This window comes from Jatropha curcas, chromosome 6 (assembly GCF_041381405.1).
Source record: "Jatropha curcas cultivar XTBG-Jc1 chromosome 6, XTBG_Jcur_1.0, whole genome shotgun sequence".
Lineage (NCBI taxonomy): Eukaryota > Viridiplantae > Streptophyta > Magnoliopsida > Malpighiales > Euphorbiaceae > Jatropha > Jatropha curcas.
The window spans coordinates 14,221,147-14,293,235 of record NC_143156.1 but is presented as its reverse complement, the minus strand read 5'-3'; the positions used below and the strand labels follow the sequence as shown (position 1 = coordinate 14,293,235).

The 72,089-nt window shown below is 35.2% G+C and overlaps 3 protein-coding genes across 5 annotated transcripts; 1 reads left to right on the top strand and 2 right to left on the bottom strand.

Moving 5' to 3' along the window:
• The first annotated feature begins 2,080 nt into the window (after positions 1 to 2,080).
• Positions 2,081 to 2,689, top strand: LOC149495583 (uncharacterized). The gene has a single exon (XM_089723209.1). The coding sequence runs from the start codon at positions 2,081 to 2,083 to the stop codon at positions 2,687 to 2,689; it is 609 nt and encodes a 202-aa protein (XP_089579335.1).
• A 23,894-nt stretch (positions 2,690 to 26,583) lies between these two features.
• On the bottom strand, positions 26,584 to 49,567 carry LOC105632733 (NADH--cytochrome b5 reductase 1). Of its 3 annotated transcripts, none has more exons than XM_089723061.1 (10): positions 49,317 to 49,567; positions 48,762 to 48,903; positions 48,136 to 48,226; positions 47,957 to 48,034; positions 29,764 to 29,844; positions 28,035 to 28,124; positions 27,813 to 27,857; positions 27,302 to 27,388; positions 26,996 to 27,125; positions 26,584 to 26,880 (listed from the first exon to the last, which is right to left on the bottom strand). In XM_089723061.1, exons 1-9 carry the CDS (start codon positions 49,477 to 49,479, stop codon positions 27,033 to 27,035), a joined length of 870 nt encoding a protein of 289 aa, XP_089579187.1. In that variant the 5' UTR covers positions 49,480 to 49,567; the 3' UTR covers positions 26,584 to 26,880; positions 26,996 to 27,032. The 3 variants fall into 3 exon arrangements, with proteins under 3 accessions (XP_089579187.1, XP_089579185.1, XP_089579186.1); XM_089723059.1 differs by having other exon boundaries at positions 26,586 to 26,880; positions 27,792 to 27,857; positions 49,317 to 49,565; XM_089723060.1 differs by lacking the exon at positions 26,584 to 26,880 and having other exon boundaries at positions 26,884 to 27,125; positions 27,792 to 27,857; positions 49,317 to 49,565.
• Positions 49,568 to 62,353: 12,786 nt separating this feature from the next.
• Positions 62,354 to 64,483, bottom strand: LOC149495582 (uncharacterized). The gene is made up of 2 exons (XM_089723208.1): positions 63,274 to 64,483; positions 62,354 to 63,129 (listed from the first exon to the last, which is right to left on the bottom strand). Exons 1-2 carry the CDS (start codon positions 64,481 to 64,483, stop codon positions 62,354 to 62,356), a joined length of 1,986 nt encoding a protein of 661 aa, XP_089579334.1.
• Positions 64,484 to 72,089: the final 7,606 nt, after the last annotated feature.

Here is a 72,089-nt window from a genome sequence, read left to right as displayed (position 1 = left end):
TGAGCAATTAAAATTGATTAACAGACTAATAAAATAAATTGGATAGAATTAAGTGAAATCAAATTCCCTAGTAGTTTTAAATCCTTGATTACTTTTCACCTGAAATTTGTTGCTTGATCTCTTTCTATTTTATTTTCGAATTTACTTTCCTTATAACAAATCTCTCTTATTGTCGTTTAAATAATAATAAGTTAACAAAATTTTGGTACTTGATATACAATCCCTGTGGATATGATACTCTTTCACTCTATATTACTTGTTGCGATTTCGTACACTTGCGAAAATCTCTGTCAACTGACTTTCAGATTGCAGTCCTAAGTACTGATATAGGGCTCGCTGTCTCCAGCATCCTAAAAAATAAACTTTGAGGAGGGGAAAGGACCAACAAGGTATCACTGAATTACCAAAGATTCACACTGAGAGGCACCGCCTAGGCCTAGGTTTCAAATATGGAAGTACCCCAAAGAAAACACTTGGCTGGTTAGGCATAGATGGACGTTTCGTCTATTTGAGAAAGCATTTCTCTCCATGTATGCCAATAGAGCCCTTTGAGCACAATGGGAAGACATAGCTAGGTCTAGAGATTTTTGCTGATGTTATTGATGTCTTAGTGGTTGAGCCCAGAGGACGAGAGATTGATAAGAAGGAGAAAGAAGAGGAAGAAGGGCCAAAGGCGGCCGAGGAAGAGGATAAGAAGGAAGACTGAACTGCTCAATGAGAGAAAGAAGGGAATGAGAAGGCAAGCACTAAAGAAGAAGATGAGGACCCTGCAGATCGAGTCTCAAGGCGATCTGGGTCTGCATTAAAGAAAGCTTCAGGAAGCTGAATTGCCTTCTGATGTTGTGATTTCTATTAGTGATGACACTGAGTAATGAACTCTCTATCTTTTTAATGAAATGGACTTCAATTTCACTTGTTTGATGTCTTTCTTGGTGGTTCCATTCATCAAGTAGATAAGCTCATGCACATATTTGACATTAACTCATCATGCATGCTTGAATTTAATATTGGAACAAAAGATAATTCACATATTTTGTTAATTGGGCCGAACCTAACGCCAGAATTAAACATAAAATTTCAAAGTCCACACATGGACAAGAAAGAGGCCTTCGCATGAAGCTATGAAGACATGCCTATAATAGATAGTCTATAGCCAAGCACACAATTTCATTATATCCTGGGGCCAAGCCAGTGAAACAAAAGAGGAGAATACTAAGACCAAAATGGGCTGAGAAAATCAAAGAGAAAGTGACTAAGCAGATAAATGCAGGATTTTTAGAAGTGGTTCACTATCTATAGTGGTTAGCGAATATAGTCCAAGTTCCCAAGAAGGATGGGCGGGTCAAAATGTATATGGATTACATAGATTTGAATAAAGCATCACCGAAAGATGATTTTTTTCTCCCTCATATTGACATCCTGATAGACAGTGCAACAATGATGGGATGCTACTCCATTATGGATCAGTTTGCAGGCTATAATCAGATTCAGGCCAAGACAGCTTTCATTATAGAGTTCAGAACTTTTTGCTAACCGGGGATGCTGTTTGGCTTAAAGAACATCAGGGCTACGTATCAAAAGATGGCTACCACATTATTTCATGACATGATCCATAAAGAGCTAGAGGTTTACATTGATCATATGATTATCATGACTAAGACACCAAAGGAGCATCCAGTGGCTCTAGAGCGATTCATGGACAGAATAATCAAATACAAGCTACGGTTGAACCCGTAGAATTTTGTATTTAAGGTAACTTCAGGAAAAGTGCTAGGATTCATAGTGGGACCAAAAGGAATAGATATCAATTTAGACAAAATCAAGGTAATCCAAGAGACGGAGTCGCCCAAGACAGAGAAGCAAGTGAGAAGCTTTCTAGGAAAGATTCAATATATCAGCAGGTTTATATAAAAGTTGTCTATCATATCTGATCCAATTTTCGAGTTGTTAAGGAAAGATCAACTAGTGAAGTAGAATGATCACTTCTAGATAGCTTTCGATAAGTTCAAAGAATATTTATCAAGTCCCCAGGTTTTATGCCCACCGAAACTAGGGAGACCCCCTAATTTTATACTTAACAATGGAAGATGCCGGAATCAGAGCCATTTTAGCACAAGCTGATAAAGCGGGTGTTGAGAAGGCAATGTACTACTTAAGCAAGAAGCTTCTTCCAAATGAACAAAAGTATAATTTGATCGAAAGAACCTATTTAGCAATGGTATGGGTAACCAAAAAACTTCGACTCTACTTTCAGTCTTATAAGGTTATAGTAGTTTCAAGGATGGATTCGGTTATGTATTTGTATGGAACACCAGCGCTGGTGGGGAAATTAGCAAGATGTTTAATCCTGTTATTAGAATTTGATACTGAGTATGTTACGAAGAAAACTGTTAAAGGACGAGCAGTTGCGAATTTCCTAGCAAAACATCTAGTTGAAGATAATGAGCAGTGGAAGATTCACTTTCCTAATGAACATTTAAACTTGATAGAGAAGAAAGGATTGAAGCTCTACTTTGACGGTTTAGCTCATAATAAAGGAGCTGATGTAGGCGTCTTGTTAGAATCTCCCCAAGGAGAAGTTATCCCAATGTTAAAGAGATTGCGGTTTACAATTACGAATAACATGGCAGAATATGAAGCCTGCTTATTTAGGTTAGAAGCTCTGATTTCTGATTATTTTCATTTATGAAGAGGCAAGTGCCAACTTCTTTACTTATTTTTTGAGTGATATTGGTGTATTTACCCCGTATATCTGATTATTGCATTGCCTGTTGGATCTAGGAGTTGAAGAATAATAAAACAAGATTTTCTCTAGCTGACTGCTAGCTAGTGGCATGTGCCTCTAGGTTGTGGCTTGCACCATATGTAGTGGCATGCGCCACTTGTGCTGCAGTAGTATACTTTTTTTCTTTTGCTATAAAAGCCCATAATGCTTTTATATGTTACAAAGGCTCTTCTCTCTTATTCCAAACGAAGCTCTCACTCAAAAACTTCCCTAATCTTCTTGTTTCTTCCCTATTTTCCATAGATCGATCTTTGGCGCCTGCATTTGAAGCATTAATCCGCAGTCTAAGCCGTGAGGATTGAGATTTACAATCATCATTTGAACTCAACAGGCTGAGTTACTATTAGAACATTCGGGTTCAACCCGGATTATTCCAATGGTTGATAAACCACTTTGATCCTTCGGATAACTTATTTTGTCATAACGACTTGGGGATCTGTCCATTATTTGAAGAACTCAGCATCATCTCTAGGAGAATACTCGTGGTTGACGAAATTCTTGCGATGCCCCGGCTGGACATAAACCCTACTTCATTGATTCTGCCTGTCTTTGGTTTCTTGACTTACAAGATTCCATCTTATGATTTTGGTGCTAATGGCGTGCCCCTACCACCATTTATAGAAGGTGCAATGAGCATAGACTACGCTAGCCCATATTGGCCTTCTCTTGTCTGCTTTCTATTATTAGTCAGTACTTGCTACTTAGTGGCATCGATAGCTATGACAGCATTAGGCTGGTGGCCATAGTCGAGCAGATGGCTAGGTATTGCACATTATTTCCACTTATTCTTGCTGAAACATTTATTTTACTGGGAGAGCATGCCCGGGACACTAGTTCAGTACTCGGTCCGATGGGGAGTCCACTTCTTTTAAAGGTAAATGCATTTTCTTTATTTTCTTATTCATTCATTTATTCTTCCCTTTTAATGTGCTCTAAGTTTTGCTGAGGCCGCCCTTTGTGGGTTTTCAACTTAATGAGCTTTTTCTCTTTTTTTTTTTCTCTTTTTTACTTATTTCTTCTCTTTTTTTTTTTTGAATGCATTTGCAGTTGTAGGCTTTTGAGAAGCTGCAGGTGATGGCTCCACCATCGGACCATTTGATGTTCAATTATAGACCGTGAGTCTATGTCCGACATCAGCGCCACTAGTGAGGCTGTGGAAGACTGGATTGCTATTTTCTAGGGTCTTACCTCTAAGGGAGTCAGACGGACTTGCCCTTGGTGGTACATAGAGCGAGTCACAATTTTTTCTTACATGCTCTGTGTGTCCCACTGTGGCTTGACCATGGCGATGGCTTATTATCCCAGCCGAGTAGCTACACGGTACGGTCATCATCAAACTGACCCTAATTATGCGCAGAGGACAGCCTTGTTAGCCAGCGATTTTTGTCTCACTTCATTTCCAGTTGGCCTAGTCGCATGACTATACCTATTTCTGATGTGGCCGACACTTCTTCCTTAGACTTGTACCTCTTGGTTGCAAGCTTATTCCAGAGTCGGTGCTGATTAAGAGTCAGTTGATCTATTGATAGCTAGATTTTTATTAGGATCTGGCATCTAGATTCTTTTATCCTACTTTTGATGAAATGTACTCGACAATTATTGATGGTGCAATTATATGAATGTATGCACTTATTGTGAATGAAATGTCATTTTTTTCACTTACTTGATATAGTTCCTGCTATTCTATTACATCGAAGTAAAACCACAACATTTGTATATCAACATGAACTTAACATAACACACTTTTAAAGTTAATAAGAACACAAAAGGTGAATTTATTGATTGGACATTTCAACTTAAACATAAAATTTCTGCAGCCTATCCAAATTGACAGGTTCATTAAATTCATTACCTTCCATATCTGATAGCTTCACTACATCTTTGAAAAACATTCTCTTGATTAGAAATGGCCTTCCCAGTTAGGCTTGAACTTTTCTCTTGGGTCATGCATGTTTGGCTGCATCTGTTTCAGAACCAAATCCCTTACCCTTTGTAGCTTCGGATGAACTCTTTTCTTGAAGTGCTTAGCTATTCTTCTTTTATAAAGTTGATCTATGAATTGAGCATTAAGCCTTTTTCCATCTAGGAGTGCTAATTCTTGACAATGATTTTCTGCCTATTGACATTCTAGAATCTTGGATTCCATCATTATGTGCAAGGACTACACTTCTACCTCCGTTGGTAGCACGGCTTCCATTCCGTAGACTAGAGAGTAAGGGGTTGCCCCATTCACAGATTTGCTTGTGGTCCAGTATCCCCACAAAGCATATTGTATTTTGCTTGCCCAGTCTCGATGAGTTTCTGCCATTTTCCTCAATATCTTCTTGATGTTTTTGTTTGCAGCTTCCACTACTCCATTAGCTTATGGTCTGTAAGGTGAAGACTTGTGGTGTTCGATTCCATACTTCTCTAGCAACATTTTTACTTCTACTTGGAACTGAACTCCATTATCTGCCACTATATGGTGAGGAATTTCATATCTACATATCAGGTTCTTTTTAACGAATTTGGCAATTTGCTTGGCATCGATGCTTTTAAAAGATTCTGCTTCAACCCATCTCGAGAAATAATCCACCATAACCACTATAAATTCATCTCCGTTCGAAGCAGGTGATGAAATCTTGCCAATAATATCTATTCCCCAAGCTGCAAATGGCCATGGTGAAATGGAAGGATATAATTCTGAAGGAGGAATGTGACTCAGCGTTGACCATGATTTCAATACCAAGCTCTAGGAAATTCCACCATGGTTCCAACAACATGAGAATCAGCTCGATCAGAAGTCATTTGGGCCCCAAACGAACCTTTGGAAGCCCGAAAACCTTGAAAGCAAAGGGCAGGGGCATTTGGGTAAAAAGCCCCAATCGGCACTAAAGAGCCCAGCGCGGCGCCGATCTCCCTCTGATCGGCACCAATCTGGTGTATGCCGAGACCCCTAATCAGTGCAGATAAGGGGCATATCAGTGCCGAATTGGAGGACATTTATGCCTATTTTCCCTGGCACAACCCCCTTGTGGCATGTAAATATGCCCCTCCTCCCTCATTTTCACCTCACCTCTTATTGCTTGATCGAGCGCTTGTCAAGCTTCAACGACTCTCATTCTCTCTTTTATGAATCTAAGGTAATATAGTCTGACCTTGCTCTTCTTCATTACTCGAGTTTAAGGGTCGACTTGGTTCTCAAAAGTCGATCTTTTCAACTTTCAATCACACTTTGATCTTCCTTAGGCCAAAGCTATTAGTTAGTTGATTTATTATTAATTAATTTAAGAATTAATTAATAGATGTCAATTAACACTAGTAAATATAAGACTATAATTCGGGTCCTCGCACCCTACCTTAGCTTATTTTTTAGGAAGATTCGACCTCTTTGGTCGATTGCCAATCGCGGAGCTTCGATCTGGCTGCTCACGAGCACAAGGGTATAACATTAAACTCAAAATTTGTCAATTAAAGCCTGATCCATTCGGCACTCTGCACGCTTTAAGCCCATCCCGTTCGGCATACTAAGCCCATCCATATGGAAAAACCACAAAACCGATTTTCAAGCAAGCCCGGTTCGCCAGCAAACCCTTTTAGCTCACTCCCTGATTGGCGCCTTCAAAATCCTACCATCCTAATCGATGGTAGAACTTTGTGCACCCTGATCCTTATAAAAACGAGGTACGAAAGCATACCTATAGATTAAGCCTTGGTAGCGGGCCCTCGACCAAACTGACTGGTCGGGACTTAGGGGAATGTGTCACATGACTTAAAATCCTCGATAAAATGAGGTTAGAGTCGGGCTCCCCTCTGAATAACACACTTTTCAATTATTTATACTTTGTCTATAATTGCCATGCATTATACGTATGCTTATGCATTGATGAACTTACACTCCTGCAAAACATTGATTTTTGATTTCTTAGTTATGACTGAAACTATTGGTTCATTTTGAAAGAAGTTGAAAACCTAGTCCCCGAACCCAATGATTTCAGGCTAGTGCATTTTATCCTAAAGACAAACTGAAATTGGAGTCCATCACGGGGTTTTTTCCTTAGTCTTTCCTCGAAAACAAAAACAAACTAAGGTGGCGACTCTACCACATCACACACTTGTCAAAGCGCTCCAAAGAGCCAACACGAGACATTTAAGCACTAAACAGAGCCATAATTAATCTGACCTAATCAAACAAAAGGAACCGTAAGGAGTTCCTCCCAATTTCTGTGATGAACTGTCTAATGGGCCCGTCTGGATTTACTCCATCCTTTGGATCTCTCCCATGGCACTCAGAAGGGGGCTTACACTTAGGTCTCCATGTATTTAACATTTGAAACACCTTTTCATAAAATAAATACAATCCCTTTCCATTGTTAACCAGAAGATCCCTGTATGAGAATTTTCTTAACAAACGCTTTTCAATTCATGTGGGTGCCGTAAACCCCTACTTAGATCTGTTGCATAATCCCTTTAGCTTCTTTCTTTGATACGCATCTTAATAATACCCCATCTGACATTCTTGTGTACAACTTGCCGTCTAAAGCTCCAAATTATACTGCTAAACGTTGTATTGTTCTTTTGTCATCTTTAATAACCGAATATGGATATACCCTTTTAATCATCTACCACATGACATCATAGAACTGTGGCTATTAATCTTCCTCAATGTCCATAATTCTTTTGCCTTTATAACACGGGATGCTACCCGAGGACATTACAAACAACTTCTTAGGCATAATCGGAATCTCTTCCCAACCTGATGCTAAATTAGCCAAACACTTGGTACTCGGTGGTTTACTCTGCCTGTGTGTACGAAAGTCACCCTTTTGAAGTTCTGAATAACGACATGCAGATAGTCAATGTGAGGCTTCAGCCTATCTTCCTTAACTTCCCAATTGTTGTTAGCGTGCTCAATGACCAATTTAGAATCACCAATGACTTCAACTTCTTTGGCTTTAACTGCAATCAAAGCTTTAATCCAAATAGGCAGCCTCATATTTTGCCATGTTATTCAAAATTGCAAACTGTAACCTCTTCAACATTGGGATAACTTCTCCTTGTGGAGATTTTAGCAAAATGCCTACTCTAGCTCCCTTACTATGAGCTAAACCATCAAAGTAAAGCTTCCATCATTTCTTCTTTATAAAACTCAAATGTTCATCGGGAAAATCAATATCCCATTCTTCATTGTCTTCCACTGGATATGCTGCTAAGAATTCTGTAACTGCTCGTCCTTTGATGATTTTCTTTGTGCATATTCAATATTAAATTCTGACAGTAGGATTAGCCATCTTGCTAACTTCCCAGTGGTGTTGGTGTTCCATACAAACATCTGATTGAATCTATTCTTGATACTGCTATTACTTTATAAGACTGAAAATAGTGTCGAAGCTTTCTAGTAGCCCATACAATTGCTAAGCAAGTTCTTTCAATCAAGTTATCTTTGTGTTCATTTGAAAGAAGCTTTTGATCAGGTAATACACTGCCTTCTCAACACTTACTTCATCAACTTGTGCTAACATGGCTCTAATTCCAGCATCTTCCATTGTCAAGTACAGGATTAAGGGTTTCGTTGGCTTTGGTGGGCATAAAACCGTGGGACTTGACAGATATTCCTTGATTTTATCAAAAGCTATTTGGCAATGATTGTTCCACTTTACTGGCTGATCTTTCTTTAAAAGCTTGAAGATTGGATCACATACTATAGACAACTTTGATATGAACCTACTGATATACTGAATATTTTCCAGAAAACTTCTCACTTACTTTTCCGTCTTTGGCGGCTCCATTTCTTAGATCACCTTAATCTTTTCTGGATCGATCTCTATTCCTTTAGGACCTACTATGGATCCTAGCACTTTCTAGAAATTTACCCCGAACACACACTTCTTCGAGTTTAACCGCAGCTTATATTTTATCACTCTGTCAAATGAACTTCTCGAGGACGGCTAGATGCTCTTCTGGTGTCTTCGTCATGATAATCATATGATCAATATACACTTCTAACTCCTTATGAATCATGTCATGAAATAATGTAGTTGCCATCATTTGATAAGTAGCCCTGGCATTCCTTAAGCCAAACGGCATTACCTGGTAGCCAAAAGTATCTAACTCTGTCACAAATGTTATCTTGACCTTGTCTAGTAATGCCATAAGAATCTGGTTATATCCTGCAAACCCATCCATAATGGAGTAACATCCCATCATTGCTACACTATCAATCAGAATTTCAATATGAGGGAGAGTAAAATCATCCTTTAGTGATGCTTTGTTCAAATCCCTGTAGTTCACACACATTCTAATCCTTCCATCTTTCTTAGGAACTCAGACTATGTTCGCCAACCATTCTGGATAGTGAACCACTTCTAGAAATCTTGCATCTATCTGCTTGTCACTTCCTCTTTAATCTTCTCAGCCCATTCTGGTCTCAACCTTCTTCTTTCTGTTTGATTGGCTTGGCTCTAGGATATAGGGGAATTGTGTGCTCCATTATAGATCTGTCTATCCTTGGCATGTCATCGTAACTCCATGCAAAGGCTTCCTTTTTGTCCATTAGTAGACTTTGAAATTTTGTGTTTAACTCTAGCGTTAGGTTTAGCCCAATTAATAGAATTCGGGGATTATCTTTTTTGTGCCAACATTAAATTCAAGCATGTATGATGAGTTAATGTCAAATATGCGTATGTGCTTATCTACTCGATGAATGGAACCATCAGGAAAGACATCAAACAAGTAAGAAAAACTGAAGTTCATTTCATTAAACAATAAAGATAGTTAATTACAATCAGACTCATCACTAATAGAAAATAGACACATCAGTAGAGGCTTTAGCTTCTTCAAAGCTTTCTTTTATGCAGGCCTGGATCGCCTTCAGTACTTGATCCATGTGGTCCTCCTTCTTCTGCGCTCGCCTTCCCTTTCTTCTTCTCTTCCTTCTCCTCTTCTTGGGAAGCTTGTCTCTCTTCTTGGTCCTCTTTCTTTCCTTCTTCCTCGGCTGCTCATGGCCCTTCAACCCCCCTCTTTCTCGGGTGTCTTCTCTTCTTTTTTTGTTCTTTCTCTTCCACAGGCTTCTTAAGCTCAACCACCAAGATATCAATAACATCTGGAATGATCTCTAGACCTGGGTACGTATTCCCCTTGTGCTCAAAAGGCTCACCAGACACAGAGAGGAATGCTCACTTGAACGGATGAAACATCCAACTATGTCCAACTAGCCATATGTTTTCTTCAGTGTGCTTCCAAATTTATACCCCAAGCCTAGTTGGTCCCTTTGAGTGTGGATTTTTGTTAGCTCCGTAATGACTTGTTGATCCTTTCCGAGTCCTTTCCATTCTTCATAATTCATCCTCTTCATGATGTCGGAGATAGTGGACCCCGTATCAGTGCTCAGCACAGTAATCTGAAAACCAGTCCATGGAAGGATAACCTGCTTATCCACATTTAGTGTAGCTATGCTTCTTTCATTTGCAATAGATATGGTGTTGATTTTCTCATTTAATGAAAACTTGATTTTCTGATGTAACGTTTGAAGGAACTCCTCCCAAGGAATGTTAACATAGGCACCCAAGTAGCCAGGAAAAAGTTGGGGGATATCAATCACAATGAACTCGGTCTCCTTTTCAATCAGCCCCACCTTGATTATGGTTTTAAAGATGCCCTCCACTTGTTTTTTAGAGTCATCATATGCTCTAATCACCACATCAGAAGGTTCCAAATCACACAGTTCTAGCTTGAACTTGGAAAGCAGCTTTAATGGATGCACATTCAGGGCAGAGCCATCATCTATCATTATATTTCCAGTAACTCTCTCTTTAACCTCGGCTTTTTCGAACAGTGCCTTGGTGTCATTCCTTCCTCTAGGAGGAAATTCAGCATCAGAAAATGTAATAATAAGGGGATCATATTGGACTATCCCCATGAAATCAGCCAAAGAGATGGATGATGAAACCGAATTCTCCACCATTGCTTTTAACAAAGCTTCTTGATGTTGCTTTGAGGATATTAATAGGTCCCACATGCTTACATTTGCATGGATCTCTTCATTTGTTTGATCAGAGCATCGTCTTCTGTTTCGGTCTTCGGTACACCCAACGAGCTTGCCTTTTCTTTCTCCTCTCAAGCCTTGATCATATTTGGTTGATAAATCCAACCACTTTGAGTCATATGGCTTAAAGTTTTGGCTTCTTTCTCTTCCTCGCTACACCACATGTCCAGAGTAACGGGATGTACCTCCACCTCGTCGTCACTGCTAACCCAAACTTACTCACTCTATTCCATCCGTTCCTCATTATTGTCCCATACGTTGAGCACCATAACATAAATCTACTCTAACAGTATCTCCCTCTCTCTTTCCTCCTCTTCTTCAAACTCCGCCATCACCTCCTCGAGAGTCTTTTCGGACTCAACTATATATAAGTTCTTAGGAGGTGGCACGTTTCTAAAATTAGGGAGTGGATTAGTCCTCATGCTAGGCCTTGATTTCTCAAGATCAATAACTTTGCCATTGTCAATCAAATCTTGGATCTCGTTCCTTAATCGCAAGCAATTATCAGTTGTGTGGCCCTTACTCTGATGGAAGTGACAAGAAGCATTCTGATCGAAATTCCTAGGCCAAATTGCGAGAGGAGGTCTTGACGCAAGTGGTCATAACAAGCCCGCTGGTTTTACTTTCTCGAACACTCTATGTAACGCCCCATTTTTCCTGTGTTTCAATAGTAGTTTACCGGTCTGTGAATAGTACCACCGGTCCGGAAGTTGGTATTATTTTTAGTCCGGAAAAATTACTATTTATGTTTTATATTTTATTTAACATTTTTGGAGCATGTATGCATAGTTTTTATGGGTAGAAAGTAAGTAAGGAATATTTTTGGAGAATTTAGATAATTAGTAAATAGTGAATTACGGTGTTATATTAAGTAAGGAAATTTGAGCAATTATTTTTTATGGAGGAAATTTGAGGAATTATTTTTATGGAATAAATTAGAGAGTTTTGTGGAGATAAATAATATTTTGAAGGAATTTAATTGGAGAATATTTGGAGAAAAGACCAAAACACCCTCCAATTTGGAGAAAAGACCAAAATACCCTTTAGTTGTTGTATTAAAGGCAACCATCAATTATTGAGCAACAAAATTTTCCTTCTTATCCTTACATGTTTCCTCCTCCTCCTCCTCCTCCTCCTTCTTCTTCTTCTTCATTTTCTTCAATTCTTACTTAGTAAACACTTAGTAAACACATCAAATTCACCCATCCAACTTGATTTAAGTATTAAATCTTAGAGAGTGAAGCTAGAGAAGTCATTTTTGGTGACTAATTTCAAGGAATTTGGTGATTTTCCTACTTGGGTCAAGTAAGTGATTTTATGATAATCTCATTATTTTTAGGTTTAGAGTTGTCTTTTAGCATATACATGCTTAATCATGCTCCAATTACTTCTTTTATTTGTTTTCTTTGTTTGATTTTGAGTTTCTTACATGTAGAGGGTGGAGAGCCTTCTAACAAAGATAAGGGTAAGACCAAAGCTTGAGAAGCTTTGATTAAAGCTTGTTAAAGCTTGTTTTGAAGGTTAGTGTTCATAAACACACTTACCTTACTCAAATTTTTGATTTTGTGCCTTTATGCTGTTATGTGGATATTTTGGGATTTTGTATGAAATGATTGATTTGTTGAATTTTGGTTGCAATTACATGCTCTTGGGTGATGTGTGATGAGTATTTATGTTGTGGTAAACATTTCTACCTTGTATCTTTGTTGTTCATGTTCCTTTCATGGCTAAAGTAAACTGAATTTGGGAAAAATGGGTTATTAAGTGAGATTAAGGACCATTTTTCGATCCTTTCTAGTTTCCATTTGTGTCTGAGTCCTTCATAAGCGTTGTAGGTCTATCTCTTAGCTTTCCAACCCATCCTCTTGTGTTCAATTTAGAGTTATATAATTCAACTTATGGTTGAAACACCCAAACTGACTCTGTTTGTGTCGGGCCACATGCATCACTGAATTGAGTGCCTATTTTGACCACTATAATGACAAGATTAGGTTCTGAGTTCTTCATAAAAGTTGTTTCCCTGTGTCTTGAGAATTCTCTCATTCTAGATTGGTTTCATTTAAGTGTTTGGTTAAGTAGGAATTCAATAAACATTGGAGTTGGTTCTGCTGAATCAGGTCTGGTCTGTTAGTCTGTGTTCCTAGCTTTGTTTTGTTATCTTACATATTGACTGGGCTATGATCCCTTCATAACATTTGTATAATTTTGTCTTAGCTTTCTAATGACTCTGATTTCATTTAATTTGGAGACCCATAACTCAAGTTATGTTTTAAAAACACAGCAAAGGTCAATGTTACTTTTATGCTGGAAATTTTCTATGTTAAGTCATTTTGTTTAAGTATGAGAATTTTTATGAATTACTTAAGTTTAAATTAAGTTTTTATTATGAGAAGACTAAAGAAAATGAATTTTATGAGAAATATTTTTGGGCTCTAATATACTTGGTGTGGATTTGATGCATGATTTGATTTTATTATGTATGATGAGCATGCTCGGCATTTGATGCCATTATGATAAGAAGCTATGATCATATGCTAGGCACTTGGGTGTCTTATGTTAGGGCGGACGCGCTCTATATGTTATGAAAAGGTTGGCGACCTAAGGCCATTATGAATAAGCTATGAAAACTTATCTGCTTCTTTTTCTCCTAAGTGTATGTGAACCCTTATAAAATATTTTTAAGGAAGTGAAATAAATGAGATCACATTATGTTAATAACTCTTAGTTTACCATAACATATTTATGATATCAAATGAATTTTTAAAGCATGATGTGTTGGTGTACATATGTAATACATGTTCAAATTTAATGATTTTATGTATATAAATGATTTTTAAGTATGTTGTCATCACAACATTGGTTTGTTGTGTTTTATGAGCACCACTGAGTTTTATACTCAGCGCGTTGATTTTATCACGCGCAGGTTGGAGATTGTGCTTACTGCTTAAAGACCTGAAGAGTAGCATCAGAGCTGACGAGATATTTTGGTAGTTACTTAGTATTTTTTTTTTTGTAACTAAGAATTATGGCATGCATAAGTATTACATTTTTGGAGACTGTATGAGTTAATTTATTACTTAAGCATATTGTTGTAAATTATTTTGGTATATATATTGGGAGATAAACTTGGAACTTATTTAATGGTTAGAATATTAGAAATTGATATGTTTAAATGCATCAATTTAATTTTTGAATATTCAAATGTTATTGAGGATACGAAATGATAGAAGTGCTATTGTGTTGTTATTGGAGTTTGATGGGGTTTGGAGTTTGGAATTGGGAGTGCTTTGTATTCATATGTTTGGCAATTTCTATTTTTAAGGGAAACTCTTGCAGTTTTTCTATAGGACTCTCCAAATCATTTTCAAAACAAAATATTATTACTTGCTAAACTTATGAATACTAAGTCACTTTTAATTCATAATATGATTGTATGATTTATATGTAGGTTAGGACGGTGCCTCCGGCACTGAATGTGGCATCCACCGTCGGGTCTTTCGGGATCGGGCGGCGGGTGTTACACTCTAAAGGATTGCCAAAGTTAGAGAATCTCCTTTGCTACACATTGATAGCTCTTAAATCTAGAGTGGCTATTGTTGTGTTCTTATTAGTGCTTGGAGTCTTGGTTGACTGACTGGATCCTTGAAACACGGACTTACTGAAGTTTTTGGCATGGTTCCCATACTTCTTATCCTCTCTGATCTTGTCTTCAATGGCGGTCCCCACTTCATAAACTTGAGAAAACTCGGTCAGTGGTATATAGTACAGCTTCTCATGAAAGGTCAGCAGAGTCCCCTTGATGAATATCTTGATCTGCTCGTTGGTATCCAGACTTTTCCTCATTTGCGTGACCCTAGTTCTCCATCTAGCCATATAATCTATGAAGGTCTCATCTTGTTTTTGCACAGTCGCTTCCAAATTTCTCAAATTAACACTCATTTGAGATTATAAGCGTATTCCTTGAGAAAAATATTAATAGCAAGTTTGGGCAGACCCAGTTAAAGACATCAGAAACATTTTCAAAAATTTACCTTGATGGTAGACCCGCCAACTCCATGATAGACTTGTACTGTATGAGGTGCACCTTCGAGTCACCATTACCATCATACTTCACCACCTTTTACATCTTGTAAGTCACAAGGGTAGCTTGTCTCAATTCTAACTCCTCATCATCATCATCTATGTCCATGTATTGGTCCATCCCGTTGGACTTTATGAACACGTGTAGCTTCTTGTCTTGCTTTTCAAACTTTTCTGAGATGATCGGCTTAGACTTAGCCTTCTTAGCAGACATCTTCTTAAAAAACTCATCATCTTGCCAAGTGTCGTCAACATGTTCTCTCTTCTCAAACTCGTCCTTAGCCTCTTTGTCATCTTCGATTACCACTTTCTCTTTCCGTTATCGAGTCTCATAAGCTTCTCAAGACTAGATTCCACTATTTTCTCAATCATCTTCTCAATATCAAATAGCGAAACATTAGTTTCGACCATTTTATCAATAGAAGTAGAGGCTACAACTGACAAATCTATTTGAACTGGAGAATTTTCAATCTCAAAGAGAGAGCCCAACAGAGTGGAGGGAACTAAACTAGGTAAATTAGAGGGGGTTGAAGGTTCTTCAACTATAATGAACCGACTATCTATCCTCAACCAACTGACTGATTTCGATGCTTTTTCTCTATACGGTGCTATCTTGACTATATAAAATGAATGTTAGAAAACACAACATGATGCATGTATGCATGAATGCATGCTTATGAAATGGCATACAATAATGCAGTCACACAATCACAACATCGTGAAGTGCGACTAGTGCTATATTCCATCATAGCTTTATCATGACGACTAAATCTAAGATTGGAGAAAGGCTCTTGAGAACTGTTAGGAGCAAAACGTACTCTATTTTGTATCCATATACTTATAATGACCTTATTGCTTATTCTTTTTCTTATTTTTTATACCCTTTACTTTTTGCCTCAAGCATAATATTACTTGAGCAGGGTCCTTTATTTATTTACATTTGAGATTTTTTTTTTTTTCCTTTTTGTTTTCTTTTGCTTTAACATTCAAATATTTACCTCAAAAACAGACTCTTTCATTACTTCTTCAAAAATGAACTATTTACACTCATTATTCTTTTTTGAGGCCCTAACTAAGTATTTACAATTTTTGGAACCTCAAAGCCTAAGAGGTTTGATATGGCTTCGCATCCTCTAGAGTGAAATGATTAATTTTCACAAGGCGGTTTGAGATATTGCACATGATAGTAAATCGTGCCTCCACACCTTGGAAGAGAGTCATCGCTTCAAGTTGGGCTTGCTTTATTTCGAGCAAGAGTTGATGAGCCTCTTCTAATTGGTCTTCCTCCATTAGAGTTAGAATCGAAAGAGCTTCCACCTTTGGCATTTGGGTTTCAACCTTGTAGTCACCATTAGACAAAGCTCTTTTAGCTCGTTTTGCCGCCAATACCTCTCTTAAATCTTTCGCCTTTTGGAGCTTTGATCATTGGGATCGAGTCATGACGGAATATACCTAAATGGCTATAAGAATACTTAAATGATGCATGAATGAAGCACGACACAATCATAGCAATTATATGCAAACAAAGGGCAAGGGAGTAAGGAAATGCATAACCTCCACCCTTATAACACCACACACGATTCAAGCAAGGTCTTTTCTAACCCTAGGACATATAGGTTGGGACCATAAACCATCACAGAATTTTGGATCATCGTCTCTCGCATTTATTACATGAATGCTACAAATAAAACTTTATTAAGGTGAACCTAGAGAAAGGAACTAGGGTCAATTACATGAGCTTAGATCGGGCTTATTAAGTCTTAAGTTCCATAAGCGAGAATTGGATGTTTCCTCCCTTTTGGTTTGGGTCTAAACAAAAGGTGATAAAAGATTGTGCCAATTCTTTTAATATACCAAATGGTACTTGACTTACGGGTGGTGTATATTGGTGGACAAACAGTCGAGTAGAGTGTAAGGATACAACCCCCAATACCACATTTAGGGTTTAGGATAGAAATGAGATTAAGAAGAGAATAAATGCATAAATGACATTTATAAGTACAAAAAATAAACTCAATTTTTTAAAGTTACTAATATTATTAAAGATTGTGAATAATTGGACAACTTTCAGAGTTAGCTCATTTATTCGAACCCAAAATCAAAAACCAAAGATTCTAGGCAATAATCGCATGAGGCACTAGGAAGTGGCACACGCGACATATAGTGGCGCATGCCACTCTTATTAGCCTCATGCCATAGAGGTGAAAACCCCCCTATTCAGTTGATCCTAGGTTTCATTCATAACCAAACCCAAAGAAGGTGTTTTAAACATTGAAAAAAAAAAAGAAAAAGATGAAGAGATGGATTAGAGGTTCTGAAAAACTACCTTTGATGGTTTCCCTAGAAGATTGATTAAAATAATGGATGAAGAACCCACCTCCTTGGTCCTCAATCCAATGATCCGAGTTTTGAGATTAAAGTCAGTGTTTCTAAGATTTCAAATTAATCATAAGGGGTTTTTTTTTATTGATTAAATGATAGATTTCAATTGGAATCCAAGGTAAACATAAGTTGCCTTAGGATTATAAGGTTGAGTTTTAAAAATTCAAAAATCTCCCCTAGTTTTTCTAAAATCCTCCTTTATGCCACACCTCATAATGCCTATTTATAGGCAAATGAGGGTGGGCGGCCCCATTTTAGGGCTAACGTGGTAAAAATGCCACTGTCGGGCCTTGCAATAGGATCGACTCACTTTTACGAAATCAGACCGAGTGATATGCAAAATAAGATGATACACTAGAAAGTGTGTCGGGTAGGCCCGATACGCTTCTCAAGCCCGATTTCATCGTGAAATGCCCGATAATTCAAAAAAGTAAAAATGGCTAAACAAGTATATAATCTCAGCCACAAACCGTCAGTCTAAAAACCAGAGTGATCGGCAATCCCGATCCAATTTTATGTGAAAAATTGTGTATCGTCACCGAACCTTTTAGTAGCAAAATTTATGCGACTACAATATGAATGTATGCACTTATTATGAATGAAATGTCTTTTGCGTAAAATGTTTGCTACATTTCCTGCTATTCCATGTCACCAATATAATTTTATGTCATTTGCACATCAATAAAAACTTAATTTAACAAACTTTAAAGTCAATATAATTTTTATTAATTGGGCTTTGCCATAAACATTTTGATTTATACATAAAATCTCTTCAGCCTATCCAAATTGACTAGTTCTATGAATTCATTGCCTTCCCTGTCTAATAGCTTCAATGCACCCTTTGAAAATATTTTCTTGATAAAAAATGCACCTTCCTAGTTAGGCTTGAACTTTCCTCTCGGGTCATGGATGTTTGACTACATCATTTTCAGGACCAAATCTCCTACTCTGAGTAGCTTCGAATGAATTTTCTTGTTGAAGTGCTTAGTCATTCTCTTTTATACAGTTGATCCATGAATCAAGTATTGAGCCTCTTTCCATCAAGGAGTGCTAATTCTTGATAGTGGTTCTCTGCCCATTGATATTCTGGAATCTTAGATTCCATCATTATTTGCAAGGACTGCACTTCTATTTCAGTTAGTGGCACGACTTCCATTCCATAAAACTAGAGAATAAGGAGTTGCCCCATTCGCCAATTTGGCAGTGGTCCTATAGCCCCATAAAGTATACTATCTCTTGCTTCCCCAATCTCGATGATATTCTACCATTTTCCTCAGTATATTCTTAATGCTCTTGTTTCATGCCTTCCACTGCCCCTTAGCTTATGGACGATACGTTGAAGATTTATGATGCTCAATTCCATACTTCTCTAGCAATGTCTTTACTTTTGCTTGGAAATGAACTCCATTATCTATTATTATATGATAGGGGATCCCATATCTGCAGATTAGGTTCTTTTCAATGAATTTGGCCATTAGCTTGGCACAGATGTGCTTAAAAGATTTTCGTTTGACCCATCTTGAGAAATAGTCCATTGCCACCACTATGAATTCATGTCCATTGGAAGCAGGTGGTGAAATTTTTTCAATGATATCTATTCCCGAAGGTGCAAAGGGCTATGGTGATATAGAAGGATGTAATTTTGAGGTGTAATGTGACTCAGGTCTCCATGAATTTGGTATATTTTCACAAAAGAAATACAATCCTTTTCCATTGTCGACCAAAAAAATCCTTGTTTGGAAATTTTCTTAGCGAATGCTTTTCTGCTCATGTGGGTACCATATATCCCTGCATGGATCTATTCCATAATCTCTTCAGCTTCTTTCCTTGACACACATCTTAACAATATCCCGTCTCACATTCTCTTGTATAGCTGATCGTCCAAAATTGCAAATTGCAATGCAAACGCTGTAGAGCTATTTTGTCATCTCTAGTAGCTAAGTTGGGACACACTCTCTTAGTCATCCACTGTAAGACATCATAAAACCATGGCTGGTCCTTTTCCTCTATATCCATTATCCTTTCTCCTTCAGAGCACGGGATACTACCCGAGGACATTATAAACAGCTTCTCAGGCATAGGTGATATCTCTTCCCAAGCTGATGCTAAATTTGCCAAAGCATCCAGAACTCGGTTGTTCACTCTGTTAGTATCTGTGAAGGTTACTCTCTTGAAGTTCTAAATAATAGTGTCTAGGTAGTCAATATAGGGCTTCAAACTGTCTTCCTTGACTTCCCTATTTCCATTAACATGCTCAATTACCAATTTTGAGTCACAGATAACTTCAACTTCTTTAGCTTTGACGACAATCAAAGCTTCTAACCCAAATAAACAGGCTTCATATTCTACCATGTGATTTGCAACTACAAATCGCAACCTCTTCAACATTGGGATAACTTGTCCTTATTGAGATTCTAATGATAGGCCTACTCTGGCTCCTTTATTATTAGCTGATCCATCGAAGTACTTCCATCCTTTCTTCTCTAATAAGTTCAAATGTTCATCAAGAAACTCAATTTCCCATGGCTCATTATCTTCAACTGGATGTGCTGCTAGAAAATCTACAACTGCTCGTCCTTTGACGGTTTTCTTTGTAGCATACTCAATGTTAAACTCTGATAACAAAATTAACCATCTTGCTAGTTTCCCCACCAGTGCTGGTGTTCCATACTGATATTTGATCGGATCCATCCTTGAAACAGTTAATCTTGTAAAGACTGAAAGTAGCGTCAAAATTTTTTTATTGCCCAAACCATTACTAAATAGGTTCTTTCGATCAGGTTATACTTTGTTCATTTGGAAGAAGCTTCTTGCTCAAATAGTACATTGCCTTCTCAACACCCGCTGCATCAACTTGTGCTAACATGGCTCTAATTCTAGCATCTTCCGTTGTCAAGTATAAAATTACTACGTTCCCTGGTTTTGGTACATTGCCTTCTCAACACCCGCTGCATCAACTTGTGCTAACATGGCTCTAATTCTAGCATCTTCCGTTGTCAAGTATAAAATTACTACGTTCCCTGGTTTTGGTATGCATAAAATTAGGGGACTTGACAAATAGTCCTTGATCTTATCAAAAGCTACTTGGCAGTGATCATTCCACTTCACTAGTTGTTCTTTCCTTAATAGCTTCAAAATTGATCACTTGATATAAACCTACTGATATACTGAATCTTTCCTAAAAAACTTCTCACTTGCTTCTTTGTCTCAGGCGGCTCTATCTCTTGGATCGCCTTGATTTCGTCTGGATCTCTTTATTACTTTTGGACCCACTATGAATCCGAGCACTTTTTCTGAAGTTACCTCGAATACACACTTCTTTGGGTTTAGTCCTAGCTTGTATTTCATCACTCTATCCATGAATCGCTTTAGAGCTACTGGATGTTCCTCTAGTGTCTTAGTCATTACAATCATATCATCAATATGATCCTCTAACTCTTTGTGGATCATGTCATGAAACAATGTAATAGCCATCCTTTGATACATAGCCCCGGCATTCGTCAAGCCAAATGGCATTCACTCGGTAGTAGAAAGTTATAAACTCTGGCTTTGTCTAACAATACCATGAGAATCTAGTTACAGCCCGCAAACCCATCCATAATGGAGTAGCATCTCATCGGCGTTGCATTGTCTATCAGGATATCGATACGAGGAAGGGGAAAATCCTCTTTTGGCGATGCTTTATTCAAGTCTCAGTAGTCTACACACATTCTGACCTGCCCATCCTTCTTAAGAACTGGGACTATGTTTGCTAACCACTCCGGATAGTGAACCACTTCTAAAAATCCTACGTCGATTTGCTTGGTCACTTCCTCTTTGATTTTCTCAGCCTATTTTGGTCTTAGTCTTCTCCTCTTCTATTTCATTGGCTTGGCCCTAAGATACAACGAAATTGTGTGCTTGGCTATAGACCTATCAATCCCAAGCATATCTTCATAGCTCCATGTGAAGGCCTCTTTCTTGTCAATGAGAGAGTTTAAAATTTTATGTTCTATTTTGGCGTTAGGTTCAACCCAATTAACAAATTCTGTGGGTTATCTTTTGTGCCAATATTAAATTCAAGCATACATGATGAGTTAATGTTAAATATATGCATGAGCTTATCTACTTGATGAGTGGAACCATTAGGAAAGACATCAAACAAGTAAGCAAAATTTAAGTTCAATTCATTAAAAAGCATAGATAGTTCAATACAATCAGTATCATCATTAATAGAAATCAAAATATCAGAAGGGGACTTGGCTTCCTCGAAGCTTTCCTCAATGTAGGCCCAGATCGCCTTGAGCACTTGATCTGTAGGGTCGTTAACTTCTTCATTAGCACCTTGCCTTCTTATTCCCTTCTTCTTCCTCTTGAGCAGCTTGCTCCTCTCACTTTCTTTCTTCCTCGGCCACCTTCGGCCCTTCAATCCTCTCTTCCTTCTCCTCCTTCTCTTATTTCTCAAGCTCTTGTCCTTTGAGCTCTACTTCCAGGATATCAATGACATAAGCAAAAATCTTTAGGCCAGGGTATGTTTTACCATTATGCTCAAAAGGCTCTATTAATAGACATGGAAAGGATTGTTCTCTGAAACGGATGAAACGTCCATCCATGTCTAGCTAGCCAAGTGTTTTCTTTGGTGTGCTTCCATATTTGAACCCCAAGCCTAGGCGATGCCTCTGAGACTGAATCTTAAGTAGTTTAGTAATGCCCTGTTGGTCTTCTCCCAAGCCTTTCCCTTCTTCAAAATTCATTTTCTTTAAAATCTTAGAGACAGTGGGCCCCATGTCAGTACTCAGGATTGCTATTTGGAAGCCTGTCCATGGGAGAATTACCTATTTGTCAATATTTAGCGCAGTTACACTCTTTTCACTTACGATCAAAATGGTAATGACTTTCCCATTGAATGGAAATTTGATCTTCCGGTGTAGTATAGAAGGAAAAGCTCCCAAGAGTGGTACCATAGGCGCCCAAGTAGCAAGGCAAAAGTTGGGGGAATATCAATCACTATGAATCCTATCTTTTTCTCGATCGACCCCACTTTCACTACAGTCTTGAATATACCCTCTAACTTGTCTCTTCGAGTTATCATAAGCACAGATGACAACATCTGATGGTTCCAAATCAGGCACATTCAGATTGAACTTTGACAGGAGCTTCAATAGATACACATTTAGCGCTGAGCCATCATCAATCATAACATGGCTCGTCACCCGTCCTCTTACTTCAACCTTAATGAACAAGGCTTTGGTGTGATTCCTACCCTCGGGAGGGAGCTCATCATCAAAGAATGTGATTGTAAGAGGGTTATGTTAGACCAACCCTACAAAGTCAGTAGTGAAAATAGATGATGAGACTGGAATCTCTACCATTGCCTTAAATAAAGCCTCACGGTGCTTCTTAGATGAGATGAGTAAATCCCATATACTCACATTAGCATGGGTTCTCTTCAACTATTTGATTAGTGTATCATCTTCAGTATCAATTTTAAGCATTACCAATGAACTTGCTTTCTTATTTTCTATTCTTACCTTAATCATGTCAAGCTGATAAGCTCGATCGTATGGGTCATGTGATTTACATTTTTTGATTCTTCTTCCTCCTCATTACTCTAAACATCTAAAGTAATGGGATTCACCAATAGGTCATCTTCACTCGTTACCCACTCTTCGTTGTGGTTCAACCATTCTTCATCATTGTCGTCCCAAACATTCAGAACCATGATAAAAATGTGTTCCAACAACTTCTCTCTTTCCCTTTCTTCCTCCTCCTCCTCAAGTTCAGCCATCACCTCCTTAGGAGTCTTGCTAGACTCAACCATGTATAAATTCTTAGGAGGTAGCACATTGCGAAAGTTTGGCAGTAGGTTAGTTCTTATGTTTAGCCTGGATTTCTCAAGATCTATCACCTTGCATTCATCAATAAGGTTTTGAATTTCATGTCTCAACTGTAGACATTGGTCGATGGTGTGACCATTGCCTTGGTGAAACTTATAATAAGCATTTCGGTTGAAGTTCTTAGGCATCAGGATGTGGTCTTGGTGCTAGCGGTTGCAACAAATCCACTGATTTAACCTTCTCAAACACCTTTGACATGGAGCACTGAAATTGGAGAACCTCCTAGGCTGCATGGTGGTAGCTCTCAAGTCTAGAGTAGCTGTTGTGGTTGTCTTGCTTGAACTCAGGGTTTTTCTAGAACAATTAGATCCTTGAAAACCAGCCTTACTAAAGTTTCCAAAACAGTGTCCATATTTTTTTTTCCTCTCCCAACTTGTCCTCAATGGCAATAGCTGTTGTTACATAGACTTGCGAGAACTCGGTCAAAGGCATGTAATACATTTTCTCTCTATAAGCTGGCAGGGTTCCCTTGATAAAGTTCTTGATTTGTTCCTTGGTATCGGGTTGGTTTCTCATCTGAGTGACTTAGACTCTCCATCTAGCCATATAATCTGTGAACGACTCGTCATTTTTCTGAACTGTAGCTTCCAAATCCCTCAGGTTACACTCATCTGGAGGTTATAGGCGTATTCTTTCAAAAAGACTGTAGTGAGCTCGTTCCAGTCCTTTTTTACTTTCTTCTCCAAATTGTAGTACCAAGTCTGAGTTGACCCAGTTAGAGACGTAGGAAAAATTTTCAAAATCTCTTTCGACGGCAGACCCGCCAATTCCATTACGGCCTTGTATTGCATTACGTGAACCTTTGGATCTCCTGTGCCATCATACTTCGAGACCTTAGGCATCTTATAGGTCAGGGGAACGGTAGTCTTCAGCTCAAGCGCTTCATCTTCATCATCATCCATGTCCACATACTGGTCCATGCCTTTAGATTTCATAAAGACATTAACCTTCTCAAACTTTTTAGAAACAACCAGTTCGGACTGGGCTTTCTTGGTGGGTCACCTTCTTGGCAAAGAATTCCTCATCTTGCCATCTACCACTAACTTACTGTTTCTTTTTTAACTCACCTTTAGCTTCATCATACTTAATAACCGCATGGCTTTGCCTCTGTAAGAGCTTTTCTAAATTGGCAGCTGCTATCTTCTCTACCAATTTCTCAATTTTTGAAACGGAAATGCTACTATCACTCATACTGTCAGTAGATGGAGAAGTAGAAGGAGAAGCAGTAGTAGGAGTTGAAAATCGGTCTAAACTGGGAAATTCTCAATCTTAAAATGGGAGCCTAATAAACTAGCAGAAATCGATTCAAGAAGGTCGAAAGGGATTAAAGGTTCTTCAACTCTAACCACACAGACATCCGTCCTTAACCTGTTGACCTCTTGCAAAGCTTTCTCTCCTCTTGGCGCTATCTTAATTGTACAAAACAAGGGTTAAAAAACATGACATGATGCATGTATGCATAAATGCATGAATATGGCGTGACATACAAAAATGCAATCACACAACACGACATTGTGAAATGCAACTAATGTTATATTCCATCATGGCTTGATCATGACTATTCGAGATGAAAATTAGGGAAGGGCTCTCAAAAATTGACATAACCAAAACATGCCTTAATTTATAGCAAAATATTCATAATGACCTTTCGCTTATTTTTTTATCCCTTTCTTTTTGCCTCAAGCGAAAATACATAAGCAGGGTTCTTCATTTATATACATTTAAAATTTTTCTCTTTATTTTTTCTTTATTCTTTCTTTTCTCTTTATTTTCTTTCTTTCTCTTAAGGCATTAGCAATATTTGACTCAAAATAGACTAGCTTTCATTGCTTCAAATAGTTGGCTTTCAATAATGATACTTCTTTTGGCCCTAGCTAAATATTTATAACTTTTGAAACTCAAATCCTAAGATGCTTGATATGGCTTGGCATCCTCTAAGGTGAAGTGCCCAATCTCCACAAGACAGTTGGCAATATTGCGTATGAGTGTGAAACGCGCCTCCACTCCTTGGAAGAAGTTCATACCCTCGAGTTGAGCTTACTTAATTTAGAGCAAGAATTGATGAGCCTCTCCTAATGGGTCTTCATTAATTGGCATAGGAATCGGAGGAGCTTTCCTCTTAGGCACTTGAACTTCGACACTATAGTCAACATTCAAAATAGCTCTCTTGGCTCATTTTGCTTCTAGCACTTCTCTCAAGTCTTTTGCCCTTCGGCGCTTCGAACGATGAGAACGAGCCATGATAGAATATTCCTAAATGGCTATAACAAAACACGTTAAGTGATGCATGAGAAAAATACAACATAGCATAAGTATACACAAACAAAGGGGACATGATTTAGGAAATGCATGGTCTCCATCCCTATATCTCCCACACGTGATTCACAGTCAAAAAAGTCTTTCTAAACCCTAGGACATATTGGTTGGACCCATAAACCCTCATGGGTTTTTGGACCGATGCCTCTCACATTTATTTGTAGAAATGACACATTATTTAATTATTATGGTAACTGTAAGGGTAGGAACCAGGGTCATGTACATAAGCTTTGGTCGAGCTTATACAAGTCTTGGATTCCAAAAGCGAGAATTGGTTATTTTCTCTTATTTAGCTTTGGGTCTAAGCAAATGGCGATAATGGATTGTCCCAATTCTTTTAATATACCAAATGATACTAGACTTATGGGTGGCGTATATTAGTGGAGGATCCTAACAGTCGAGTAGAGTAAAAGGACCACAAATCCCAAATATCACCTTTAGGGTTTAGGGTAGAAGTGAGATTGAGAAGAGATAAATGCATGAATGATATTTATATATACATAAAGTAAACTCAATTTTAAGTTAGTAATATTTTTAATGATAGTGGACAACACTTAGAGTCAACTCCTTACTCGAACCCAAAATCGAAAACCAAAGATTCTGGGTTCGATCCCCAGTGAAATCACTAGACTGATGATCACTTTTCATTTTTTTGCTAAGAAAAATTAAACGATCTTAGTTGATTTTATTTAATAAATTGGTTTTCATTATTAGACCCATTCATTGATCCTCGAGAAAATATCTTTTACTTTGGTAAGAATTTTTATTTTGGAGTCGTAATCCTCTTTAGGGAAATTTCTCAAATTAGTCGATTCTTTGGAATCGACTAACTCGATTTTAAACCAGAGACTCGGTAAAGAGTTAGGTATAGTATCGATAAGGTGTTAGGCACCCGAACTGGCCGATTAAACTGGCCTCCTAGTTATTTTTTTAATTTTTTAAAATGAATATATTATCTTTTTTAATGTATATAGAAAATTATTACAAATCATGATAAAAATATTAATATAAAAAAAGCAATTCTATTAACAATTATTTTATAAATTTAAGAAAATTAAAATATAATATAAATATAAATCAGCTAATATGAAAAATTCTAAAATTTTAGAGAAGGAAGTTGCTGTGGGTATGGTAAGGTGGTTAGGAACCATAACAGTGAAGTTATGGCGGCTGGGTTTCATGGAACAACTGAATCGAGCAAGAGACTTGGTCAAAGAATTCTTCAAATTAAATTTTTATTAATGCTTTTTGCTAGTGGAAATAGTAATACTGTAGCTCAGACAATAGCTCAATCTGCTCTCTCTTCAATTGTTGAGGATATCCCTCATCCTTTTATGTACGTAATGCCTGATTTAGCCCTTCTATTACTGAATCAATGTGTTCAATTTCAACTCGTATATTCTCTGAATTTTCTAACACTATTAGAAAAGAAAATGAATTATATATATGAAAGAAATTGATTAAATACTCAAATTTATATGATTAACTGAAATTTGTATTTAAAAAACAAAAAAAAGATGTAATGCCACCCACCTATTGTCCAAGTGGTGAAAAGGCTTAAATATACAAATCAGCACTCAAATTGCATGTTGGGTGTGTATCCAATTGCGTTAAGATGTGCAGCTACGGCCTTGTTCATGCCTGGTGGCCCACACCTCAGAATCTGTAACGTTATTACTTCTTTAATTTTAGATATAAAATTATTATTATTATTATTATTATTTCTAAATTTCTTTAAAAAAAAATAAAATATCTAAGATTTTTTTTTATATATAGAAAAAAGAGTTCTAGCCTCATTGAACAATAGACTGAAAGAAGAGCATTTTGTAAGATAAATACCTGAACGTGAGATGCTGGAGGAGGACAATGAATTTGAATCATTTCCTTTGTGATGTGACCAACGCCACCATCCCATGCCTCAGGGGGCTGCCAATTTAACCAATGTTACTTTCCAAGCATTCTTTATTATTTTTATTTTCCTATACCAGGACAAGTATCGCTGTACATTTTGGCACGACATTAATCTCGTCTCGAAATTTATTGTTATTCCTCTTTATAAATATTTTTTTCATGGATCAAATTCTTAATCTTACAGAGAGCGTCAGTTGAAAGTTATTCTTTATAAATACCAAAGCTTTCTTTTAAGATATGCAATTACTTTTATTTACTATTATTATAATGATTTAGTTTAAACATGTCAAAATAGAAATATAATCAATTCTATAAAAATAAAAAGAATAAATATAAAATGTCTATGAGATGGATTACTAAATTTATCAAAGTAAAAAGAAACTAACTAATTTTAAAATTTCAGGAAATAATTACCCACCTGACTAAGGACATAAAATACCTTAAAACGGCTGGGGAATTTAGAAGCAAAGCCATCTAATTCATCCTGCAGAATACCCAAATAATAAAAATAAATAAATTCAAAGACATTTCCATTTTGAATTGGTAGAGCATAAGCAATTCTTTTAGGGCAAGAAAACCTAATGGTAAAAGTAAAACCATCTTTTACTTTTACCAATAGGGTTGCAAGGTAAAATAAAATAGAAATGAGGAGGGAATTGACCTTCAAAAGAATATCCTCATAGGTTGTATTGGCATATATAAGATGCAAATTGGTTTTGTCTGCTGGGTTCTCTAATATAGCTCGGGTGATCTGGACCCAAATATAAAAATAATTATAATAAAACACTGCATCATTATAATAAACAAAAATAATAACAAAATTACACAAAATTGATACAAAAAAAAAAATCTATATCTATACTATATATAAAAGTGGGAATAGGGGAAAATAATGAGATTTCCTATATTACCATTAATGAAATTTAAAATGTTCTAAAGTACCCTTAATAATGACCAATTAAAAAATTACAGTTTATTAGTTGATTGGATATAATCTATAAAAATCAATTTTTCAGCTAATCACATGACGCCTAATTATTATGTAGCCCACAGTATTATTCCGAGTTCGAATCCTCTTGATCACAAATGTTTTTATCAATTTGATTATTATATAGCTCACGGTGTTATTTCAGTCATTAAGCCTTCTAATGAATAAAAAAAATATTTTTGAAATAAATACATGTAAATAATTAAACATTTCAAAATTTTAAATTTTTATCTTTATTAAATTTATTTTTTAATGAATATATATTATAATGAGATATTTGAAATTTTTTTATATTTAATTTTTTTAGGAAATATATAAAAAAAAAAGAAAGAAAATATTTTTTTTCTTTTATGTTTGTATGATATGATTGGATATTTTTTAAAAAAATAAATTTTCAAATAGAATATATATAATATTTTATTTAGGAGAGAGATAAAAAAGAAGAAAAGCATATTATTTTCAGTAATATTTTTTTTTTATGTTTGTAAGATTTGATTGGATATATTTTGTTAAAAGTAAATTTTCAAATAGAATTTACATAATTAAACCTAGATGGTAAATAGTTGAAAGTTTTAATTTAAAAAAATTAATATTTTATTGATAGATTTATATATCCATATACGTTGAAACGTTTTTTTTTTATTAGGTGAGTTATCAATTTGATTTTTTTATTAGGTGAGTTATCAATTTGATTATTGTGTAGCATGCAGTATTATTTCGGCCATCAAGCCTCCTAATGAATCGAAAAAAATAAAATTTTAAATAAATACATATATATAATTAAACATTTCAAAATTTCAGTTTTTATATTTACTAAATTTATTTTTAATGAATATATATGATAATGAGACATTTGAAAATTTTTTATATTTCATTTATTAAATATTTAATTCTTTTAAGATATAGATAAAAAAATATGTATTTTTTATTAATATTCTTTTTTTTTATGTTTGTATGATATGATTGGATATATTTTTTAAAAGAGATATAATATTTTATTCAGGAGAGAGATAAAAAAAAGAAGAAAAAAGTATATTATTTTTATAAAACTTATGATATATATAGATAAAAAAAAAGAAGAAAAAAGTATATTATTTTTATAAAACTTATGATATATATAGATAAAAAATGATAAATATAGATAAAAAAAATATATTATAAATTAATCACTTGTATTTATTTTAACCTAAATATAACTTATGATATATATAAATAAAAAATAAGTATATAACAAATATAATTAACGTGCAACGCATACTTAAAAGACTAGTAATAATATAATTAAAAATATAAAAAATATAATTAATAAATATAATTAAAAAATGAGTATAATTAAAATGTAACACACGTCGTATAAATGACTATTAATAATAAAAAGCTTTTGTAATGCAACGATGTGAACCTGAAAGATAGGGGTAATTCCAGATCCTCCAGCAATCATTCCAAATTCTCCAACTCGACCTGGTCTGTATTCGAAGCGGCCCTACCAAAATACCATACTTCTTTATTTTTTAATAAATTAAAAAAAAAATTCAGAAAGTACCTTATTTTAATTATAAGATGTAACTAATCTTTATCTTCTATTTTAGGATACAGTTGTCAGAAAGTTTAAAATATGATACAATTATAGTAAACCGCAAAATTGAAAGTATTTTTATTTATTAAGCCTATCATCAAATCTCATCACATGCCTAATTAATTCAAGGCTCCATTCTACACTCTAACCATATCTAACAGAAAACTTAAGTGTTTAATTTAACTTTTAATGCTATTTAAAAGCTTCCATCTATACAATTGAAAAATAGGCAAGAATTATAAATTCTACACACAGGTTGGAAAAACTCTAGCCATCTCTCTTTCTGGCTCTCTCTTTTTTGTGTTCTTCTAGATTTTATTTCTAAACCAACGTCGATCGTCTTTTAGTTTCTAAATTAGCAAAATGGTTCTAGCATGTTATTTTTAAGGGAAAAATTCAGTTTTTTTTTTTTTTACATCTTTATGTTTTTGCTCCCTAATAATTTTTTTTTTAACATTTTTTTATCTTTTCATGCTTTTTGATTTATTAAAATTTGAATAGAATATTAAATTTTTATTATTTTGTTCAAGATTATGGTATTATAATTTTTGGTTAGTTTCCTTATTTTACAGGTATAGACATTCAATAATAATACTTACATTATTAACTTCGTTAAAATTAATACTAATTTCAAGAATGATTGTAGTGAACAAATATAATTTTATTTTTCAATTTCTCACTCTATTTTAAATTATTTTATTAGTTTAATATATCATTACTCTTTCAATTGAAAATGTCTTTTCCTTTCATAAAATTGGAAACTTTTAGAGGCTGAACTTTATTTATTTATTTTCATATTAGTATATGAAACAAGCATAATGCTTTTAATTTATTATTTACTATTTTAATCTACATTGTATCGGTATTAGTTGTTTGAAGACCCTAATATATATATATATATATATATATATATATAAAATAACTAAGTTTTATCTATATATTAGAGATATATATTTATATTATGAAAAATCTACGTATAAAATAAAAAAATAATGTGCACGGTCTATTTAACAAAATAAATATATAATTTATTTAAAATATGCTTCAACTATTAATTGAATGTATTTATAGTAATTGAGATGGATTAAAAAGAATTCCACTTTATTATACATAGCCTATAACCTATTAAAAATGAACAAATGAACTCCACTATTACCGAATCATTTTTCAAAGTGTTTAAAACCGGCCACGGCTATTTAATTAAATATTTTTTAAGAAGTAAATGCATTAAATTGTAAATATTTTTTAGCGAGACACATAAATAGAAAAAAAAAATCGTAAAATTGAAACACCAAAGTTATTATTTCCCTCCATATTAATGTTTTTTGTTAAAATATAAATTTCTTTTTCTTATCAATTGGATAAATGGTAAACTTGGTTTCTGAATTTTTATTTTTTGGCAATTTGGTGTATGGATGAAAAACTTTTTCAATTCTCTTAAAAAAAAAAAAAAAAACTTTTTCAATTGGTTGCTTCAACTTTTTTAAAACGCCCTCTAAGTGTCAAATTGTGATTTGATAGAAAGAAATATGATTCAACGATTAGTGGACCCCATGGAAGTGTAGTTAGCATGTACTTGGACTGACATCTCATATTTCTGGCTATCAAATATGACATGGCAAAGACTGTGAAATGACAAAAATGCCATTTCTTTGTCATTCCTATATGATTTTGCCTTCTCCATTTACGTACTCTAGATTTATGATCGACCTGTACGAAATTGCTACCTCTCCGGTTCCAAGGCTCAAAAAAAATCTCATTCTTCCTTCACCATCTACTCCATAATTAATCCTTATCTTCTTCTTCTAAATTCATGCAGAATACTCTCTTCTTCGCCTGCGGTGCTGCCGCCGCAGTCCGTTCTTCATTATCAACTGAATTGTTGTTTGGCGGGCCACAATCAGAGTGTCTAGCCGATGGTCGGAGCTCTTGTATTAATTTCTACAATCGTTGTTGCTATTTCACAAGGTATTATAGATGATTGCTAGGGTTTTTCTTGGTTGACACCATAGCAAAGTGTGCTAGGAATTGGATTTACAGGATCATTATTTTTAAAATCTGTCATAAACTCACCATCGCTTCCACCTATTTGCAAGCCTTTAAACCCAATCGTGGGTTTTGGGTTTACTTTTTCATTTTGAGTCACATTTCCAACAATTGTCTGTCAATTGGGTTACCATTTTTGTACGACTCTTGATATAGCTTCCTTCTTATTAAGTTCCTAAATTTCCTTTTCCTTTTTTTTTTTTTTTTTTTTTTTTGTGGGTTTCATGGCTTGAATTGGGTATCTTTTAATATTGATTGTTTGAATCTTTTCAGATTCATTTTATTTTTAGATAAATAATGGTTAATTGATTGTAATAAATTTTAAATGGAGCTTCGGCTTCTAAATCTTCTAAGTTGGCTTTGAATAACGGAAAAAAATAGTTAAAAAAAAAAATTATAAAGATGAAGGCAATGGTTGAAATGGTAGTAGTGGCGTGGATGATAGTGGTGGAGAAGGTGATGGAGATGATGATAGCGGATGAAAGAAAGAAGGTAGAAGGAAGAGCTGTAGGTTCATATTTAGCAAATGAGAACATGAACAAGGGGCAAATTTATCATTTTCAGCATTTTGCCACGTCAGATTATTTTTTTAGCTAAGTCAACAATGCAGTGTCAATCTATACAGGTTGTTGACTGGACATTTATGGGGCCCACCCACTGTTGAAACATGATTCCGGTTATTAGATCAGCATTTGACACTCAATTGATATTTTTAAAAAGTTCAACCACCGAATTGCTAAGATTTTCCCTTCATATGCCAAATTGACAAAAACTCAAAAATTTAAACACCAAATTTATCATTTATCCTTATCAATTACTCCTTCTGTTCTTCTTAAATAGGAAAATTTTCCTAATTGGGTTTTTTTTTTATATAAAAAATATTGTCTTATATTTTTTTTGACATTAAATATTGTCTTATATGGTAACATTAAAAAGAAAGCCAACGGTAACCCCATATTATCTTTGTTTTATTTTTTGTGAAAATTTTATTATGAGAGACTCTTAAAGTAGTGAAAGATAAAAGTGTCGATCAGAATTAAATATATAGAAATTTTGATTCTTTAAATTTACGTTGAAAAAATATGTGGTCCAATTAAGAAAAACAGTGCTCCGATTGAGATGGAATTTGAGTTTTAAAATGGCACAAAATTTAGGAATGAAGTAGTTAAGAGTTGTTGACTCCTTTCCTTTGGTTGTCGTCATTTCACGCATACAAAGATTTTTCATTTTGTTTGTTTCTACCATCTTCAGGGTCAGACACAGTAATAATAATATGTTGTTCATCAACAAGCAAAGCATTTAAATTGAGTGACAAGTCATTACATAGAGGCACAGCTTCTGAGTTTGTACAACTCATTAAGGTCTAACTGGTTTGGTGGATTCATGGTTGAACTAAAATTGTGGATGGGCATCTAGAGTTATGTCTTACTTCAAATTTATATGACCATGTTTTTATGAAGTTGAGGAGTCTCTATAATTCAAACGAAATTTTGGCTCCACAAAAATTTGGTTTATTTTTTGCGATGTAAAAAATTTCAACTAAGGGTGCGTTATTAAGTTTCTGAAATTTGAACTTTCATTTCCTAATCAAAACTCTTAGAGTAATGCTAGTTGGCTCATTGTGATCCAGGATCATGGCATTCAAAATTACAAATATACCATTGAGTAGTTTTGAAGGGAAATGGGTGGAAAAGAAACTTAATTTTGGAGGGAAATGTATTCATTAAATACATGTTCTCACAATCAATGATTTTCTTCATTTTATCACATAATTAATTATACATATTATTGAAAATGATGACAATCATTAATTTTTAACTTAAAAAATTATTTGTTGCATCATCATATCTATTGGTCATGGTTAAATTGATTCAAACTAATTAAAATAATTTATATAGTTAATAAAAATTTTCAAAGCTTAAAATAAATGCTTTAAGGATTGAACAAAGCCCAAGTAATTGTAAAGTAATATATGAACAATGTTGTCTGAACCAGACTGGCCACCAAATCGGCATCATGACTAGATCAAGGTTGAATTGAGTTCAACTGGATTATATATATATAAGTGCAACAAAAATATTTACAACCCAGTTTTCTCAAAAAAAGCTTGATTTTTTCCAAAAAAAAAGAAATCGATTTTTATTAAGAAAATCCAGTTTTCTAGTTTTTATCAGCTATTCGACTTAATTTTCTCAGAAAATCCATTTTTTTCAAAAATTGGTCCAACTTGATAATCGAACCGAATAGCTAGTCGGTTTCGGTTAAACTAGTCCGACCGAATCAATTTGGTCCAATTTCAATAATACTACATATGAATACCCTTTAATTTATTTAAAAGGATACGAAATTCTAGCGCATGAATCCTTTTAATAAAAAATTTTAAGTCTAAATTCAATATAAAAATTTTAATCAAAGTATTGATCCTATCATTGGTCATGCCATCTAATCGAAAAATTTATATAATTCAATAAAACTTTTAAGTCAAAAATCAACATCACCAGGCTAAAAATGAATAACCAAAAAGTCTTTTACGATTCATTTAAGCCAAAAATTTTTTAAGCCAAATAGTTAATGACCATTGATTAAGCAATTAATTCAATCTATAACTTCAATAATATAATGATACTAAGATGTTAACTTCCTCCACTATTGATAAAAGTACAAACAAATGGTGGGAATAGGGTTTGCCATTTTCTGGTTTTTGAAATCGAAACTGCTGGTTTAGAACCTATGGGAATCGAAATGGTCTGAACTGAAACCGGGGGTCTACAGCCCGATTGTGGTTCCAATATTAGGAAATCGAGAATTGGAGGTTCTAAGAAGCAGCCAGAACTGGCAGTTTTTTCTACCGGTTAGAACCGACGATTCCAACGGTTCAAATCGACAGTTTGAATCGGCGATTCTAAAATAATCTTGAATTTTTCGATAAAACGGCTAGACTCTGTGGTTCCACCGGTTTGAACCAGCAGTTCCACCTGGTTCCAGTAGCTTTTCTTTATTTTTCCAAATATTTTTGTGTAATCACCAAATTAACCCTCCTAATAACTATAAACGGCTATATGACGGCTAGTGTTAAGGGTATTTGTGGAAAGTTAATTTTTAGATTTATTATAAATACTCCTTTCCATTTACAATCTTCTCACACAAAATTATTTATGCTCTCTACTCTATATTAATCTCTACTCTACAATCTCTCTAATTTTCATTTATAATTGTTGTCTAAATTATTGTTAAATAATTTCTCCAAGTACAATCTCTAATTATTGTCTAAATTATTGTCAATTAATTTCTCCAAATTCCAATCTCTAATTATTCTCTTTAATTTTTTTATTCAATTTTTTCAAGTTACATATTATTATCCTATAGAGGCAAGTAGAGGAAATTCAAGTTTCGCAAAGGGCAAGGGAAAGGTTGGAAAAATACAAAATTCATCTATGCATATGAACGACATGTTCGATTTTACTCCCAACCAATTTAATCTTGAGGGATATCCATATAAAAATTTGAAAATTTCAACTCAAGTATCTGAATTTAATGATGAAGACAACTTACGACAAGGGGAAGATCAATGTACACACATTGTTCGATGATCAAGACAAAGTTCCAACATATTCGCTATTCATTTTATAAAGAAATTTAAAAGCGACAAATTTTTTATGTAATTTGCAATTACTGTGGAGCATCTTATAAATACAAATAAATAGGTAGTTATGGATCATTTTAGAAGCATTTGGAGGCAAAACATCTAAGAAAAATAGGAGTTGATCGGTCTCGAATATAAATTTCTAGGTACACATTTTCTAACTTTTCCTTATTTCAATATTCTGAAAAACAAAAAGAAGAATTAGCTAAAATGATTTCTGTGAAACATTTATCTTTTAGTTTTGGTGAAAAGTGAGTTTTAATCAATATTGTCAAAAAACTTTAAATCCTTCCACTAAAAGAGTGTTAAGAAATACTGTAAAAAACGAACAATTGTTTCTTTAAATAAAAAAGGAAAAAAAGAGTTAGAACTTTTATTTTTTGAAATAAAAATTCGTGTTTCAATTTTTTTTATGATATTTGGAGTGATCATTGACAAATGCATTTTTATATGAGTATTACATGTAATTGGATTGATGATGATTGGAAATTCAAAAAATAGTTATTTCTTTTCGTATTTTTGATGATAAACATACTGCAAATGATATATTTAGAATGACTGTTTGAATTTTAGATGAATATAAATTGATCAAAAAAATTTTTTCAATTTCATTTGATAATGCCTCCGTCGACACTAAATCAATTACAAAACTTAAAGCAATTTGTGAACCAAATGTTGGTGAAAAATTTTTTCATATTAGATGTACATGTCATGTTTTAAATTTATGTGTACAAGATGGTTTAAAAGTTCTTAATTCATTAACTTTCTCCACTTAGAAAAGCAATTTCATATTTTTGCGGACATCCCTAAGTGATAAAAAGTTGGGCTAAATTTTGTAAGGAAAATAAGAGAAGACCAAAATATTTTTCAAGGGATATCCCTGTAAAGAGCTATTTTCTCCTACAATCATGGCAATGATTATCTTTGTATAACTGTTATATTCCTTTATTCTTGGCAATGACAGAGGCTCCCATTAGACTGTTATAGCTATATATTTACTGTATTTTATGGTTTCCATAATTATCTTCTGTAAATCAAATGTATTTATAGTTGGCTATTCATGCCTCAGATATATAATATAATTTACTTTCTCTTCAGTCCCAACTCGTTGGAATCAGTCATTGCCAACTGAAAAGGTAAGTGTTAGTGTTGCTGAATGTCTATTATTACAAAGACAAAAAATACCTAAGGGATCTGGTTCTTTTTCTGAACTTGAGAGTTATCTTACCACTGTTTTCGTGTTTGGTGATAGTTTTACAGATAACAATTTTTCAATTCTAGATTAGTGGAGTCATCACACCAATACATTTTCAAATCTTGCACTAATTGCAAAACAAGTTTTAGCAGCACTAGTCTCGACTGTTGTGGTTAAACAAGCTTTTAGTCGATAAGAAAACATACTTGATGAAACACGATCTAAGATGACATCTTATTTAGTAGAAGCACAATCATACATCGATGATTGGAGCAAGGCTGAACTAAGAGCACAAGAGAATATTAAAGAAACTAAAGATTTATAAGCTCTATATGATGGATCCTCAACCGGAACATTAACTGGTGGAAATAGGTACTGATAAGGTAAAATTGGTGAAATTGGCACAAGGTAAATAGGAATTACATGGGCTTTGATTCTTTTAAATCCCAAGATGATACGTTGGCAACTTAATAAGTTCAAGCCTTTTTTTTTAAAAAAATTCAAGTCTTCTTTTTAAAATAAATTAAATTCAAGCCCTTTGAAAAAAAATAAATTAGTTCAAGCCTTTTTTTTTTTTTTAAATTAAGTTCAAGAATTTTTATTCTTAAGTTTTTTTAAATTATTTTATAAATTTATAAATTCTAAATTTTCCAAAAAAAAAAGTTCTTTAATTTTTTATGTTATAATTATGTGATTCGCCAGAAAATCAGTTGAAGAACTGATCGGAACCGTTGGTTTTGGAACTATTAAGGAATTGAAACCGTATTCATTCAATTCCAAACTATAACCGAAAACAGTCAGTTTTCGGTTCGGTTTTGGAACCGTGGCCACCCCTAGGTGGGAATGAAACTAATTCGAAATGTAACTTAAAATTATTAAATATTTTTGTTTAATAATAACAAATACAAATATCCAAAAGCATCTATGACAAGAGTGTTATTCTAATTAAGGTATCTTAATTTTGTATGATTCTTAATATGGCTAAGTGTGACTTGATCAAATATAATTTAATTTAACTCCAATTATATTATTTGAATTTAATGTGATTCCAAGCATGTCTTAATTAAACGTGACTTAATTTATTACAATTTAACTCGTCTAAATTTAATTTGATTGAAAGTGTAATTTAATCAATTTTTACTTAATTTAATTTCAAATGAGACAAAGTATAACTTAAGCAATAGTTACTTAACTTAGTTCAAATCAGAGTGTTTTAATTTAATTTAATTTTTTAAGTATGACTAAGTATGAATTAATAATATTTAACTTAATTTAATTTAACTTAACATTTCTAATATTAATTTGATTCCAAGTGTGACCGAGTATAACTTTAATTCATTCCACTTCGGTTGTCTTAATTTAACTTAGTTCTAAGTATGACTTAGCAAATGACTACTTCATTTAATTTCAATTAGGATATTTTAATTTAATTTAATTTTAGGTGTGACTTAATTTAATTCAAATTAGATTGTCTAATTTAATTTGATTCAAATATCACCTAATCAATTGTTACTTCATTTAACTTTAATTTAGATATCTTAATTTGATTTGATTTTTAAACATGATTTAATAAAGTATAAATTAACTACATTCAAGTTATTGTCTTTATCAATGCGCACTGAAATTTATATGTGGAAACTATTTTATAGACTTATCACAGAAAAATACAAAATAAATGTCAAAAGGACTTGTACATAGATTGATCATGGGATTTTATTCATACTCATGTCAAAATGTGTGTTTATGGCCATATTCGATAGCAGCTTTTGAACTAGCTTTTAGCATTTTGATTAAGTCAAAATTTCATCTGTATTAATTGCAACATTGAGTAATATAATTTTTATAATAGCTATTAAAGGTTGAGAGAGGTTTTTTACGAAACGTTAACTGCTATAACATTTAGCTTTTAATTAATTTTTTTGACAAGCATACTCATTATTTTTTTCTCCGAATTCAACTAATTAAACAAGTAATGTCCTTTTTTGTCATTTTAAATTAAACAGTTATTTTTACCAAACACTTGTAATTTCAACAATTATATAAACAGTATCTGCGAAAAGCTAATAGCTAATAATTAATAGAATAGCTAACAGATACTGAAATAGCTAACATTTATTAAAACAGTTAATTTTACCGAACAGACCCTATATGTCATTTGAGTTATAACTCTCAAGTGTGATTTAATCAATGATTACTTAATTTAATTTTAGGCGACTTAATTTAATTTAAATTAGGTTATCTAAATTTAATTTGATTCAAGTGTGACCAAGTGACGATTGAATTAATAGTTATTTCATTAATTTCAAGTTGAATGTCTTAATTTAATTTATTTTTAAAATGTGACTTAATAATGCATAAATTAACTAGTTGATAAAATTAACCACTCCAATCCATTTGCCTATTCTTTTACTACTTATTCACTATTTTGACACTCAATCTACAAACAAAATAATTATTTTCATATTTGTACTATTGACATGATTTTATTTTCTCACTATTTGGATTAGTGTTCTGAGTGTTAGATTTTTAATAATCTATATGTGGCCCATGTGATTAAAGGGTTGGTTCTAATTAAGGTGGCCCAAGATGATGGTTATTGGGCTTAATGGATAAGGACCAGTTAGGGTTTTAATACCCTTCCTCTGCTTTATAAAAGATAAAGGAATCAACAGCTTAGAGTTAACACAGAAAAGAAAAAAGAGAGTGTGACGGCTACCTTAAACACATACGGTGATAGCTTATTTGAGAGAGCGTGAAAAGAAACTCCCATTGCTGTTGATAATTCTCTGACCATTGAAAGAAAACTTACGATAAAAGGCCAGAGTGAAGAAACATAGATCTACTGTTACGGTGAGAATTGAATTGCCACAACGAGGTAATCAATAGCTAAGGATCGAGGTATGCTTCCGCTTATTGTATATTCCTATCAAACACATTCTATGAACAATAGATCTAGGCTATATTAAAGATTATTTAACATGTGGTATCAAAGCCTATACCTGTTCTAGATTTGTTTGATAGTGTTTTGTTTGGCTTAATTAATGAAAATTAATTTCGTATTGTGAAGTTGATTAATCTTGAATAAACGAAGCCAAAATTATAGAAATTGAAAACTGTTTATTTTCTTTATGATTTATAAATTATTTGCTGTTATTTATAAAGTAAGGTTATGACATCTTATTGTGTTATGTCGTTAAAGTTTTGAGATCTTCATTCAATTTAATAAAAGTTTTGCATAAATCAATGTTTAATGAATGGAAAACTTGTTAGTCACCAAAGTGGCCTTATTTGGATTATTTTAGACATTGATTATGTAGCTTTCAATTGTTCATGTTTGTGTGATGCCGTTAAATGACATGAAAGTTAAAATTGAACAATTGAGATCATTGATTATAATTTGTTAGGTTACCCAAAAGAAGACCATTAATTATAATCAATGGCATTAAAGAGACTTATCATTGTACTAATTAATATGAATGTATATCCAAAGATAACATGCATATTGTATGGAGCATTATTGAATAGTTGAATGGAATAAAAAAAAAATGTAACTGGATTCTAGAAAGGAGCACGGGCGTGCTGCAATGAGCATGGGCGTGCTGTGGACTTCCAGAGAGAAGCACGGGCGTGCTTCTCTTTGACTTGCATAAAGGTTCACAAGTTGCTCCATATCAATGAAAGTCTGTTAAAATATTTTCTTCTTGGCATCATTATTTGTTAAAGCTATGTATTTAAGTATTACCCAAAGGTAATTTTAAATGCATAATTTAAGATTGTTATTTGTTTCAATCCATTTATGTTTACTCAAAGTATTAACGTATGAGTATATGTATAATGTTGCAGCTTCTTTTAACATGTTTACTATGGGCACTAGGTTGATTAAGTTCAATGGATTGAACAATGCTGATTGGTCCGAACAAATCCATTATCAGTTAAGAGTTCTAGACTTGGATCTGGCATTAGTCTCTGAAAAGCCAGCAGTCATTACAGAGACCAGCACTGAAGCTGATAAGTCCCATTATGAGGCTTGGGAGCGGTCTAACAGGCTGAGCTTGAACTTAATGAGGATGACAATGGCTTAAAATGTTAAGCCATCAATGCCCAGAACAGACAATGCTAGAGAGTACATGCTGAAAATTAAGGAATACTCCTAATCGGACATAGCTGACAAGTCCATCGTAGGATCTTTGATGAGTGAGCTAACGACCAAGAAGTTTGATTGGAACAATCCATTCATGATCATGTGACTGGCATGCAGAATTTGGCAGCCGAACTGAAATCAATGGGAATGGATATGAGTGAATCCTTTTTAGTTCAATTTGTCATTAACTCACTTCCTCTTGAGTTTGGTCAGTTCCAGGTGAATTACAACACCCTTAAGGAAAAATGGAATATTCAGGAAATCAAGGCCATGTTGATACAAGAGGAAGGGAGATTAAAGAAATTGAAGGAACACTCCATCAATCTCACATTTCATAATGGAGCTAGCAGCAACAACAACAAATTAGGGAAGAAAGGCAAGAAAAGGGACAGTACCCCAATGAAGGTTAATGAGGGCCAAATCCGTAAGGAGTTGAAGTGCTACTTCTGTAGGAAGAGTGGTCACTTCAAGAAGGACTGTCCTAAAATGAAGATTTGGTTTGAAAAGAAAGGTATACTTTATGTTTCAGTATGTTTTGAATCAAATCTTATTGAAGTGCCTAATAATACCTGGTGGTTAGATTATGGTGCAACTACTCATGTGTCTCATGTTATACAGGGATTTCTTTCAATCCAACCCATAAACGAAACTGAAAAGTTTCTATACATGGGAAACAGAATGAAGGCCTGAATAGAAGGAATTGGGACTTATAGATTGATCCTGGACACTGGTTGTTATCTGGATCTTGAAAAGTGTCTCTATGTTCCTGAATGTGCTAAAAATCTAGTTTCTGTAGAGAGGTTGAATAATGTTGGTTTCAGTTTTAAGATTTGTAATGGTGTTTTTTCATTATACAAACATAAGTACTATTATGGTTATGGTACTTTGATTGATGGTTTGTATCGTTTTAATCTTGATGCTGAATTTATTGAATCCCTGTTTAATGTTGAACACAGTATAAGTAATAAACATAGTGCACATAATGAATGTTCTACTTTCTTGTGGCATCAAAGGTTAGGTCACATATCCAAAGAAAGGATTTTGAGGTTAGTGAAAGGTGAAATCTTACCTCAATTAGATTTTACTGACTGGGACGTGCGTATAGATTGCATTAAAGGTAAGCAAACTAAGCACACATTAAAGAATCCAGCCACAAGAAGTAGTGAATTGCTTGAACTTATACACACTGATATATGTTGTCCTTTTGATGTTCCCTCTTGGGGTGGTGAAAAATATTTTGTCACCTTTATCGATGATTTCTCACGATACGGTTATGTATATTTGCTGCATGAAAAGTCTCAATCAGTGGATATTCTTGAGATATTCATTAATGATGTAGAGAGGCAGTAAAATAGAAAAGTTAAAGTTGTGAGATTTGATAGAGGTGGTGAATATTATGGTAAATTTAATGAAAATGGACAATGTTCAGGTCCATTTGCAAAGTTCCTTGAAAGTCGTGGCATTTGTGTGCAATACACAATGCCAGGTACACCTCAACAGAATGGTGTAGCTGAAAGGCGGAATCGTACTCTTATGGAAATGGTTAGGAGTATGCTAAATAATTGTACTATACCTTTATCATTATGGATGCATGCATTAAAGACTACTGCATATTTACTTAATAAGGTTCCTAGTAAGGCAGTTCCTAAGACCCCTTATGAACTGTGGACAGGAAGGAAACCTAGTCTAAGGCATCTTCATGTTTGGGGTTGCTCAGCTGAAGTTAGGATATATAATCCACATGAAAAGAAGCTTGATGCTAGAACGGTTAGTGGATTTTTCATAGGATATCCTGAAAAGTCAAAAGGGTACAGATTTTATTGTCCTAACCATATTACGAGAATTGTTGAGTCTGGTAATGCTCGATTTATTGAAAATGGCCAAATTAGTGGGAGTAGTGAACCACGTAAAGTGAATGTGCAAGAGATTCAGATTGAAAATCCAACTCAGGTGGATTTTCTTAATGTCTCTTCGTCGGTTGTTGTTCCACTTGTTGTATCACAGATTAACAATAGGGTCGAACAACAAAACAACATTTTGAACCCACAAAATGACCATATAAATGATGAGCCAGTAAATAATGAACAATTCACAAATGATCAAGTGGTTTCACAAGAAATAGCATTACGGAGGTCACAAAGGCAAACAAGGTCGGCTATTTTTTGTGATTATGTGATTTACTCACTTGAGCATGAATGTGAATTGAGCATTGATAAGGACCCAGTCTCTTTCCAGAAAGCCATGGAATGTGATAATTCTAAAAAATGGTTTAATGCCATGAAGGAAGAAATGCAATCAATGAGTGATAATCAAGTCTGAGATTTAGTCGAGTTGCTTGAGGGGTCAAAACAAGTTGGTTGTAAATGGGTTTTTAAGACTAAACAGAACTCTAAGGGCAACATTGAAAGATATAAGGCCAGACTTGTTGCTAAAGGTTACACTCAAAAGGATGACATTGATTATAAAGAGACCTTTTATCCAGTTTCCAAAAAGGACTCTTTAAGAATTATTTTGGCTTTGGTGGCTCATTATGATCCAGAGCTTCACCAAATGGATGTAAAGACAACCTTTCTTAATGGTGACTTGGAGGAGGAAGTATATATGGACCAACCAGAGGGGTTTGTGGTCATAGGAAAGGAAAATTTGGTGTGTAAGTTAAAGAAGTCAATATATGGACTGAAGCAAGCTTCCCATCAATGCTGTCTTAAGTTCAATAATATCATCACTTCATATGGTTTTATAGAAAACACTGCTGATCGGTGTATTTATATGAAGGTCAGTGGGAGCAAGCTCATCATGTTAGTCCTATATGTTGATGACATTCTTCTTGTTGCGAATGATGTTGGGTTGTTGCATGATGTAAAGAGTTTTCACTCTAAGAACTTTGAAATGAAAGATATGGGAGAGGCATCCTTTGTGATTGGAATAGAAATATTCCGTGATAGGTCACAAGGACTGTTAGGATTGTCTCAAAGAGCTTACATTGATAAGGTATTAGAGAGATTCAGAATGGAAAAATGCTCCGCAGGAATAATTCCAATTCAGAAAGGAGATAGGTTCAGCGAAATGCAATGTCTTAAGAATGATTTAGAACGTAAAGAGATGGAGTCTATTCCATACGCGTTAGTAGTTGGGAGCTTAATGTACGTTCAAACATGTACTCGACTGGATATTAGTTTCGTCATAGGAATGTTAGGGCGATATCAAAGTAATCCCGTGATGGACCATTGGAAAGCTGCAAAGAAAGTACTTAGGTTTTTACAAGGCACTAAGGATCATATACTCATTTATCGAAAGTCCAGCCATCTAGAAGTGGTGGGATACTCGGATTCAGACTATACTGGTTGTGTAGATTCGAGAAAGTCTACATTTGGCTACTTGTTTCTCCTAGTTGGAGGAGCAGTATCATGGAAAAGTGGAAAACAGTCCATCATTGCTACTTCCACAATGGAGGCTGAATTTGTGGCATGCTTTGAGGCTACTATTCGTGCATTGTGGTTGTGGAACTTTGTCTCAGGTCTAGGTATTATCGATAGTATAGCTAGACTGTTGAGAATTATTGTGATAATTTCGCAGCTGTCTTCTTCTCTAAGAATGATAGGTACTCTAAGGGTGCAAAACACATGGATTTAAAGCACCTATCTGTGAAAGAAGAAGTGCATAAACACAAAGTGTCAATTGAGCATATCGGTACTGATATGATGATAGTGGATCCGCTAACTAAAGGCTTACCGCCCAAAATCTTCACTGGCCATGTTGATAGAATGGGCATTATAGATAAGTCCTTGTCAGCATGATGTTTAAATATATATATATGGTAATTTTGCTCATATTATTGTGACACTTGGAAATTCAATTAAAGATGTGTTTTTGCTTATTTATGTGTTATCCACATTATAGATGTATACAATAATGGCTTGAGTGAGATAACAATAACGTTTGATTGTGACAATGCATTGTTTGTTGAATCGTTTCTCCATTAAAGTTTTAAGAATTGAGGTGGTCTGTGATATATGGAAGGAATCATGTCGATTAATGACTTGTGACCGTCATAATCCGATCATTTAATTCTAATTAAGGTAAACATGATAGATTCAAGAAATGCACATAGGCCAAGTGGGAGATTGTTAGATTTTTAATAATCTATATGTGGCCCATGTGATTAAAGGGCTGGTTCTAATTAATGTAGCTCAAGATGATGGTTATTGGACTTAATGGATAAGGACCAGTTAGAGTTGTAATACCCTTCTTTTGCCTTATAAAAGATAAAGGAATCAACAACTTAGGATTAACACAGAAAAGAAAAGAGAGAGTGTGACGACTACCTCAAACACATACGGTGATAGCTTGTTTGAGAGAGTGTGAAAAGAAACCCCCGTTGCTGTTGATAATTCTCTTGCCATTGAAAGAAAACTTATGGACAAAAGGCCAGAGACGGTGAGAATCAAATTGCCGCAACGAGGTAATTAATTGCTATAGATCAAGGTACACTTCCGCTTATTGTATATTCCTATCAAACAAATTCTATGAACAATAGATCTAGGCTATATTAAAGATTATTTAACACTGAAAACTGAATCGGTCGGTGAATCTGTGAAGGTAGGGGTTCACTTAACCAGAGGGTTCAACTGAATTTTTATATATAATATTTTTAAATAAAATTGAAAATATGGGAAAAAAAACTTTGATATCAAATAAAAAAAAATCTCAAATTTTGCTTTTATAAAAAGAATTAAAAAATTGGTAAATAATTTTAAACACAAAGAATAAAAAATGATTAAATTTAATGCTTAAAAAAATCAATAAACTAAATAAAATATAATCTTAATTTTAACATTTGGCTTTAAAGTTGAGAAATTTAATTTTTAATTGATATAATAAGACTTTGGATTTAGTAATAAAGAGATCTAAAACTAATATATCAGAGGGCTCAATTTTTAAGAGGCCTAATATTTAAGATGCTCAAATTTTTAAAAAGATCCACAATTTGAGAAAAACCCAAATTTTGAATCGAATCGATTTTAATTGGTTTGGTTCATCGATTTCTGACCATTTTCATTTGGTTTTTACTGGTTTAGGCCGGTTTTTAAAGGTTCTCATTTTCCTATGAACTCGCATTGGACCATTGTTCGATTCCCAATTAAACCGGTCAAACTGGTCAGTCTGGTCCGATTTTCAAAACCATAATTTGGATACTAACAAAATAATTATGTTTGGTAGTTAAATTTCCAATATGTGTTTAACATACACTTTCTATCACAATAATTCTTATTTTTCTAATTGATGATTAAATTTTTAATTGATCTAATTTAATAATCTTTATATACACAAAATTCTAAAAAATATTCACAATTTATTTATGCTTTTCACTACTTAATTATTCTTCAATCTACTTAATTATTCTTCAATGCACTTATTAGTGCATTGAAATTTATATGTAGAAAATATTTTCTAGACTTAACACATAGTGATCTAGTTTTTAAGTATGACAAACATGACTTATTTAGTTATTACCTCCGCTTCATAAAACTTGTCACATTTGAAATTTCAAGTTCTTTAAGAAAATCATTAAATTTGTCTAAGTTACAATAAATTATTGAGTAAAATTAACTATATTACCCTTAATTTAATACTTATTCACTAAGAAAATCATTAAATTGAAGTAATAATCATTAGTCATATACAAAAGGTAAACATGAAAAAAGAAGATTTATTATTCCTTGAAACTACAAATATGACAAGTATTTAGGAACAAACTATTTTTTCAAATGTGACAAGTATTATAGAATGAATATTTAATTTAATTTTAAGTTGAATGTGTTAATTTAGTTTGATTCCAAATGTAACCAGGTAGCTTACAAAAGAAAAAATCAAGTTAAAGAAAAATTAAGTGGCATATGATTATTTATGTCTTATAAATGACTAAGATACATAAAATAATATGCTTAGTTAATTGATGAGGCAAAAACAAAATAAATGTCCTATATGTTTATTGATAATCTCACGTATTTAATGTTTTGTTTGGAGTTATTAAATAATGAAAGAGAAATGTTTGAAATTCAAATTTTATACGTCTCTTACATGTTAAACCTACCAATTTTAAATGAGGATGAAAGTGATATTTGATATTACTATATTTGGATAGAAATATCATTTTAAATGTCACGATCCTGGAGTACCATGAGCCAAGAACCTTTCTCCAATCTCTTAATCTCCCATTTATCTAGCAATAGTAGCTCAAGTCCCTCTATTTATTTAGAAAGACAACACATTTATAGCTTATTCAACCAAGAAGCGTTATTAAAGTAAATTTACATTTTAGAGGATGAGTTAATGTGTAGAGTATATTAGGAGCAAAAATAATTAGTTAAATTGATTTCTTAATCTTGGTGAAAATATGATTGTTCCTATATAAAAAGAACGGATGAACTAGTTTTTTTTTTCAATGTCATTATTTATTTAAAATCACTTTGAAATTGAAAATGTGAATATTTACTAAGTTTAGCCATTTTCAATGCATATTGACCAACCTTAGATAATTAACTAATCTTGGTAGATGCAAAAAGTTAATAATAGATTACCGAGTATATCTCAAATTAAAGTAAGGGTATAATAGGAAATATATATATAAATTTACATTTCTAACTAAAATAACTAATTTTTCTTAATTCTTGTGAAATATAAAGTGTGCCTACCAATTGGTACGGAGAGAGTACAACTTTAGAACAATAGTACTCACATTTTTCTTTTACATTTCTAAAAAATATTTTCTAATAAGTATTTAATTGATCTAATTTTACAAGTTAAAGTATTATAGAATTTTTTTTTTTGTAAATTAAAGTATATAACAAGTATAATTTTATAAGTTGAAAAATAAAAAAATTATTTTATTCTCACTAGTGTAAATTTATATATCAGCCCCTATTATGTGAATAAATCATAAATAAATTTATTAAATAATAACCTCATTGAAAAAGAAAAATGCTAGTCATACCTTGGGCCCCTTCACATCCAAATATTCCCCTTCTTGCATTTCCCTAAAATGGTGAGACATTCTTCCCTTTGGATACATCTGCATGAAGAAATATATTGCAATGGTAAAACACAAAAGGTAAAATTAAGTATACTTAAATAAATTTAAAGTATTATATGAAAAGTTGGTCAGAATGGTACTTTTACAACAAGTTCAAAATAACCAACATCACTATCCAAAGTAATTGGTGTATATGGTCTTATCACTTCTTCACCTTCACTATCCTTTCCCCTGCTCAACAAAATCAAACAATCCTTAACATCCTAATATTGCCTAATTAAATCAAATTTCATCTCATAATTAAACAATCAGTACTTACCGGTTTTTATCGGTTTGTGTTCAAACCGAATCGAGTTGTTTATAAAGCCAAAGTGAACCAGTTTTGTCTGGTTTATTTTCATTTTTTTACTTTAACTTTTGAATTAAATCAATTTGATTTTTAGAATTTTACGGTTTTATGTAATAAAAATTAAATCAAATCAAATCGATTTTTTTTTAGAAATTCAACTATTCAATCCGGTTCAATTTGATCTATGTTGCAAAATTTTGCTCAGCCCTACTAGTCCAATCCAAGTAATCAAATGAAATCTTGTATTTAATCAATCTATTATTAAGTATTTGCCATGGTTATTTTTTTCATTTCTCAAATATATAAGAAAAATTAGATTGTTAAAATTATTTTATTTTTCAAAATAGAAAACTAAGTATACAAAAACAATTGCAAAAAGTGATTTGAATAAATAAAAAGAAAAGATAAATGACGTACCTGCAAAGGATATGTTTTCCAACTGGTAGGCCCAAAACAGAGGTAGGTGTAGGGAGGGCAAACCTAAACCTTGCAACATTGTGACTCAGTTTTGTTTTCTTTACTAGTTTGAACTTCTTAAATTTCTCAGGGTCTAAGCAGCCTTCAAATGTTAAATAAATTTAAAAAAAAAATAGTCAGTAATCAAATTTTGCACTACTCTAAAATAAGAATTTTATTAATGCAACTCAATTTTTTTTCTAGTTTATACCACAGAGTCAAGCCTACAAAGGAGAAGCACTCTGTTTAGAATATGAGTCATTTCCGTACAGACCAAACCATTCATAATGTACCTCAAAGTTTTTATTAAAGAAATTCTACATTAAAAAAAAAAAACTTGATTTGTATATTTTTAAAAAGTTTTAATGACTTATGATAAACATTTTAATTTATTTTGTAAAAAAAAAAAATTTAACATATATGAAGTTGGTTTGTCCTGATGCATAGCCAACAAAACAAGCAATGAAACAGACAGTAGCAATAATTATTGAGATAATATAAAATAAAATAAATTACCTTTGGGTTTTGTGCTTATATAATAATAATAAGCAATGCCAAGTGAAATAATGGTAGAGGAGAGGGCTAGCAGCTGGAGTTTAGGTATTGATACCATTTTGAAAAGAGTAAAGACCATATCTAATGCCACTCTCCATCTCTGTAAATCCATTTTCATTTTCATCAACAAAGCTCCATCTCTGCACACATAATTGGTTATACTTGTTAATTATTCTTTACTTTCTCTTCTTATCTTTCGCTTTTCCTCCATTAAAGAAGGCATAAAGAAAAGAATATGAGGGCAAAAGAAAGTTCTAAGTCTATGTTTGGTTTGATGGCAATCAAAAATGTGTTGCAACGGAGTGTAATTAACAGTCTATTTTTATATCTGATCATGTAATTGCAAAAATTTATAGAATGTAATTATCGTTTCATTTTTATATTTATTTGTAAATAAGTAATGTAATTTGTATTAATATACCCAATGACGGTAGCAAAAGAATTCATTGAGAGGTCCAATTAAAATACATAATTTATAAAAATAATATACATAATATAAGTTATGAGAATTTTTTATAAAAGAAAATAAATTGTTAGAATTAAGTTATAATAATTCTCGCTTATTTTTTATTAGCTAAAATCTATTCAAATAACTTCATTATCAGTACTTATACATATATCTCTTTCAATTTAAATTATCATAATAATCATTAACATTCATGAATATATTAGTAAGTAACCACTGTATAATAATTTTTAACATTAGGTGAACAATAGCTCATTATATTAGGTTGCACGTCTTGGATAAGAAGGAATATTTTCTATATGAAGCTTAAGTTTCTTTAGTTATAACTTATTTAGATGATGTTAGACTAAATAGTTTGATTGACTATTGATAATAATAATTTTGCAATAGTTAATTTTTTTTAAAACCATAACTATATAATAATAAAAATATTATAATTAGATACAATTAAAAATTCATATTTCAATTGCAAAATCAATTAATTTATAAAATACTACAATTAAATTGAATACAAAATGCATTTAAGTTAAATAAATATTAATCTAAAATTAATTTCTTAAACTTCCTAAATTATAATGCATTAAGAAAATTAAGTAATTATTAGACCAAGTGTTACTCGGCTATGAAGATCAATAATTAAAAAAGGGATAAAATTATAAAAATTAATTAGAATTTTAGCTTTTTTTAGGAATAATTATTTAAAGGAAAAAATATTATTGAGTTCTAAGTTATGTTCAAATTGACACTTAAGTACTTCTATGCATAAAAAATAATTATAATGTTCCTAACTTATATTATCCTCGTTAAAATATATATATATTTTTTTTCAAATTTCAGGAGGACTGGTTGCCCCCCTTGACCTTGACGTAGCTACGTCCCTGACTATACCCTATTATTTGGAAAATTATAAATATCTAATGTAATTATAAAATATGTAATGAAAATACCCTATTATTTTAGAAAATTATTCCATATAATTAGTGATGTTGACCATACAGAGTAACATATAGCTAGGCAACAAAAAAAAAAAAAAAAAAAAAAATTTGAATAATGGTTACTAACTAGGAGTTGAATGAAACCAAAGTTTCGTGTGTGTATATATATATATATATTTTACTTAAAAATCAATTGGTTACAAATGAATTAATATCTGAAATTCATTTACAAAGATTTAAAATATGAAATTTATTAACAAATGAATTCTAGATAAAATTAGAATTAATTTGTAAATAAATTTCATATTTGAAATAAATTTAAAATTGAAATTTCATTTGCTTTTATTTTCTAAAATATCCTACTATTTTTTAAAATTGCTATATATAATTAATGATGTTGATTATAAAGAGTAAAGCATGTGGCAATGTTTTCTGAAAGCTAGAAATAAGGTAAGAAAAAAAACAATTGAACAATGTTTATCAATTGGGGATTGATTACTAAATTCTCATAGGTGTTTTTTTACTTAAACCTCACTTTGTTATAAATGAATTCAAAATGTGAAATTCATTTTCAAATGAATTGTAGATAAAATTAGAATTCATTTGTAAATGAATTTTCATATTTGAAATAAATTCAAAGTTAAAATTCATTTGATTTTATTTTTTAAAATATCCTACTATTTTGAAAAATTGCTCCATATAATTGTTAATATTGATTATAAAGAGTGAATCGTGTGCCAATATTTTCTAAAAGTTGGTAATCAGGCAACAAAAAAAATAATTGAATGATGCTTATCAATTGAGAGTTGAATGAGATCAGATTTTCATACATTTTTTTCTTTTCACTTAAACTCCATTTGTTATAAATGGATTCAAAATATGTAATTCATTTACAAATGAATTCTAAATATTCATATTTGAAATAAATTTAAAATTAAAAATTCATTTGCCTTTATTCTTTAAAATACTCTACTGTTCTGAAAAATCGCTTCATATAATTAGTGATGTTGACTAGAGAACAAAAAATGTGCCAATATTTTCTAAAAGTTGGTAATTGGGCAACACAAAAAAAAAAAAGAACAATGCTTATGTTGACGCGTGTTTTTATGCCCCCGCCTAACCTGATGAGGATACAAGGATGCGGAATAAGGAATCAGGGTCAACCAGAAGCCTTTAAACCAAAAATTATTCAAACCGGTTCAAGGAGTCTAACCTGCGCTAGGGTTGCGTCACGCAACTATAAGTTGCGTGACGGCACTAGTAGTTGCGTCAGGCAACTCTAACCAGGATGACATCACTCGGACAAGCCCGTGTAACGATTTTCGCTTTTTGTGTGGATATGTGGCAACTGTACGAAAAGTGAGCTGCGTCACGCAGTTCTCGGGTCCATCACGCAACTAACAGTTGCGTGACGCAGCTCTGTTCTGTTGCCTTACCCATATAAATTTAACATTTTTATCTCTTATACGGGACTTTTGGAAAAATAAACTGAGAGCGATTCTTTGAGAGAACACAAAAAGTATTTGCAGCTAGGTTTTCTACAAGAACTCTTTTGAGTTATCTTGAAGAAAAACAAAGCATTAGAGATTAAATAGGTTAAAAACAAAATCACAAAAAAACAAAAAAAGAAAAAAAGAAGAGAAAAGAGAGAAAAAAAGAGGTTTTTTGGTTAGAACTTTGCAAAAGGCTTTCTGTGATCCTGAAACAACATTCCTAAGACATTCAAACCTCGTGCAATCCTCAAATCTAAGGGTTCAGTAATCATCTAAACCTTTCTTATTACTTTCTTAGTTGTTTATTTATTAAATACCCATTTTATTGGGGTTTGGGTGGTTAGATATTGATTAAGTAGTATTCTGCCCATTATTGAGTGTTTCTGAGTAACATTAAACAAGTGTAGATAAAAAGAAAACGTAAAAAAGGGTAGTTTGAATGGTAGTTACGGACTAGAGCAGCTGCGTCACGCAGCTACTACCTGCGTGACGGAACTGTTCATGTCCAAAAGAAGTTGACTTTGCCCTGACTAGTCGCGTGACGGAACTGTTCGTGATCAAAAAGTTTATTTCGTTTATGTTTTGTTATTTAATATTTAAATTTGTTGATTTATTTGCACGAATTGAGAATCTTTTTCTCCATTGCATAAAAAACAAATTTCAAATGAATTTCTTCTCTCTCTGTTCAAACTTCTGAGTCTGGATAGCAAGTAGCGCTGATCGGCAGGTCTCTTTGATTATGTCGACGGACAGCCAAAGCGTCCTCCCTGTTGCCGAAAACCATCCCTAATCCTTTTGGGGATGGCCCATGGGCATGCGTACTATTGGACCCACGCGAAACTCTTTGTTTCACATGTGTTTAGGTATATCCATGCTCAAGGCTCAAGGGTCCCTTTATAAGCCGATTCTCTATTCGTGTCATAGCCTATAGAACCTACCCTCTAGGACTGTATGCACCCAATGATGAGAACCATACCATTAAAACAGATTATGACGTGCTGTTACGTGCATTCATGACATACCATAAACATGGGGTAAATGCAAAGAGGACGGAAAACACTCTTTCACCATTAGTCATGCACAGTTGGACAAGGAGTCGACCTACCTCATACACCAAACACTATACCTAATCCAACTACCCTTGTACTTTCAGGTGCCCACGATCCAAGTGCCCACATCAGTGCCAGCCACACCTACAGTACTATCACCAGCTTCACCAGCTTCACCAGCTACACCAGCTTCACCTACAACTTCAACAGCTTTACCTGCATCAATGGCATCACTTGCTGATATCCAAACCCTCATCGAACAACTAGAGGCCAGAATGGAGGCCAGAATGAATGAGGCATTGGCTGCCCAAAGGACTGCCCTGATAGCTGAGCTGGGCAATGGTAATGGAAATGGGGCTTCGGCCGGGGGAAGTGGACCTGCTGCCTCCAATCAGGGTCCTGCTGCTGAGCCAACAAACCCTACCCTGAACCTGGACGACATGCCCTCCAAAACTGCTTCCGAGCTAGAAGCTCAAAGGATGAGGGAAAAGTTGGAACTGCTGGAAAGGTCTATCACTGCCCTGAAGACCCACAAGGAAGTGGTGGACATGGACTCTTTGTCTTTGTTCCCCGAAGCCAGGTTACCAACTAAATTCAAAATGCCCAACATGGACAAGTTTGATGGAACCACTTGTCCTAAAACACATTTGAAAATGTATGTGGGTGCCCTAAACCCATTCGGATTGAGCAGTGAGCTCCTTGCTCAGTTGTTCCAACAATCTCTTACCGGTGCTGCATTAAGATGGTTTGTTAGCCTTGATCGGTCTAAGATGAAGACCTGGGAGGATATCTGTAATGCATTCAATTCACAGTACCACTACAATATGGAGGTGGATGTTACTCGAAGAGAGTTAGAGACCACCAAGCAGAAGAATAATGAGCCTTTCTCCTCGTTCCTTACGAGGTGGAGGGCCAAGGCTGCCCAGATGATTAATCGGCCTTCTGAGCAGGAGCAGGTCGATATAATAATAAAAAACCTGCAGCCTGTTTACCAACAACGGTTGCAAACCCAGTACCTACCAACGTTCCAGTCGCTCATCGCCACTGCTACAAAGGTGGAAGATCTGATCCAAATAGGGCAACTAAAAGATGACTCAGGAACCTCTAAATACAAGAAGCCTAGCCAAGCTAGCAAAGTCCACGAAGTGGCGAGCATCACCCCCACTAACCCATTACGTGTGGGGAACATGAGGAACGGTAATCAGTCGAGAAGAACATACACTGACCTTGGAATGCCAATCCTTTTGGTTTTTAGAGAGGCTGTCAAGGCCAGCTATATCAAGCCTCTAGAAGCAAGGCCACCTCCCAATCCATTGCAAAGAAACTACAAGGCAGATGAATATTGCGAGTATCATCAGGGATACGGGCACAAGACCGAAGCCTGCTGGACACTCAAAAACCGCATCCAGGACCTAGTAGACAATGGCTCGATCATTCCGAGGAGTAAGCCTAACATTAGCACTAATCCTTTGCCAAATCATGGGATAAATGCTATTATGACTGACCAGGAACCAATCGATCCTTTCAAACTGTTCCTTGGAATGAACAACATCTGTGTCTTGGATTTGAATGACCTGAGCGAAGAAGTCGATGCCATTACCAGGAGCAGGAGGCAGTACGAACCGTTGGTCTTGGATAAAATCCAGAATAAACCCTATCAGAAGGTAAAGGAGCCGAAGGAGGACCCAGTACTCTCACAATTGAAAAAGACACAAGCTAGGGTGTTAATCTGGGAACTTTTGGCATCATCCTTTCCTCATCGCCAAGCTCTCTGCAAGGCTTTGAGCCAATTACAGACATCAGTGGAGATTAGCCCTGAAGTACTAGTATCCACCCTTACCCAATCATCCAAAGTACAAAGCATCGGGTTTTCTGATGAGGATTTGCCTAAGGAAGGGGGCAGTCATAATAATGCCCTGTATGTCACGGTCCAGACCAGAGACAAAACTGTGCCCATGGTTCTCGTTGACAATGGGTCAGCTCTGAATGTCTGCCCACTAAGGGTAGCCAGTTGCCTGGGGTTAGAAGAAACAGATTTCACCCCCTTTGATCAGATAGTAAAGGCCTATGACTGTACCCGAAGGGAAGTGTTGGGAGTTGCCACGCTGAAGTTAACTATCGGGCCAGCAGTGATGGAAGTCCCATTCCAGGTAATTGATGTACCAACTAGCTTCAACCTGCTCCTGGGTCGGCCATGGATACATCATACTAAGGCGGTGCCCTCATCCCTACATCAAAAGGTCAAATTCCCCTATGAAGACAAAGTTATCACCATTCAAGGAGATGACTACAATCAGCTTAAAAGACCAAAGGGCCAACCTCTCTTTGAGGTCAACCCTGAGACCGCCAACCTACCCCTTTCGGGATTTCAGTATGATACTGTACAGTTCATGGAAGGGAAAACTGCAAACTCTCGAATTCTCTTTGATTTCGGGACGGTACAGATAAACTGTATAGTTCCTCTGATGCAGAAAATGTCCTATTTGCCAGGAATGATTATGGCGAGGTCTGGGAAAACATATCCTGCACTACAAGCTTGGGAATGCCCAGTGAATGAAGGGACCTATGGACTGGGTTATGAGCCCACTGACGAAGAGCGTGCTGAGAAAACCCGAAGAGGAAGGAAGGAAAGTATACAGATGCGGCCTTACCTTCTCACTTTGAACAGTTACTTCTGCAAACCCGGAGAAGCAGTTCCTTACTGTGGCTTCCGGGAGCCCTTTTGCTGCCCAACCGTTAAGAAGATGCTGCCTGGGATAGAAATATTCTCGGATGTTTGGGGCAACAAGCCCGAGATAGTAACCAAGCTGGAGGCAGAAGACTTCATGCAGCCTAATCTCTTTGATGAGGTTGCAGTTATCACCGGAAGTAATGGGAATCAAGACTTGTGCAACCTGATCAAGCCGAGCGAAGGACCTCTTGACAATTGGTACGCCGAGAAGGAGCACACTGCTGACAAACCCCCTCCCAAGTCAAACCTAGTACCTCCCTCTGTAAACAAATCCTGTATTGAGTCTGAGTCTGACCCCGAGTCTGAAATCGGGTCAGAGTCTAGTTTTGAGTCGTCCCTGTCGGATCTAGAGGATCCAGATTTCAAATTTGATGTAATCTTTGAAGACGATTCTGTCATAATCAATAAAGGCTTGCAAATTCTTGATTACCCTGCGTGTCTATCTTTCCAAGCATTTCCAAGCAAAAGTAATAATCAAATAAATGAAATAAAAGATGAAAAAGAAAAAATAATGATTGGCAAAGAGGAAAATAAATACACATACATTGCATCTGATTGTATGAACAGGGAACATATCAGTGAATGTTTGAAGAAATTTGCTGATTGCTTCATGTGGAAAGCGAGTGACATCACGGGAATTGACCCAGCAATAGTGGTGCACAAGATTCCAGTGTATCCGGAGACCAAGCCGGTGAAACAGAAGCTCAGAAGACTGAAGACTGAAGACAGAATGGTCCTTAAAAATCAAGGAGGAGGTTGCCAAGCAGCTAGAGAATAAGTTCATAGAACCCATCGCCTACCCGACTTGGTTAGCAAACATAGTGCCGGTTCCTAAGAAGGATGGAAAGGTGCGAATGTGTGTGGATTACAGGGATTTGAATAAAGCTTGTCCGAAGGATGATTTTCCCCTGCCACATATTGACTTACTGGTGGATCGAATGGCTGGACACGAAATGGTCTCTTTGACCGATCTTGCTGTCGGGTACAATCAAATAATGATGCATTCGCCAGACAAAGAGAAGACGACATTCATCACAGAATGGGGAACCTACTGCTATAGGGTCATGCCCTTCGGGCTCAAAAATGCCGGGGCAACCTATCAAAGAATGGCAACAACCATCTTTCACGACATGATTCACGGAGAGGTGGAAGTGTATGTGGATGATATGGTGGTTAAGTCGAAAACAACCGAAGAACATACGACCGCACTTGAGAAGTTCTTCCTTAGACTTTGAAAGTATAATTTGAAGCTCAACCCAGCAAAATGTCTGTTTGGAGCCACATCCGGAGTATTTCTGGGGCACATGGTTAGTCGGAAGGGCATAGAGATTGATCCTTCGAAAGCCAAGGCCATTTTAGAAATGCCAGCACCAAGGACGGAAAAAGAAGTTCGGGGTTTCCTGGGAAGGCTACAGTACATCAGCCGGTTCATAAATCAATTGGCCGATACTTGTGGTCCGATCTTCAAATTACTCAGGAAAGGAGTAGCGATTAAATGGAATGGGGATTGCCAGAAAGCTTTCGACCAAGTCAAGCAATATCTGCTATCCCCGCCAGTTTTACAGCCACCCAGGCTAGGAAAGCCCTTATTATTATACCTATCAGTGACAGAAGAAGCGATGGGTGCAATGCTAGCTCAACAAGCAGAAGATACAAGGATAGAAAATGCCGTGTATTACTTAAGCAAAAGGATGCTAGAATACGAGCTAAAATACAACAAGATAGAGAAGCTGTGTCTGGCTCTAGTGTGGGCCTGTACAAAGCTGCAGCACTACCTCTCGTCTTACACGACCTATGTCATCTTTGAATCGAACCCCTTGAAATTCCTTATGGAGAGGCCGGTCCTTGACTGCAAGATGGCTAAGTGGGTATCAGTGCTCGCAGCTTATGATTTGAAGTTTGTACAACGGAAGGCAGTAAAAGGTGGAGCCTTGGCTGACCAATTAGCAGAATTACCGGTCGAAGACCAGATGCCGGAGGTAGAATTTCCTGATGAGGATTTGTTAAGCGTGGAAAGTGAGGTCTGGGAGATGTACTTCGATGGAGCTTCAAACTACCATGGAAACGGGGTTGGAGTCGTATTCAAAACTCCTTGTGGAGAATACGTCCCAATCGCAGTCAAACTAGATTTCGACTGCACCAATAATGAAGCCGAGTATGAAGCTTGCATCAAGGGGTTGGAAGCGGCCCTAGAAAAAGAAATAAAAATCCTTAGGGTTTTCGGAGATTCCAACCTAATAGTCTCTCAAGCCCTAAGGAAATGGAAGATCAAGGAAGAGCGGTTGGTTCCTTACCTACAGCGCTTAGATGAATTGGCTCAGCAGTTTGAGGAACTATCTTTTCACTACCTGTCGCGCGCCAAAAATCAGTTTGCAGATGCTTTAGCAACCTTGGCTTCCATGGTTAATGTAGGGGGAGATCAAGTCATTCGACCTCTGACGGTTCAGCTGCAGAAACAGCCAGCGCATGTCATGAACCTAGTCGATGACAAGCCGTGGTTTTGGGATATACAGAATTATCTTCAGAATGAAGTCTACCCGGAGGGATCCAACAAGACTGATCAACGGACATTGAGACAGTTAGCATCTGGATATTTCCTTACTGGGAAAGCCCTGTATAAAAGGAGTTGGAATGGTCTGCACCTAAGGTGCGTTGTTGAAGAGGAGGCTCAAACCATTATGGATTCCGTGCATAATGGGGAATCTGGGTCACACATGCACGGGATAGCCTTGGCTCGGAAAATCATGAACCTAGGTTATTACTGGTCAACTATGAATGCAGATTGTGCGAGGCACGCGCGGTAGTGCCATGAGTGCCAAATTTTCGCTAAGCTACAAAAACGGCCTCCGGTCAATTTAAATCCAATTGCTTCACCGTGGCCTTTTGCAACTTGGGGCATAGATGTAATTGGAAAAATCCACCCGAAAGCCTCTAATGGCCATCAGTTTATCCTGGTCGCTGTAGATTATTTCACCAAATGGATTGAGGCAGCTTCCTTTTCAGTTTTGAACGCCAAGAAGGCAGCGCAGTTTGTACGTGCCAACATCCTTTGTCGGTACGGAACACCATTCGAGATCATTACTGATAACGGGTCTCATTTTCAAGGCGAATTCGCTGACCTCTTAAAGCAAAAGAAGATTCAACATCATAAGTCCTCACCCTATCGCCCACAAACAAATGGGGCCGTCGAAGCTGCGAACAAGGCTGTAAAAGTCATTTTGCAAAAGACAGTTCAGAAACATAGGGCATGGCATGAACAATTACCAAATGCTTTGTGGGGATACAGGACTTCTATCAGAACGCCTACTGGGGCAACTCCGTATTCTTTGGTATATGGTATGGAAGCAGTACTGCCTATTGAGCTGGAAGTTCAGTCGGCAAGAATTATCCGGGAAAGCCAGATCAGCGAAGCAGATTGGGCTGAGAATTATCATTTACAACTCTTGGGAATGGATGAGAAGCGATTGCAAGCGATCCACCAAGCTCAAGTTTACCAAAGAAGAATGGCGCGGCATTTTAACAAGAAGGTTAAAGACCGGAAACTCGAAGAAGGTTGTTTAGTCCTGAAAGAAATTAGACAGCCAATCCTGGACCCACGTGGGAAGTTTCATCCTCATTGGGCTGGACCCTACGTATTGAAGAAAATATTATCCGGCGGAGCCGTCATCTTGACTGATTTGGATGGTTTGGAATTCACAAATCTGTGTAATTTAGATCAGTTAAGAAGATTTTTTTTTTTTTCGAATAACCGAATTCATCGAAAAACCTAGAATAGAAAGAACTACAAAATTGAGGATATTACAACTCTTCCCTCCTTAAAGAAATTTCGTCTCGAAATTTTACCTGTTATAGATCTCTGAATAATTGTGGATGTTGTCTTCTCATATCTTCTTCACGTTCCCAAGTAGCCTCTTCTCTGGAGTGGCTTCGCCATAACACCTTAACTAGGGGAATCTGTTTATTCCGAAGTTGCTTAATTTCCTTAGCTAGGATAGCCACTGGTTCTTCATCATATGTGACGTCTCGATTAACTTCAATTGATTCTAAAGGCAATATATGTGAAGGGTCCGATCTATATCGCCGAAGCATAGAAACATGGAAAACATTATGAATCTTATCGAGGTCTGGTGGTAAGGCTAACCTATATGCCAATGGACCAATCCTCTCAAGTATTTCATAAGGTCCTATGAAACGAGGACTTAATTTTCCCTTTCTACCAAATCTCATAACACGCTTCCAAGGGGAAACCTTAAGGAATACTTTATCACCCACCTTATACTCTATATCTCTTCTCTTTAGATCCACATATGACTTTTGTCGATCTGTCGCCGCCTTCAATCTTTCTTTAATTACTTTGATCTTTTCTTCTGTTTGTTGAATAATTTCAGGACCTAGTAATTGCCTTTCACCAACTTCATCCCAACATAGAGGTGTCCTACATTTTCTACCATATAAAGCTTCATATGGAGGCATTCCGATACTGGTCTGGTAACTGTTATTATAAGCAAATTCTATCAAAGGCAAATAGTTATCCCAACTACCTTCAAACTCAAGAACACAAGCTCGAAGCATATCCTCCAATATTTGAATAATCCTCTCAGATTGACCATCTGTCTGAGGATGGAATGCAGTACTAAAATTCAATCTAGTGCCCAGGGCTTTCTGTAAACTAGCCCAAAATCTAGATGTGAATCTTGGATCTCTATCAGAAACAATGGATACTGGCACTCCATGTAGTCTAACTATTTCACCAATATACATTTCTGCCAACTTCTCTAAACTATAGTCTGATCTTACAGGTAGGAAATGAGCACTCTTCGTCAATCTATCCACAATAACCCAAACTGCATCATGTTTCTTCTGGGTAAGTGGAAGTCCCATTAGAAAATCCATAGTCACTCTTTCCCATTTCCATTCTGGAATCTGAAGTGGATGATGTAATCCTGCTGGAACTTGATGTTCTGCCTTGACTTGTTGACACGTTAGGCATTTAGCTACAAATTCAGCAATATCTTTCTTCATACCAGTCCACCAATAGTTCCTCTTCAAATCCCTATACATCTTGGTCCCGCCTGGATGCATAGCAAATGGAGAATCATGTGCTTCCTTCAAAATGAGATGTCTCAAATCTAAATCTGAAGGAACATATAACCGGTCCCGAAATAGTAATAACCCATCTCTACTGACAGAAAAATCTGGTCTTTTACCCTCTTGTGTCTCTGAAAGAATCTTTTGATATTCATCATCAGTCACTATTACTGTTCGAATCTGATCAATCAATAAAGGCTTCACCTGAAGATTAGCTAACACCCAATTGTCAGAAATCTTCTCAATCTTAGCATTGATAGACGGTAGATCATGGACTAGAGATAACGCTGTAGTCCTCAGGCTAGCAATAGTCTTACGGCTCAATGCATCTGCTACCACATTAGCTTTCCCTGGCTGATAATCGATAATACAGTCATAATCTTTTATCAACTCAAGCCATCGTCTCTGTCGCAAATTCAACTCCCTTTGAGTACCCAGATACTTTAAACTTTTATGATCTGTGAAGATATAGCATTTCTCACCATAAAGATAATGTCTCCATATCTTCAATGCAAATACAATGGCTGCAAGTTCCAAATCATGTGTAGGATAATTCCTCTCATGTGGTTTAAGTTGGCGTGATGCGTAAGCAATAACATTTCTATCCTGCATCAACACACAACCTAAGCCATTATGAGAAGCATCACTATAAACAGTAAACTCTTTACCTGGAATAGGTAAAGTCAAAACTGGCACTTCAGTCAAGCACTTCTTCAGCTTATCAAAGCTCTCCTGACATTTATCTGTCCATTCAAACCTAACGTTCTTCCGCAATAGTTGAGTTAAGGGCAAAGCAATGATAGAAAATCCCTTAACAAACTTGCGATAATAGCCAGCCAAACCCAAGAAACTACGAATCTCGGAAACATTCTTTGGTGGCTTCCAACTGGAAATAGCCTCAATCTTACCAGGATCCACTGCAATACCCTCTGCAGATACAATATGACCAAGAAAAGAAACTTGTGCTAACCAGAATTCACATTTAGAAAACTTAGCATAAAGTTGTTTTTCTCGAAGAGTTTGAAAAAAAATTCTTAGGTGCTTATCATGCTCTTCTCTATCTTTGGAATATACCAGAATGTCATCAATAAAAACCACAACAAATTGGTCAAGGTAAGGTTTGAAGATCGTGTTCATCAAAGCCATGAATGCTGCTGGAGCATTAGTTAATCCGAATGGCATAACTAGAAACTCATAATGGCCATAGCGAGTCCTGAATGCCGTCTTAGGAATACTCTACTCTTTAACCCTGAGTTGATAATACCCCGATCTCAAATCTATCTTAGAGAATACAGAAGCACCTTGAAGTTGATCAAAGAGGTCATCAATCCTTGGCAAAGGATACTTATTCTTGACTGTGACCTTATTCAACTGACGGTAATCGATGCACAACCGTAAACCGCCGTCTTTCTTCTTTACAAATAGCACTAGAGCTCCCCATGGTGACACACTAGGACGAATAAACCCCTTATCAAGCAATTCCTGTAATTGTGCTTGCAATTCCTGTAATTGTGCTTTCAATTCTTTTAATTCAGCAGGAGCCATCCTGTAAGGAGTAATGGAGATCGGTTGAGTCCCTGTCATAACCTTAATCTCAAATTCAACTTCCCTTTCTGGCGGCAATCCTGGTAACTCTTCTGGAAAAACATCTGGAAAGTCACACACAGTAGGAATGTCCTTAAGACTAGGAGTACCTACCCTTGTGTCCACAATGTGAGCTAGGTATGTCTCACACCCATGACGGATCAATTTCTGAGCTAAAGCTGCAGTTATCACAGATGAAGGAAGTATCTGTCTCTCACCCTGTATCACCACATCTATATATTCTGGCAGTTTAAATAGTATCTTCTTAAGGTCACAATCAACCACTGCTTGATATTTTTTTAACCAATCCATGCCCAAAATAACATCAAAATCTCCGAAAGGCATCTCAACTAAATCAGAAGGGAATACATGATCTTGGATTATGAGTGGGCAATCAGGATATAATTTGTTAACAATAACCTCCTGTCCTAATGGACTCGATACAAGCACATCATACCCCAATCGCAAACAAGGAACAGATGCATAGCAAGAAATCCCAGCACTAATATAAGAGTGAGATGATCCAGGATCAAATAACACATAAACATCATGATTAAATAAAGGAAATATACCAGTCACCACATCAGCTGCATCAGCATCCTGCCTCTGCCTCATAGCATAAACTCTAGCTGGCACACCAATAGGCTCTGGTTGATTCACTGTCCCCTGACTACCCGACATGCTACCTCTACCGCTGCCCCTACCTCTGCCTGAAGACTGAGAAGAGCCATAACTAGCAGCTGGTCTTTGAATCGATCCCCCTGTGGCTGTATATGCCGTAGTCGTTCTCGGTTTAGGGCAATCCCTCACAAAGTGTCCAACCTCACCACAGTTAAAACATGCTCCTGTGGTCAACTTACACACTCCGCCATGATATCTACCACAATGAACACAACTACGAGTAACTGGAGGAGCTCGTGGAGGTGGCAATGGTGGTCTGAACTGTCTCTGGCTCTGTGGCCTCACACTGCTAGATCTAGGAGGAAATGGACTGAAGAATCTCCTCTTTTTACTACTAGAGCTACTAGCCACTGGGAAAGTCCTCCTGACACTCTTCTCCTCTGTAGCCTTTTCTAGATCAACTTTCTCCTGATTCAAAGCTTGTGATACCAATGCAGAAAAATTCTCATGTTCAAAACCGATCACATGACTCTTAATACTGGGCTTCAATCCCTGTTCAAATCTCTTGCACCTGTCCCTACCTGTAACTAACATCCTCCCAGCATAATAACTCAACTGAGTAAACTCCCTCTCATACTCAGCTACAGTCCTATGATCCTGTCTGAGCTGCAGAAACTCCTCTATTCTGGCATCCACATAGCTAGATGGAACATACTTTTTCTTAAACTCCCTCAGGAAGTCTATCCAAGTCAGAACTGGTGGCTGCACTCTGCTCCTAGGAACTGTCTTCCACCACTCATATGCATCTTCCTGAAGTAAAGAGACTGCATAATCGTACTTCTGAGCAACATCACACTGGAGTTTTAGGAAAACCCAATCAATCCTCTCTAGCCACTGCTCAGCTACCATCGGGTCAGTGGTGCCTGAAAACTCTGTGGCCCCATACTTAACCAACTTATCATACTGTCTAACTGGCTGCTGCTGTTGCTGTAAGTTACCTGCCATTTGTCTCAATAACGCAGCCATCTGCTGGGCTATAGGGTCAGCAGCTGGTGCAACAGGGACATCAGCATGCTCGGGAGCATTACCACGCTCTTCCTGTCTCGCTTCAGACTGCTCCTCAAGCGGATTAAAATTATCTCCCCGACTAACACCCTCCATACTATCGATCAAAAATAACAAGCTCTCTGTATATTATCACAGAAAACCATGCATCGTATTAGAATATTGTATGATGTAGATATCCAACAATTAATAGCCATGTCATATTTGAGCAGATTACATTTCACACATTTATATTCAGCAAAAATATAATCCAATATGCAATTAAAACTGCTCTGATACCAAAGTAAACATGTCACACCTTACTCTACTGTAAGACATGGCATGTCGCCCGTAATATAATTAATAAGCACTTAATTCTTATAAATGCTTACTAAGTATACTACAAGGGACTTAAACCTTTTTATTTCCTTCATTTTTTTTTATATCTTGTAGCAATAATTTAGTTATTAAATGTATAACTTATTTTGGTTCGTTCACCTGTTAGAAAGAAATGTCTATAATTTACTAACTAGTAATCTCAATATAATTTCTTAAACATATTATTAAAAACATAAAATAAAATGGTTCCATAACCCATAAGTCCATGGATGATTTAATTACATATTGGAGTCCTGTTCAAATCTTAGATACATAATAGAAATTAATTACTTTAATAGACTATAAATTTTCAAATTCATACAATCATAATTTACATGAATCTGCTCAAATATACATAGATGATCTGTTAATGTTTAATACATCATACATATTCCAAAAGAAGTCAAATATACAATAGCTACATCAGTAGCATACTATCTACATCAAATAAAAATGATCCTCTCTTGGTTCTTTTTCCTTTTCTTTACCTGCGATAGTACAAAAGCAACTATCGCTAAGCATATGGCTTAGTGGTGTACTAATAAAAATAATAAGGAATGACAATTCATAAATCCACCATGGTAAAGAAAATAAGAAACAAAATAAATCAATACCATTTAAATCATCAATTCATAATATGGTCTTTACAGCTTTTATAGAGTCAATTCTGAGGGCCATCAGTGTCTAATGTGCACATCTAGACCTGCTATCTACAACCTCAATCTGTGATATGATTTCAACAGAAGAGGGAGCAATCTACAACCTCAACATGGAGGGAGAATTTCATATCAATTATATATCATCTAGTGATGATATCCATGTTCAATCGATCGTAATATCAGCTTCAACAAATGAAATGATATTCGGGGTAATAACCATATCTATATCAGCTGTAAGACTTTTAAACCATTCCATTTATGTACTAATATCAAAATCACAATGGACAACATTTCATTTCACAACCACTGCTAAAAATATTCAATCACGGCCACCCCTCATACTACAGATATCAATTGGCCAACGTCCTCCTCTTTCACAGTATAAGAATCATAAAATTCATTTACAAATATCATTCGGTCGTATGCTTTCAAAATAATCTTTTTCCTCTTTAAAAACTTATGAATATAATTATAATTCATAAAGCAAATCCATTGAAAATATTTTGCAAAATCAATTTCATTTTGTTTAAATAAAAGTAGGAAAGGAATAATATACACTAACCGGAACTAGATGGCTCCCCTAGCCCTTTTCCTCTAGTAATCACCCTCTCCTCAACTTCCTTTCTCTCAGCAGCTGTAGCATGATATTAATACTCACATTAAGATCATACTACACAATGTACACACATGCACTTCTATAAGAATGTAAATTAAGCATTAGAATGTAGTCTCATGCTTTTTCTTTCATTTTCACTATACTTGTCCAAGTGTTATATGATCTGAGTTTAAGCATGAAACACTTCATATCCAACACTTAACCACATCCTAGACACAGAATACTAACAATGAAAAAAATAGAAGTGAATAGCATGCTAAATTCGTTCAAGGTTTATGACATGCAGAATTTCAGCATTTGAGTAGCTGGTATTGCGTTGACTATATCTTGAATTCCCCATATTCAATTGCCCTGAAATTTTGACAGCATGTTCCAAACATCTTAGGGTACTGTTCTGGAAAATTTCATAATTTTTAAAGCTTATTTGCATTTTTAAATGACATAATTATAGAATCTGAAGTTCAATTTTTCTCATGCTGAGCAGCCTGCATTGATTTACTTATAACTCCATTTCCTTTTATCCAATGGCCTTTAAATTTTAACACAACCTACCCAACATCTCAGTCTATCACCATATCAAATTTCATAAATTTTGGAGTTCATTTGCTTAGTCAAATAGGTCAATAACAGAAGCTGAATTTCAGGCAGCCCAACTGTAACATGTCCAACAATAATTTATATATGTTTAAGCATTCTCACCTCACTTCTAGCACAAATTCATGCAATCCAACTCTTCTATTACTTACATAACATCATAATATAAGAATATCAGAATCCCTAGTTCATGGCATATCAAGAACAAACTCAAAATCATCCATCTTGGTGACTTATGCAACTTAGACTTTGAATTCATGCATAACTACTTTCAATCATCTTAAATCACCTTAAAATCACTTCTCATCACTTCATCTTCACCAAATCAGATTACACAAACAAGCACCTCACTTCAAAGTTCATGGAATTCAAAAAGTAATCCATAGAAATGAAGGAGGAAGTGAAAATAACTAACCTTTTCTTAAGAAATACTTGAAAATTCTTTGATTTTCACCTTCTTTTTGCTTGGTTTTGACTCAAAATCCTCCTCCTCTCTTCTTGAACGGTTTGGCCTGCAACAATGAGTGAAGTGTCGTGGTTCTTTCCTCTTCTTCAATAAAATTATATAATAAACTTTATTAAAAATTCCTTCCATGTCCTTTAAATGCAAATTGCACTATAATCCTCCCTTTTGTTTTCCCTTCATCCTTTGGCACTCTAATCTTTTTAATCATTTTACTTTAGTCCTATTAGGTATAAACCAAGTGTATTTAATATTCTAAACTCCACTTGGTAAAAATCGTACGGAAATTACCGTTTTTCAGGCTTTTCGGGTAAAATCGTGCTTTACCGAGAAGTCATTCATCTTTTAACTCATTTTTGATTTCCTTTAAGCTTTCACATTGATTTGCAAAGATCAATTAATGTTTCATTTAATTAATATTAATATCCTCAATATATAGTGTTTCCCATTATTCTAAGTTTTCTTTTTTTTTTTTTTTTTTTTTTTTTTTTGAATAACCGAATTCATCGAAAAACCTAGAATAGAAAGAACTACAAAATTGAGGATATTACATTCACACTTTAGATTTGTATTAAAATTAAGCCTCTAAAATTTAATTTGTCAACATTGATATCCTAAACTTTTTTTTTATCTAAATTAGGCTCTTCTCACTGAGATTTCCATATATATATATATATTGCATTACTATACCAATTTTGATTTGATTTACTTTGAGTCAATTTAGAGTTTAATTTTCACTAAAATAAAAGTTGAAGAACTTAATATCTATAAATAATAGTTTAATAGTTCAGTAAGTAGAACTTGATAAGTTTAAAACTTTAGTTTCGTGAGATATAAAAAAGAAATCGATAAGTTAAGGAGTTTAAATATACATTTTTTTAAATATTAATTGTTAATGTACAATAATAAAATATATTAAAATAATAATACTAGACTCCTAATTCAACTTCAATTGACAGGTAATATAGGATTCATAATCCTTATCTTAACACAATCATCTTGGATCCAGTATAGATACCCCAAAATTACTCCAAAGAGGGTTTAATTCACAATTACTTCTCAATTTTCTAAGAGCTTAACAATTGGTGCGGTAAGCGTGGACACACCTTCGAACCCTAAAAAGAAGAAACCCACAAATTTTCTCGATTCTTATGGCTAACGACTCCACCGAACGCCTCAATATGGAAGGCCAAGACAACATCCATTGTGAAGCCAACCAACAATCCACATTAAATCCTTCACCGACTACCGATCCCTAGGTAGTGGTTCCCTTGACCAAGCTTATTCACAGTTCACTATCGTGTTGAAATGCATCTTGGAATCCCTATAACTTAACGGTGAGCATATACCACCCATTAGACCAAAAAACCTTCCCCACCAAGAACATAGCATCCCTCCAACTTCGCCCAAGTACCGAAGTCATTCAATATCTAATTGATACCATGAAGCGGAATTGGAGGTGGATCCCAGCGTGACTATCCCCAGTAGCCAATAATTAAGTCACAACTAGCCAATCTTGGATGGTGCCAATCTCCACAACGTTGTCAAAGAACTAGTCTGGGAGTGTACAAAGATAGGAGAAGTAGGGGATTATGGCCTCCAGCAAGATTTGCCATTATCAGCTGATATTCTAGGTGTAGCTTTTCCATTAAAATTCAAGCTTCCTGCTTTCCAATCATATGACGGATCTAGCGATCCCTGGAGCCATCTGGCGACCTTCCTAACTATGATGTATCTTCAAACCAACTCGAAAAATCTAATATGTAAGGTCTTCCAAACTACCCAAAAGGAAGCAGCTTAAGAATGGTACTAAACACTCAAAACAGGATCGATTCATTCCATTTCCCAGTTAGCCACCGCATTCCGAGCTTGTTTCATAACATGTGTACCATCCAGAAAAATATCGTCTGACTTGGTAGACTTAAAAAGAGAGGAGGGAGAGACCCTGAGGCAGTATGTCTCCAAATTTCAAAGAACGGCGATTCAAGTGGAGAACTTGAATGATGAGGTGGCTATTAGTGTTATGGCAAAGAATTGTAAGTACATCAAATTATTTGAAAGTTTAAGTATAGACCCTCCCCTAACCTTTGCCAAACTCATGGCGTGAGCTCACAAATATACAAAAATGGACAAAGCCTATGAGGCTCAACAGTGTAGATCACCTAAGGAGGAGAAGTATAGACATAGAAGGCATCCCTTCTCAGTAAGGAGACGATCGCCTTGAATGAGATCACCCATTCGATTGCCATAAACCTGTTAATCTATTAGAACGCCATATTCAAAAGACGACAGACTGCAATAAGACCGGGAATTCACCCCTTTGAACAAATCTCGCTTAGAAATATTGTCTTGGGTGAGAGAACAAGCGATCAAGTTTAGTTCTATTACCTTAGGAAGATGAAGGAAGATACCTCAGGTCACAAAGATAAGAGCAAGTATTACGAGTTCCACAAGGATGTAGGCCATGGAATTGAGGCTTGTTGGCAGTTAAAGAAAGAAATCGAATGCCTTATTCAAAGAGGTGAATTGAAAGAATTTGTTTGGAAAGCTCGAAGGGAAGGTGAAAAGAAGGACAAGCAGATAAAAGAGTGCCACACCATAGGCACAATCCACACTATATTTGGTGGTTCTTTAGGGGGGGACAACAATTCAGCTCGAAAAAGGAGGGCTCGGGAAATCTATTCCATTCTGCCCTAATAAAAATCGAACGCTAGACCACCCATATCATTCTCTAAAGCCGACGATGAGTTTGTGCATACCCCACACAATGATGCCCTAGTGATTGAGGAGGTTTTAAAAAATTTTCAAGTAAAGAGAATCTTGGTGGATGAAGGTAGGCAGTGAACTTATTAACTATGGAAGTCTTCAAGGCCTTGAAACTAGACCGGGCGAAGCTTAAACCTGTTCGAACTCCTCTAGTCGGCCTAGCAGGGAAACCTATATAAGTGTTTGGATTGATGGACATAACCTTAGAGCTCAAAACTGAAGACGCATCGAGAAAACTCAAGTTGGAATTCATGGTAGCTTACATCCACTTTCCATATAAGGCCATATTGGGTAGGCCAGCCTTATATGAACTGGAAGCAACCACATGCATCAGGTATCTCACCATGAAGTTTTACTTCGATAAGGGCGAAGTTGTTACTATTAGGGGAGACCAGAAAGTAGCTCGAGAGGCATACATGATAGCATTGAAAGGGTTACCTCTTGCCTTGTCGATCATGTGGATGCTAGAGGGAGAACCACCCACAAAAGCAATCGAACACCAACCTGTTAACATATCTAAACATACTGTAGAGTCCAACCCAACACCAATTGGCAAGCGAACGACATGGGAGGTGAAACCAGGGAAGCACTTAACCTTTGGATCCGAGCTATAAGAAGAGGTACAGAATAATATAAAGATGATTTTAGAGAATAATGTTAATAGCTTCACCTGGACCGAGACATGTTTGCGATCAATTCCTATACCATGTCTCACAAACTTAACATTGACCCAAGTTTTAAACCAGTAAAATAGATAAAGCAGAATCATGGCCCAGAGAGAGCTAATTACAATTTTTTGACGCGTGTCTTTATACCCCCTCCTAACCCGATAAGGATACGAGGACACGGAATGAGGGGTCATGGCTATCCGGAAGTCTTTAAACCCAAGGATTTGATTTAGACCAATTTAGATACATGTCTGGAGTGTGAAAGAGTTACATCACGCAGCTGTTAGGTGTGTGACGGCACTGTCGGCTGCGTCACGCAGCTCTAATTAAGATGACGTCACCGTGAAAGCCGACATAACAGTTTTTCATTCTGTTTGGGTACGTGGCAACGGTCCAAAAAGTGAGCTACGTCACGCAGCTATCGGGTTCGTCACGCAGCCGTCAGCTGCGTGACGCATCTGTCCCCTGTTGCCCTACCTCTATAAATACATCGTTTTATCTCTTCAACGAGACAAGAATTTTAGGGCATAAAAATACACACTTGCGGCTAGGTTTTCTGCAAGGAATTCTTTTGAGTTCCCTTGAAGAAAAACAGCCATTAGATATCAATTAAGTTAAAACGAAAATTAGAAAAAAGAAGAGAAAGGAAAAGAAAAAAAGGTGAGTGTTGAATCCTTGTAGACAAAAAGCTTCTGGAACCCTAGAATTTCATTCTTTAAGGCGTTCAAATTGTTTACAATCCTCAGTCTGTGTAACACCCACCGACCAATCCCGGAGAACCAGATGGTGGATGCCACAATCGGTGCCGGAGCACCGTCTTATGTCACTTATTAAAGCTAGTTCACAAATTAGAAGTGGTTAAATTTTCATAAGGAGGCAAGTAATTAACATTTGTTTTTTTTTTTTTATACAGAAATAATGTTTAAGAAATTTCTTATGAAAATTTCGCAAGAGCTTCCCCTAAAAATTAACTTGCCACACAAAGAAAATATACACACTTACAATTTTCTCCAAACCCCCAAAACTCCAATTCAACACAACATACCACAAGCACTTCTAAATATCCATCAACATACGCATATTATTCTAAACACATTCTTTTCAAGGAATCTATAATCATCATACACCAAAAATATAATAAGATGTTATTTAATCATAACTCTTAATACATTATAAACTTATTATATCCAACCTCCACAACACAATATTTATATACATGCCAAAAATCACCATTTACAAAATATCCTACCCAAAATGTGATATCTACTCTGATGCTCCTCCTCTGGTCTTGAAGAACACCCTCTGCTCCTAACCTGCGCGTGATAAAAATCAACGCGCTGAGTGGAAGACTCATTGGTGCTAAATAACCAACAATTAAATTTACAAGAATAGCCAAGGCAAATCGTAAATTACTCAACTATATAAATACCGAAATCGCATTCATTTCATTAAAATACTTTGAAAGCAATGAGAAGATTATAAATACAAATGTCTTCATTCAACAATAAAATTTCATTTTTCGTTAAGGCTCGTACTCATACAGAATGAACATAAGCAGATTTGATCGTGGCCTATGTTA

What these genes read in the sequence shown, in the direction of transcription:
- LOC149495583 (XM_089723209.1), top strand. Translation starts at nt 2,081, where the DNA reads ATGGAAGATGCCGGAATCAGAGCCATTTTAGCACAAGCTGATAAAGCG.
- LOC105632733 (XM_089723059.1), bottom strand. Translation starts at nt 49,479, where the DNA reads ATGAAAATGAAAATGGATTTACAGAGATGGAGAGTGGCATTAGATATG. An exon ending in ATTTTGAACTTGTTGTAAAA is followed by an intron (nt 48,035 to 48,135) that starts GTACCATTCTGA and finishes TTCTTCATGCAG; the next exon opens with ATGTATCCAAAGGGAAGAAT. An exon ending in TGGATGTGAAGGGGCCCAAG is followed by an intron (nt 29,845 to 47,956) that starts GTATGACTAGCA and finishes GTATTTTGGTAG; the next exon opens with GGCCGCTTCGAATACAGACC.
- LOC149495582 (XM_089723208.1), bottom strand. Translation starts at nt 64,483, where the DNA reads ATGGAGGGTGTTAGTCGGGGAGATAATTTTAATCCGCTTGAGGAGCAG. An exon ending in TGCAGCTGATGTGGTGACTG is followed by an intron (nt 63,130 to 63,273) that starts GTATATTTCCTT and finishes CGAGTCCATTAG; the next exon opens with GACAGGAGGTTATTGTTAAC.